The sequence below is a fragment of the Lissotriton vulgaris genome, chromosome 3_2 (genome assembly GCF_964263255.1).
Source record: "Lissotriton vulgaris chromosome 3_2, aLisVul1.2, whole genome shotgun sequence".
In the NCBI taxonomy this organism is placed as follows: Eukaryota; Metazoa; Chordata; class Amphibia; order Caudata; family Salamandridae; genus Lissotriton; species Lissotriton vulgaris.
Genome location: NC_141690.1, coordinates 116136556 through 116208644, shown reverse-complemented (window position 1 = coordinate 116208644; position 72089 = coordinate 116136556).

The following is a 72089-nucleotide window of genomic DNA, read 5'->3' as shown; positions in this document are numbered from 1 at the left end:
CAGCAGAAGCCATCAGTAAGGCTTCAGGCAGGTCCAGTTGGGAGTGGTCCCCTGAGCTCTTCAGGAAAGGCTTCTTATACCTAATGGTGGCCTTGGAGCTTAAAAGGAGATCAACCAACTGACCTTTGGAGCCCACCTCTTTGCTGTGGATACAAGTGGGAGCAAGTCCAGCTCTTCTCATGGATCTCAAACACAGGTACTATTCTGCCACTGGTCCAGGGAGCTCTGAGAAGGGTGCCAGGGGATACCCCATTTATGCATGGCCCTAATCAACTGACAAAATATTCCCAGTGGAAACCCTATCCACATTATCAGCTGTTCCCGAGTGTCCTGCTGCAAATAATCCCACAGTGCCACTCCCTGCCTGAATGAAATGCAAAAAGCTAAAACCCTTCTCACCAAAGGTGTGGCCAAGAAAATGCACAACCCCCCCCCTGTGATCATTTCTTACCCGTTCTGAGGGCAGCTCCCTCCCCACTTGGAGTGGAGACTGTCTGACTGGGGGAACAAAGAATGGGCCTGCGCAGGTGTCATCTGATATCTGCATGTGACAAGGGAGCCCCCTTTGAAGTGAATCAAGTTAATGGGCACTGGCCAAATGGTTATCCTGCCAGAGAAACAGAAACATCCCCCAACCATATCCAGGCCTTTGTCTCTGCTCGAGGAGCAATTTCCAAACCTCATTCAGGGCTTTAACACTCAGAAGTCTGCAGTTAGAGGCTAATACACAGTGATTTCTCTTAATATATATTAAAAATCCGACCTCACAAATGAATAGGTGTTTTGATAAATATTATGAAGAGTCTAAGAATGACATTTCTAGTGTTTCGTGACCACAACATAGCATTAATAAATGTATCAGTGCATCCCAGTGTGTCTCTTTGGAAGAGCCAGCTTTGCTAGCGTGTAGATAACATGTGAGTGCTAGTTATTGTAGGGACATGTCCCTTTTAAATTGCTACATGTCCTACATTTAAATACCCTGCAGCCTCCCTTGTGGGCCACAAGGCCTATGGAGGGGGGACTTATTAATATTTACAAGTAAGGTTTTTTCCTTTCAAAAAAGAGTTTATTTTGACTGATCAGACTGTAGTTTTAAGCGGAAACTGTCAGGATCAAGAGGCTGGCCAGGATTAATTTGTGCCTGGTCTCACCAGAGATTTAGGTTTATTAATATAGTGCATAGTTAACTAAATCCATTACCCATGAAAACTAGGAGATCTCATAGTAGTACTGTAGTTCATAGGTGACATTTAACTTGAAAGGACATAGGTTACTTTGGAAACTATATATTATGGACTTTTAGAAAAGCTGAACATGCCAATTTGATACATTTTTAGGTGGAAGAGCACATGCACTGGTGTGTGGTTTGCAGAGTCCCAGTATATAGAGTCAAAAAACAGCAGCCTCAGTCTACAAAAAATGGGGGTGACCATGCAAAAAGATGCACACTCCTACAGGGTTTTACCAAGATGCAAATGAGAAACACTGGTAGACCATTCATGAATACGAATTGCCAGAAGAGCGCAAAAACAGTAAGAAAATGTTCACTTATTATACCCGATGAATTCTAAACTATCCAGTTTGCTAATGAACATGCAGTTAATCAGTTACAAAACTAGTTTCACCCATATAAAACTGTGACTTAAGGGCTTTTGGGTCTGTGCAATATTTTGGTAGTGGAAAATGCAGTGGCATTACAACCGGTTCAATGTAAATGCCATACCATAAACAACACACTTCCTTAAATGTCAATAGACAGTTCAATAAACTTCAACTCACATGGAATACCCTTTGAAGAAGGTCATTTGATACCAAAAAACGTATTACTTGTTTACTGGTAGAATTTACATGCCACACTATAAAGAACACACTTCCTTGAATGTCAATGTCCAGGTCCACAATGAACTGGAAATCATATGGAATGCCGTTTATAGCTGGTCCTTTAATGTCTGAAAACCTATTACGTGTCAGCTGGTATTTACATTAAGGCTTTTTCAGGTTACTTGTACATTGAGCAAGATCCATTTACTCTTTCTGGGTGACATTATTCTGGTTAGCCTAGGTAAAACAGGTTTCCTTTACTAGTCAATGCAGCAGTCTGCTGTTGCAAAAAAATGTATAATAAACCAATCACAAATGAATGTCCCTCTTCTATAAAATTTCTAGTCCATGATACTAATTTTAGGCCAAGAATGAGGCAATTTTAACTGTGTCTTTGCGCTTAGGCTACAATTATAATGAGAGAGAAGAGAAAAAGCACAACCACCCTCAGTCTCAGAGTTATGGTTTGTATTTACTTATGTGCAAGTCAGATGAAATGTCTGGTGTAAGCATGAAATAGGCAAGGTTCCAATGCCCAGCATTCTCTGTCCAGAGTTCCTGGTGCCATGGGACCGAGAAGACCTGTTTCCTGCATGGTTGGATCTTCAATAAATAAGCGTTCATATAACAGTGGCTCAACCTGTGTTCCGTAGTGAAATGCCACCCAACAAACTGGCGGCAACCTGGCTAGGAGCCTTGGGAACATCTCATGCTTGTGGAGAGCCCAATTTGGAAGGAGCGGCCCTGTGTGTGCTACGAGCTGCTAGAATGCAGAGAAGGGGAGAACCAGAGAGAGTAATTACATGCTGCTGAAAACCAGAGAAACAGAGAACAAGAGAGAGGAGGTCCGGCAGGTGCGGGAACCTTTTTTTGGGTGTGAATTCTGGACAGGGCACAACATTCCTTTTTGTTATAGCCTTTAGTTTTATTTTGCAATAAGAATACAATGGGTGCACATTGCTCAGCAGGTGGGCAGCGGGGGATCAATTACGGAGATTACACAATGATAACAGAGCAGTCAACCTTCCAATCAACATAGTTTCAAAATAAATTAGAGGCCTGGGGGAAATTCCCCTTAGAGGATGCCCTGTTAGCCCTGTTCCAACCCACTGCCGGTCCCCTCAGAGTCATATAACAAATGGAGGGTTGGGGCAAGATGCCTGCACCTGTCGTAGTCAGTGACACTTGAATAGTGTGATGGTGCTTGAGAAACCTAGGAACACAACCCTATAAGTTCCCTTTAAGGACAGAGTCCAAAACAAACAACAAAAGCTATGGAATCAGCACCCATCAGCGAAGTACAATTGCAAATAATGTCCTGTGAAACAGTAGTACGCATCCGTGTCAAATGAACAGGTCCGAGCTTGGCAATCATATATTTTCAATCCTTTATTTTGATTTCATAGTAGAAAAATTATCCAATTCACAAACGATTTTCTTTTTCTCTTTTTTTCTCTAGCCAACGCGTTTCGTCTCTACAAATGAGACTTCTTCAGGGCTCAAATATCTGTCTTATGGTATGCAGTATGAGCTGGCGAGTTCTTAATACACTTGAAAAACCTTGTGAGAGATCTGTCATGTCACACGAGTATTCAGAAATAATTTAGGAACGGCATGGTGGCCCACTCAAACGGACAGCACGGATTCAAAATAGCGAATTCGTTTGAGTGGGCCACCATGCCATTCCTAAATTATTTCTGAATACTCGTGTGACATGACAGATCTCTCACAAGGTTTTTCAAGTGTATTAAGAACTCGCCAGCTCATACTGCATACCATAAGACAGATATTTGAGCCCTGAAGAAGTCTCATTTGTAGAGACGAAACGCGTTGGCTAGAGAAAAAAAGAGAAAAAGAAAATCGTTTGTGAATTGGATCATTTTTTCTACTATGAAATCAAAATAAATGATTGAAAATATATGATTGCACTCCCCTCAGAGTCGTTTGTTTGATTCTCAGCCCTGCCCAGTGTTAGGAGGTCCCCACAGAGCGCTCTCCAAGTCATGAGATCCTCTGCCAGCTTCTCATCCCTCTTGTTAGCCTTCATGTGTACTTCTGCAGCAATCGACCATTCTTGTACATCACTCCACCAATCAGTCATCAATGGAGAATGCCCACCTATCCACTGAATGGCAATCCTACGTCTCACTAGTACTACAAGTAATTGCAGAAATATGTAGGCCATCTTGCAGGTTTAAGGTCTTGGAACCTACCCCAGTAGCCAGTGGAGTGGGCTGGCCTCAATCCCAAGGCCTGTTCCTCGCCTCACCCACTCCACGACTAGCATCCAGAATCTTTGCACCTTGGGGCACTACCAGGCTAAATTAAAAAAGTCAACCCCCTCAACCCCACACCTAGGACAAGCACCATCCCGGTTTGGGACGATCCGGCGCAGCATTACCGGGTCATGTAGACATGGTGCAGATCATTACAATGTATCAGTTTGAAACGCATTACAGAATACTGTGTGGTCAGGGCACACGCAGACCTCCAGGCCCCGTTGTCCATGGGAGCCAACAGGTTCACATCCCAGGCAGCCGTTGCCCTTGGGGGATCGGTGGTGGCATCGGACCTTATGGACCTGTAGAGTGAGGAGACCAAACAGCGTCCACCACCTCCCTTGAGCATAATGTCCAGAGCTTGAGTCGTCTGTGGGCCATCAGGGAATGTGAATCAAGTCTCCCTTGCTAGATTCATGATGCCTGGGTGCTGAAGGTATAGGCCCCATCCTAGGCAAAACACACCTCACACGCCTGTTCATAGGAAATAAATGTCTCATTCGGGTACAAATCTGTCAGTATCTGAGAACCCCCCTCCCTCCAGGCCTGGTTTGATGTACCCCAACATCTGTCGTACCAGAATCAGGGACCACACATTCAGCTCCCTCTGGACTGTGCACGCCTGAGCAAGCGCTCCACAAAAGCCTGCCACACAGCCGCAGTCTGCTTGACCACGTATGATAAGTCGGCTGTAGCACACGTCCCCTCATCAGGATGGCTGAAAGCCTCTCTGACTGGGCTCCGCTTCAGACTAGAGGCTTTTCCCAGTTGTCTGTCTCACCAAGCCATTAAGCTGTGTGTTGTAGGCATGCCACATAGTAATACAGGTCCAACCTGGGGGTTTCTAAGCCTCCATCATCATAGCGTCTCATTAGTACCTGAATGGCCACCCTGCTGCAACGTCCTTCCCAGTAGAGGACCACCAGTAGGGACCTCAACTGCCTACTATTTCTCTCATCACAGCCTGGAGTGGATTCGTCATACAGGGCTTCGTTCCAACCCTGGGGGTGGTCTATCCAATGAAGGGTTGATAATGCATATTTGTTATTTGCACTAATTTTTAAAACTTACTTGTTTTTAATCATGTGATAACTTGTAAAGCACCGCGCACTCCAGGGCACGGTAGAGCGGACCTAGCGCTCACGTGACCCCTAGCACCGGCTGCCTTCGCCGCTGGACACGCCCACCTTGAGGCCACGCCCACTTTCCGCTCTACGGCCCCTATAAAACATGTGCAACTTTAGAACGCGCAGCGGGCGAGCGCAGCGGGCGCGCCGTTTGCGCGCCGAAGGCGCGCCTAAGGCAAGCCCGTCTGCGCCCGTCCGTGACCAGCCGGGACCCGGGGCCACAAACCTTGGCTCTCACTCCACCCAGAGCAGAACCTACAGCTCGGAGGCCTTATACAGCATAGGTAGGACCGCCACTCTCCAGTGCTCCCACATCTTTGCTCCGTTAGAGCTACCCGCCCGATGTTCGGGGTGCAAACACTCCTTCCGCAAATCCCCGTCGGCCGCAGCACAAACGTACCGTATGTACGCGCTAAACTGCCGCTCCTTACCTAAACATAGCACACAGATTGCCATGTTGCTCGAGGAGCATAAGCCAGACGTGGTTTTCCTGACAGAAACGTGGCTTACTGCTCACTCTGAGCCAGACGTAGTTCAAGCCTTACCCGTAGGCTATCATATCCTTAGAGTGGATAGACCGGTAGGGAGAGGCGGAGGTCTGGCGATCATTCTGAAGAACCAGTACCGATGCCGTACCACAGCAGAAACTATCCCTGAATGCGAGAGCGTAGCATTCTGCATAGAGTTCAACGCTAACAACACTTTCTCTGGCACCTTGATCTACCGCCCCCCTGAGCCTGTAAAAGTGTTCCACAGGTCTCTTCCAGAAATCATAGTGGAAAGAATTCTCTCTTCCGCTAATCACACGATCCTAGGGGACCTTAATCTCCATTTTAACTCCCCCTCAGATCACATTGCTCAGGAATTATTAGATGATCTGGAAGCTCTCCAACTGTCCCAACTGGTTGCAGCCCCGACCCATGAAAAGGGCAATTTACTTGACCCCATATTTAGCAACTGCCTGGATCTAACTGTTGATCAACCCACCCCCATCCCATGGTCGGACCATTTTCTGGTCCCGTTTACCTGGGTCAAACACAAAACCCACCAGCTACCTCCCCAAGTCACCTCCAGGAGGAACTGGTCCAAACTCCCATTGGAGTCCTGGTTGCATAACCTAGACTCCACTCGCCCTTCACTCTGCCTAGACCCCAATATGGCTAACACCCACTACGAAAATTGGATCACCCATTCGCTAGACTCGATCCTCCCGCTTCGTAAATCCTCCTCGAAGAGACTACAGAAATCTGCCCCTTGGTTCTCTGACTCTCTAAGACAACTAAAACGCCTCTGCAGGCAACGAGAGAGAGCCTGGCGTTTGGACTTCCTCCCAGATAAAAAGGCTTCCTACAAAGAGGCGATCAAAGCCTACAAAGAAGGGATCAGAACGGCCCAGGCAACCTACTATTCTGAGAAAATACTAGAAGCAAAATCTAAACCCAAAGAAATTTTCCAGATTATAAAGCACTGTTCCATTGCCAATACGGCACCCCCACCCAACAAAACCCAGGATCAATGCAACGAGCTTGCGGATTTTTTCCACAACAAAGTTACAAAAATTTACTCCACCTTCCCTACTTCAGCCACAACCCCGGATGTGATTAACCCACTCCCTCCCAAATCACCTCTTCACCCAGACCAGCCCTCCCTTGAGCACTTCCCTCCTCTGGACCTTGATACTTTAAGCAAAGTGGCACGACAAGTCAATTCTGGCTCCCCCTGTGATCCCGCTCCTCCAGAAGTCCTGATGCAGGCAAGCAAAGCCACCCTGCCTGTAATCCTGGATCTTCTAAACACTTCCATATCCGCTTGCTCAGTCCCCACAGCTTGGAAGCAGGCCATGGTACGGGCGTTGTTGAAGAAACCCAGCCTAGACCCAGACGACCATTCCAGCTACCGCCCCATCTCACTTCTCCCTTGGGATAGCAAGGTGTTAGAGAAGTACATAAACGCGCAGCTGGTCCAGTTCCTGGAGGACCACTCTCTATTACATACATCCCAGACAGGCTTCAGACCAAAGCATGGCACGGAAACCGCCTTGTTAGCTGTCACCGAAGAAACTAGAAGGATACTGGACCAGGGAGGATCAGTGGCAGTGATCCTCCTTGATCTAAGTGCCGCCTTCGATACGGTCAGCTATACCACCTTGCTGGACCGTCTCTATAACATCGGAGTTTCAGGTGACGCTTTAAGGTGGTTTGACTCCTTTCTGTCTGGGAGGTCGTTCCAGATCTTCGACGGAGAGACGGTGTCCTCGAGCAAACCCCTGAGCTGCGGAGTACCACAGGGCTCCTCCCTGAGCCCTGTATTGTTCAACGTGTACATGAGGCCGCTGGCGGGTTTTGTCGAACCATATGGCATTAAAATTGTGTCATATGCCGACGACACCCAGCTTGTGGTCTCGTTGGCCACGAAGAACAACAGGCATTCCTCAGCCGACCTCCTAAAATGCCTAGTGGATGTTAAGGGATGGATGACCAACTCCTCCCTAAAACTAAACGGAGAAAAGACGGAGCTCATGCTCCTAGGCCCTACCTCCCCCATGTCCTTCACCTCCCTGTGGCCCAGTGCTCTAGCCCCCCCCCCCACCCCTAACGACAGTGTCAAAAGCTTGGGAGTGTGGCTGGACAACAAACTTTCCTTCTCCACCCAGGCCAAAAAACTGTCCGCCACTTGTTTTGGCCTACTGAGAATCTTGAGGAAGGTTCTCCCGCTACTTCCCCTAGAGGCCAAAAAGGTGGCGGTACAAGGTCTCATCCAGTCTCGCCTGGACTCGAACAATGCCCTATACGTGGGGGCACCTGAGATGACCCTCCGAAAATTGCAGGTCGTTCAAAACTGTGCAGCACGCACCTTGCTGAAAATCTCGCGCACTCACTCAGCCAGACCTGCTTTAAAAAGTCTCCACTGGCTACACCGCCAAACTCTGGAATGCTCTCCCCATCTCACTCCGGTCCAACCCAGACCTCCTCTCATTCCGTAAAAACCTAAAGACACTGCTGTTTGCCAAATCCAATACCCCTAGCTCCCCTCCAGTCACTTCCTGCTTCAACTCAGCGCTTGGACGCCTACGGGCAGCAACCGCGCTTCACAAGTACTTTAAAAAAAAAAAAAAAAAAAAAAAGGTCCCCCAGCCATATCAAAGGTACTTCTAGCTCTGCAGTGATTAAGTCCTAGGTCATCCAGGTGGGTTTCCTGTAAGCAGGCAAACGTGATGTTGTGTTGATTTAGGAAGGCGAGCACCTTATTTCATTTGGTGCAGGTACCCAAGCCCCTAACATTCCAACGGAGCTACTTAACCACCTGTGATTTATATGCGCGCTTTTGCCATTCATCCTGCCTGCGGACTCTCACCCGCTGCCCAGCCTCGCCGATCGCGTGAACCCACAAAAAATACTTTAATCAACAAAGCAATGACCAGAAACTTCCCACCCTCCACCCACAGACAACGCAAGCACAACATCACTGTCAAGATTGGCCATACCATGCTTGTGCCAGGACGTACATCGGTGCCTCAAGTGTCCAACCAGGACTTCTAACTAACACATGATGCTTCCCCAATGGGCCACCCCGCCTTGGGTCAGTTGTAACTATGTCAGCCACTGACAGCCCTTAGTATTAATAATCATCCAACACTGAGCTCAAGATGCAACCCTCTCCCATTGCTCAGCCCATCCACCCCCCAGCCACTCTGTGCTCAGCCCGAGCCGCAGCATTCATAATAGCATCACTGCTGGGGTACCATCATTGGATTCAAGCCCAGTGCACAACACATGCATAGAGGTAATACCCAGTTCAGACAGCAACAGTTCAAACCGGCATTTGGTTCAGATGTCTTCTGGGTTGGAAGCCTAGTCCATCAGGGTCTCAGGGACAATGACTGCAGTTGGATCTAGTATCTGCAATGGCCTGTCCGGGTCCAATGCCACATCTGTTAGCTGCAGTTCAAGTGGCTCAGGGCTCAAAGCAGGGGCCAGCAGCAACAATCCATCATCCCCACAGCCATCCTTATGTCACCCAACAGGGCCTGAGCCCACGACAGCGACAGCTCAGAATGTCGCCGGTAATCCTTTTGCGTGCAGGAACCCCACCTTTTCTTCTGGCCACGCTGTTCTCAGGGAGGAAATCCCTCTCCCTAAATCTCCATCCATTCCAAGGCCTCACTGGGAGGCTCAAAGAAGTAAGCCTTGCCCTGCCACAGGACTTTTAATTTGGCCAGGTAAAGGAGCACGTGTTGCAGCTGTCAGGCAAGTAACTTCTGTTTGACTGCCTGAAAGGATTTCCGTTGCTCCTGGACTTGTCTGGAATAGTCCTGGTAGATAGAGACATTGCTGTTTTCAAAGTGAAGATCTGGGAATTCCCTCGGTGACCGCAAAATACATTCTCTGTCACAGTAGTTCATTTCCTTTTCTGTTATAGTTTGTGGCAGTGCACCTGGGTGCGCGGGGGGGCACCAGGGCCCTGTGGGCTCTCTCCATAGTGAACACATCAGATAGTCCCCCGAGCACAACTTGGTGTGGATCCATTTCTCCAGGAATTGTGAAGCTGATCATTGTTCCGCTCGCTCCGGGACACCCAGCACCCAGATGTTGCTGTGTCGGTCACGCCCTTCTGCATCTTTGGACCACTGCTCTAGAGCCCTGGTGTCTACTGACCTTTGGGCTGCCTGTTGCTTTAGCATCTTCACCTCTCCCTGCAGATCTGCATTATCACCTTTGGCCACACTTTGAGCACAGTACCTGTCGTCCGTGACAACATCCGAGGCAGGAGGTCATCGGTCAGCAGGGCCCTCCAATCAGTGCGATACAACCGAGGAGGTTAGAGTGCAGCTCGATCGCTCCTGCTGGAACACCAATCCCCCAAATCCGTGGCACATTAGCTGCGTTCCTCAGCTGTTGTCTCTCCCCACCAGCTCTTGGCAGGCAGGCATTACACCAGAGGGGGGTGTTCCAGCATATCTATTCCACATGGGGCTGCCAGTCCACATGAGCTGGGCCTGCTCCAAGGCCTCCACAGGCACACTGGGCCAAGCTCTGAGTTCCTACAGGGAATGGAGTTAGCAGGCCCCAGTCTGAGGCTGGCCAGCCAGCGGCCCAACAAGTCTCTCCTCCCCAGGGCAGCCTTGAAGGATTCGGCTATGGGAGGGAGTCCACAGTACGATGCACATGTGTGATGTCACGTGGCCAACCAGGGGTCAGCAGGTAAACAGCAGTGTTTCCTTTGGTGGTATGCCGCAAACCCCAGCACTGCAAAGCCACCAGAAGCCCCAACTTGCAGGCCTCAATTGTGGCAGGGCAACGCAGTCAGGCACAGGTGCTCACCTCAGGCTCAGACGCACCCTGAGTCCATCAGAGATGCGTCTTCATGGGCGGGTAAGGAAGTTCTTGCCCCCGTGCCTATCAGGATAAGCTGCTGGCCACAGTAGAGACATGCTCAGCTGGGGTCACTGCTACACATCCGTCAGGGCCAACAACCCCATGCTGAGGCCACCAAGCCAGTCCGCTGCCCCCCCCCCAGCAGGAGGGAGGCATGGGGGCAGCAGCTGCACTCTGCCTAACGTTCCCTGGCCACTGGCCCGACGGATGGGTGGGCAGTATTAGTCAGGATCTTCAGGCGGCCCTTTGGGGAGCTCAAAAGGCTTATGTCCTATTGGCCATGTTACCTGGCCAAGCTCAGGGGGCACAACATTCCTAGCGCTAACAACTACCTACCTTTGGCCGCATTCTTCAAGCTGCAGGCAGGATTTCTTCAACTGTGGCAGCATTCTTTCTGAGTGTCTCCTACACGCGAGTCAACAGCAATCATACACCTGTGCCTCACCAATGGATTTTCATATACCATACAAGTTCAATGTGCTGTGTCACACTCATATGTATATCTACAGGTCCTAGATATACATATGAGTGTGATGACTAAGAACCCCAGACTGCCCTGATGAATTTGCTGAATGGATAGCAATGAAACATGTTGGCACATTGAACTTGTATGGTATATGAAAATCCATTTTTAATCTGGAAGGCTTGCAGCACCATAATAAAGATAAAAAGCTAGCAACCCTTATCATTAATCCTTTTTAATATTTTGGTTGCACTTTACACACAATTTATTTATTCGTTTTTGGTTTTGGGGTCATATGTGCACAGACACACTATTTGTAAAAGTGCACTGTGGTATTGGTTATTGTCTTTACATACCACTATTTGTTTTCTTGTTCTCTTCTCACACTTTACACAGAGAGAGTGACCGATGATGAGAAGTGGGTACACTGGACATTGTTAACCAGGAACCCCCTCGGGAGTTACGTCCGTGAGGCGTTCTTTCTGTGCTCACAGATTTTTTCTGAAGCATTGGGACCTGTCTTTGTTTTTGCTTTAAATCTACATCTCTGACCCATGGGTTTAGTGTTAGTTAACACACTTGGAGGATCTGGACGATGCATCAGACTGTCCCGGGTGGACAAAGTAAAAGGCGCCTGCGAAGAAGCAGAGAAGAAGTGTCAAGGAGAAGCGAATGGGAGATAATAGGAATTGCTTATCATTGTGGCCGTAGAGGTCATCTCACATATAGCAAATGTTGCCCAGCAGAAAAACAAAAGTGTAGCAATTTGGGCAAAATAGGCCACTTTGCATAGGGTTGCAAGAGGAAAAAGATATCAGTCAAATCTATAAAGGATGGTAATAACCTTAGTGGCAGTGATGCTGAGGAGGTAAATTTGGAGCCAGATAGTGTCAAGCGTCTGCAAGGCACAGTCATGCTTATGTTGAGTCGGCAACTCTAAGAGCAAACCAGTGTGCCATTGTGTGACAGGTTCATAGGTATTTCAAGTAAACAGTGGTCCCTCACAAGAAGGAGTCGGAAAGAAGGATCAATATAGAAATAAAATGAGATCTATATTATGTTGTCCATCCGGACAAATACATTTTACATTTTTGTATATATTTTGCAAAAAAACAATAAAGTGGAAACACATACACTGTGACAGTTAATAGAGAAACTAGGCTCAGGCATTAATAAGTGCTTGGAGAAGAATCAATAGATTGTCAAACAATTATTGAGACAAACACCATAGCACAATAAATCAGATAATTCATATAGCAGTGTTAAGGTGCAAAAAAGTCAACAACTTTTTGATCCCATACACACAGGGTGCCGGGATCATCATCAGAACATAGAATTGTATGCCTGAGACCAATGCTTGTAGATTTGGAAAAAGAAGGGGAGGAGAAAAGAAAATAAGGAAAAATAGGAAAAAGGGGTTAAAACCATAAAGTTAAAATCAAGCGATGTAGGAAAATGAAAAAATGAAAGAATGAGACCAAGGAGAGTTGTGCAGAAGCAGAGAGGCTGGTGACGACTCCTTATATGTCATGACCAAGAAAAATATTGTCTCGTAGCGGTGATCAGCCGGTCAAATGGGTGAGCATATGTGAAGTGAAAGGTGACCGAGGTAAAGAATGTGGTCTGGCATAATGACTTTGTGGTAGCGAAAAAGCTCCGTGAAATGACTAGAGGCGATTTGTTCCGGTAGCTCCTGAGTGAAACTAGAACATGTACGGTGTGGTGAACTTCATCAAGAAATAGTGTTAGGAGTGCTTACCGATTAAACATGGTAAGCGACTAGTACGAACTAACGAGACAACTGCGTACCAATTGACAAACCTGAAATAAATGCAAAAGTTAGAGTGGTGTCAATGTCAGCAAGGGTTGCTGCGTGGGGTGCACATATTGGGGACTTACCCAGAAAGCGGTTCAATCAGCTGGATAATTGTGCAAGAATGGGGCAGGGGGTGCCAACATATAGTAGTCCTAAGGAGAGTAGGGTGACAAAACTGTGATGATAAATAATACTTTACAGTGTCTGAGGCACAGTGACCGGCAGTAAAATGTTAAGACTGACCGTTAAGGGCCAGGCGGCCTATGCAGGATCGCAGCAGTGGTCAAATAACACAAGGTGATGGACCGCTGGTGAAACCAGAGTGAAGTGAAGTGGAAGGCGGGAGCCATATCCAGCATTGCAGCATCATGCGTTATGTGACATAAGTGCATCGATGATGCATGAAAGGTAGTGAAAAGTGTTAAAAGAGCGGCCATATTGGAAGGAGAAGGAAAGAGAAAGGCTGTGTAGTTCATCAATGCTGCAACAATTACGTGAGAAACTTGAGCATGTACAAATTATATATTACTATATTTGCCTCATTTTAGTATTTGAGTAACAGGAACAATCAATGACTGAACGTTGTTTACAATTTAGAAAGATTCTGAATAGCGAATAATGCCAGTGTAGTTCAGTATGTACAAAGGGCTGTATGGCTCAGTATGTACGGATTGTAGTAACTGCAGCATGTACGAGTGAAACTTGTGCATTTACATGTTACATTAATATAATAATCACCTCATTTTCACAGTATGTGTTGAACGGTCAAATCAGCCGGTAACAGAATATTGTATACATTTTGAAATCAATCCATTATTTGACCAAGAGCAATACCACCCACAATTAAATCGGAAATGAGGCACAAATAAAGCAAATCTGAACAAAGATATATGAATGGAAAAACAAGAACAAAAATTATTGGGCTAATTATACCAAGTGTTAAGTACATAATGGTTTCAATGCGCAATTAACAGCTGTGTCATTATAAAGCTGGGTAGGAGGCATTACGCACAAAAGAAATTGCTGTAAAGGCATGTGAAAACCAGGACTCTATTGTTCAGTAGTTACAATAGCCATGAAGTAGTGTCAAGGAGTGACAGTAAGGTATCCCAGTCCTCCGTTCAGTTAAATCCTATGTGGAGGCTTCCCATTCAAAGAATCCATTTTAGTTCCTCCTTATACAGTAGTTGTTCCCTATCTACACCCCTGGGTGGTGGTTTTATTTAGCTGATGACACACCACCTGATGTCATTCTTTGTGTATACTTGGTAGGTAAAGTGATCCGCCATTGGTGCCTTGCAGTGTAGGCGACTTCGATGCTGACATTTGAGGTCTTACAGTTGGAAAATTGATTGAAGTGAATTTTTACATTGCCAAAAACAAATTCTTTGCATTCAATTGCCACATTTTGAATGGCCTGATAGTGGTTATAAACCCCAAAGGTCATTAAGTGTCACAGTTGGCTTGTTTGTGGGTAATGCTGCTCTAATGAGGTGGTCTTTTATGTCTTTGTTCTTGCAGAATGTAACAGGGGATACTCTAGGTTCAGATCACCAACATTTAGAATCGGCTAGTTCCTGAGAATAGATTTTCTCACTATGTTAGAGATTGGCGAGAATGGGCTTCAGTGGGCAGTACCAAGCCCTTTTCAATTATCTATGTATTAGCCGGAAGGGGTAGCCCATAGCAATAAGTTTGTCAGACAGAATGCCAGCCTCGAAGAAGTAGTCTTCTTTGAATGAGCAGCTCCTCCTGATCCGGAGGACCTGAGAAAAGGGGAGCGATTTAACATAGAGCTCACGGGTGGTGGCTTTCATAATGTAGAGTGTGTTACATTCTGTAGGTTTTCTGTACAGGCTAGTAAAAAGTACACCATTCACCAGTCTGATCTTTAGTTCAACGAAAGCAAACCCTGTCCTGCTCTGTCAAAGCATTGCATTTGTTATTCAGACAATGCACAAACTGTAGTAAGGTATTGTCAGAACTGTGCCAGATCAGGAAAATATCATCAATGTACCATTTCCATATGAATATGCCCGTGGAGAATGGGCAGCACGGAAGCCTGATTGCGAAGGGTCTAAAAGTGAATGTGTTTCCACAAAACTGGAGATACGTTTGTTAACAAGGTGTTCCTGTACCTTTCCAAAGTAGGGCAATAAAGATATAGGCCTGTAATTAGAGGCAATGGTGGGGTCGCTAGTGGGCTTTTTAAGGATAGGTTTTACCTGGGCCACCTTCCAGCTGCTAGGCATAGATGCAAGCTCAAAAGAGGTGTTATAGATTTTAGAGAGAGAGCAGGCCAGGCGTGGGAATATTTCATTGCACTTGCGAGGGGTTATCGAGTCTGTGGGAGAACCCGATTTCACTTTCCCCAGTGCAACTAACACTTCGGCAGCCGTGGTAGGCTCAAATTCCATAAGCAAAGGACCCTCAGTATGGTGTGGAGTCAAGGAGTTACAGGAAGAAACCTCACCAATTAAGGTGTCATTGAGTCCGGGGGTTGTAAACGTAGAGTAGATAGACTTGATTTTGTTATAAAAGTGCGCAGCCAATGCATTGACCCACTCCAAGGTGGGGGTGAAAGATGAAAGTTCCAACTGTGGTGCTGTGAACTCATTTAACATTTTAAATAGTTCTTAACAATTAACAATAATATAATTATCAATACCAATTAATAAAAATAAATTATTAATGAATTACATTTAAATTACTTTCAACCCTATTCGCCTATAAACCCACAACCCGCTACAGAACTTAAACAATGAAATTAATTAAATGTGTTTATAATTAATAAAAATGAATAATTAATTTACTATAATTAAATTACTTCCCACCCTATTCCCTGATAAACCCACATCCCGCTATGGTACTAAAACACAAAATTAAAATATACAATAACATTATTAATAAAATACATGAAAATAATACAAATATTGATATTAGTAACATCAATATATTGGATATCGATATTACTAACTTTGATATTAAAACAACGATATTACTTACCTTAAGGTCGATATTCTGTCCATCGAAATTATTAACATCGATATTTTGTACCATCGAAATTAAAACATCGATATTATTGTATATCTATATTTTAATTTCGATATTTTGGCTACTCACCAATAAAAATCTTTACAGTATATGTGGATTCATCATTATATAAATTACACAAACATAAAAATCATGAAAAACTTTCCACTGTGTGAAGATTTGCAACAAACCCAATCACACTCAGTAGTTGCCAAAATGGCTGTAAGTCCAGCATTTTTTGAAAGCGGGTGTTTTAAGACCAAACAAATAGCACCATAATAGGTGAGAGTTAAACATAAATACTAAAATCAGGAAACAAGAATTTGAGAATAATGTAGAAGGATTTAAGATAACAGCCAACATTAATGCTTTCAGTAAAAGAAACAACTGTAAAGTGCATAGATTTCTGAAGAGGGACTTCAGTCCATAGCTGCCAATTTTAACTAGTGACGTCCGTGGCAAGGAAACAGGATAATAGTGGCTGTGTTGCAGAAGTTACACGGATGCAGTATAGCATCGGAATAATGTCCGTAGTCCTGCACGTAATAAGTGCTCAATACTGTATGCTACTTTGGTATTCATGAGAGTAGATTTAAGAATTCCATTTTGAGGTTAGGGAAGTCTTGTTGGGTCTGTTAGAAAGCCCTCTACCACTCTGATGTATTTACCAAATTTAGCTAGTTCGATTGGCTCCATTTTGGAAGGAACAAAAATCATAGACTCATTGCAGGTTCTTATGCTGTGTCGTAGGAAAAGCAGCTTTAAAAGGGTGCACCTGGCGTGGAGCATCTTAAGCCAACAGCACAATATATGGTTGAAAGACTCTGTTGTATAGCCACATAGCCTGCACTTCACGATCTCCGAAAGGACGGGCCAATTTGATTTATTTCGTTAATTTGCAAGCCCATCATCGCTGCGACCATGATTTGTTTGAGGCATGCTTTCCCAATCAAGCAGTGAAGGAACGGTTGCGGCCTCAAACAGGGTAGATGATTGTACGAGGCTGCCACTGCATCTAGTATCTGTGTGCTCTAAAAGTTATCTGTGCCGCTTGACCTTGTCAGTGCCTTTTTTTGTTTTTTCAGAATAGTCTTAAGGGCTGTGCTTGGGAGCAATAGCTTATTCAGTGCCAACAGGTCTATTTACAGGGTGTCTGATGACTCATTTAGGTAAATGGACCAGGGCTACTCCTTATTTCAAATATGAGCTGGAGAACGGATTTCAGGGTATTGGGCACATCTGTAATGCACATGTAGTAGTATTTTAAGAAAGCGCCTATGTTGGCTCATACTTGGCCCTCCAAGTCGAATTCAAGTCTGATCAGGCAGCCCCCTATGTATTAAGGTAGCCTGAGCACCCTCTTGTACTCTTTAAGGTGGAGCTGTTCCGTAGTTTTAGTGAGTTTCCACAGGATTGCTTCATGGCCTTAGGTGAATGCTAGTTGGACGGTGGCCTCCAATACCCTTTGTATTGGAACTGAAGAGTAGCTCTCTAGCACTGTGTTAAGTTGGCAGAGCCTGGTGATGATAAATTGCTTTGAGGTGGCTCAGGTGGATTTCGGTTCCACCATCTGTGGAGCGCTATAATCCCAGGCAGTGTCCTAGTGATTTTTAAAGGGCCCATCTCCCAGCAATAGTTTGAGATCTTAGACATCCTATCAAAGGTTATAACTTTTGTTTTCGACTCATTTGCCCTCATTTTGGGTTCTAAGAGATGATGGTTGGCAAAGTTGGAGTTGCCTGGAACACTTGTAGTAAATTTGAGCAGTTCAAAATGTCATGCCTCCCCTCTGATAGATATTCTGGTGTAAACACCAGCGTTGTTGGCCTGGATTCACCTAAGGGTTTGCTAGAAGAGCAATCATTGCTGATTTAGAGAGTCTTTTCTTGTTCTGGGGGAACCCTGCTGAGCCTGTCTTGCAAGGCCGCCTTTTCTTCTTGTGGCTCTTCCTTTATCTGTTTAGCCAAACTGGGATCCGGTAGCACACCCTGATGATCACAGTTTTTAGAGGGTGCTGGCTGTGTTGTCTCTAGATGAGGGCTAGATACAGATGAGGGTACTAGGGCATTTTGCGCAGCTCATTATGTGATCGAGTGAGGAGTGCGCTGATGGCCAAGTTCCCTGGGGTCGAATAACTGTCAGGAGTTTAACCTCACTTTTCTCTATCACCCTTTCATTGAACATGGGATAAACGCTGGTTGGTTTACTGCCAAATGTCACTCGTCAATTGAAGTGTTAGGTTAGGAGTACTTTGGCTGCTTTATTTTGAGCCTTTTTTTAATCTCTTTTTAGTTGTCTTTGAGAGGCAGCAGTCCATCGATTCTCTATGTGGTATATTTTACTGCTAATAGATCTTGGTAGTATGGCTTCCTCAGAATCAAGTTCAGACACTATTTGGATTTGGGGGGCTACCTGACGCCTTTACCGGAGATTATGGGGAATTTCATTGATTGATCTGTAAGTAATATATACTCACCAGATTACGAGGCTGTCGCTGCCACTGCTGTACCTCTTTGGTCTGTTTCGCATTTGGATCTTGCATTTCAGGATTTGGTACCCTTTTCTTGTGTGTGAAAGTTCATGCTAGAATGGTTGAAAGCCAGTTTTTCTAATTTTACTTTTCAGAAATAGTAGTGAACTGAAAGATGCAGCACTGAGGTATCTCCTGATAACGGGTGAGTAAATTGGAATTTGTAGTTCAACTGATTTTTGAGGAATTTTTTTAAGTTCCAAAACTCCACACTTAAAAAAAAATTCCAAGTGAAACCATTCAATGTTTGCCTACAGAAGTAAAATCAAGTTTCTGTAAGTATGGTTAGAATTACTTTTCAGGATCAGTAATGCACTCAAAGATGCAGCACTGACGTTTCTTGTGATAACAGGTGAGTAAATCGGAATTCGTAGTTCGGCTGATTTTACAGGAAATATTTTGCTCAATAGTGAAGGAAGGGGGCGGGGCCTGAGGTAACATATGTGCAAACACGCCCTTTGGCGCGTTTTAGATTGGGGAATTAATTCCTCTTCAATCCTGAGGTCCCCTGTGAGCCAACTAGCCCACCAGGTACCTCCAGTATGCGCCAGGCAGCTGTGTCGCGGAGGGGTGTACAGAGCCCCCTTTTTACAACACTCTGCAACACAGCTCCGTGGCGCTTGCTGGATATACCTGTTGGACTAATTGCCCCCTAGGAGACCTCTGGATTGAAGAGGAAATATTTCCCCAACTTAAAACACGCCACAGGGCATGTTTGCACTCACATCACCTCAAGCCCCGCTCCCTACCTTCAGCACTGTGCAAACCCACCCTGTAGCGTGTTCTACATTGGGGGAATAAATCCCCTTGCATACTGGGGGTCTCTGGGGGCCAACTAGCCCACCAGGAACCTCGAGTATGCACCAGGGTCCTGCGTTGCAGAGAGGTGTAAAAAGGGGCATGGCCTCATTACACCTGTCTGCAACGCAGCCCCCTGGCGCATTGGCAGAGGAGGATCTAATTCCCCTTGTCTACTGGAGGTCCCTGGGGGCTAACTAGCCCACCAGGAAACTCCAGTTTGCACCAGGGGGCTGCCTTGCAGAGAGGTTTAATGAGGCCACGCCCCTTTCTAGACCTCTCTGCAATGCAGCCCCCTGGCACGTTTTCAGAGAGGGAACTAATTCCCATTGCATACTGGGGGTCCCTGGGGGTCAACTAGCCCACCAGGAACCTCCACTATGTGGCAGGGGGCTGCATTGGAGAGAGGTGTAATGAGGCCATGCCTCTTGTTACACCTTTCTGCAATGCAGCACCCTGGCATGTTTGCAGAGGGCGGAAATAATTCCCCTTGAATACTGGGCTTCCCTGGGGGCCAAGTAGCCCACCAGGAACCTCTAGTATGCGCTCGGGAAGGTACAGAGTACAGTACAGAGTACAGTACAGAGTACGGGACTTCATACACCGCAATTTAAAAAAATAAATAAACATTTTTTTGTCCTTGGTGGTCCTTGTGGGACCCCCTGAGCATGCCTAGGGGGTCAGGGTGTTTCTACCTTGCCGCCTTTGCATGTTTTGCACGTTTGTTTCACTGCTTTCTTGTGCCTCAGTTCTACCGAAGCACAAGATGGCTGTCAACACTTCCTGGTTTGGAGTGTTGACAGACAGTTGACAGCCAATGACCATGCAACTCGTGCTCGGGAAGGCACAGAGTACAGTACAGAGTATGGTACTTTGTACCCCCCCAATAAAAAAAAAATATATTTTTTTTTGGACTTGGGGGTCCTTGTGGGACTCCCTGAGCAGGCCTAGGGGGTCAGGGTGTTTCTACCCTGCCCCCTTTGCGTGTTTTGCACATTTGTTTCACTGCTTTCTTGTGCCTCAGTGTTCTATTTGATACCCAAAGCTCATAAAAATCTGCAATGCCACCCAGGAAGGCCAAATATTTCGGCCATAGCAAGTGTGTTTGAGAATACGTTCAAATATGTGGATTTCTTTCTTGGTCCTTTTGTAAAGGCACTCCCATACTGGACACAGGGGATTTTCTACATAAGATGGTTATTTATTGTTAACAATTGACGCCACAATACGAGTAACAGATATTCAGATGGGTTAAATGCCTTCAAATTCTATCTAGGTCAGCGGCCGCAGAGATTTTGGTATCATATGCAAATGCTACTGACAATGACAAAGATGTGTCTTGAGAGCAACTATTTCTTGTTCAATGGCAAGCTCTTTCACCAACTGTGCGGAACTGCGATGGGCACCTGCTTCGCCCCCAACTATGCTAACTTGCATATGGGCTGGTGGGAGGAGCAGGTAGTCCAGAAGCAGTGGCACAAGGAGTGGCATGAAAATGTTGTGTTTTGGTACTGTTTTATTGACAATCTTTTTGTGGTGTGGAGGGGGTCGAAGGTAGCAGCACTTAACTTTGTTGACAACTTACAAAACAATAATCTAAAAATTGACCTGTGAGATAAGTGAAACTGACATAAATTTTCTTGATGTAACTGTGTATGTGTGCAAAGGCCAGTTGGAGACAAAATTATTTCGCAAACCGACAGATGGCAAGCCACAAGCTTCCACCCTAACAACTTAGTGTGAAGCATTCTTTATGAATAATGTTTGAGGGCCATAAGGAATTGTAGTAATAGCCAGGATCTGGAACTAGAATTGGAATGCCTGAGAGGGCGTTTTGCAGAAAGAGATTATCCCCAAAATTGGATTTGAACAGCTATCCATAAGGCACGTAAAAAGCCGAGGGAGAAAATCCTGTTTAGTTAGGCTAAAAGTTCTAAGCAAGCATGTGAAGAAAAAGGCAATCAATGCTAAATAATTACCAGTTACAACAGATAACATGTTGAATTAAGGAAAATTTTACAGAAACATTGGCATATCATTTCTAATGATCCAATATTAAAGAACGTGGTTACAAGCAGGCCGCTAATAACCTTCAGAAAAGCCAAATCATTAAAACAATCACCAGTCAGCAATATGTTACCAGCACAGAGTAAAGAATAGAACAAAAGCTGGTTAAAAAGAAAGGATGGCTTTATAAAATGTGTCAAATGTAAGGCCTGCACCTATGGGAAGAATACCTCCAATTATGAAGTAGGGCTTTCGTCTAACACCAGAAAGATCAAGGAACAATTTACATGTAAAATGGATTTTGCTGTCTACGTGCTTCAGTGACCTTGTGGCCTGAGGTACGTAGGCAGCACTATCCTACCTGTCCAAAAACGAATCCTGCAACATGCCCGAGCCATTAAAAATGGGGATAAAACATACCCTGTGGCCAGGCATTTTGAGCACAACCATGGAAAAAATCCAACAGGCCTAGAATACTTTGTGGTGGATGCAATCCCATTGAGTGATAGGGGAGGGGACCGAGTAAGGAAATTAAGGAGACTGGAGTTCAATTATATTATCATGCTCAATACTAAGACCCCTGAGGGACTGAATATGGAGGAGGATTTCCTTAGGCATCTGTGAGAACAAGGAAAAGAGTAATGTTAATTATGAGAGATTTTCTGCTAATCCTCGCTGTCATTTGGTTTTTAACTTGTATGTTTTCTTTTAAAAAACATTTCTATTTCAAATTTGGTGAATGAACATACTGACTGGTACTAAGAGTGCTAGCTTTGATAAATCCTTTGAGGCTGTATAATAATTGTTTATGCCCACTTGGGCCAAATTGTTCACTATTTGACCATTATATACATTGGGGATGGCCCCTTGGGCTTAATTGTTTTAATGTGAGGTCACTGGAAAAATAATTATTTTTGGATATTTAAGGACGTAACTTTCTTCGTTTATTACCATTACATTTGGCTTTAGATCAAACAAAGCGGCAATTGCCATTAAAGATTATACCCATAGGAGTGTAAAATAAATGCTTGATCACAGTAGCTCACTGGGGCAGGACGGGCTACTGTGAATATTTTTTCTTTGAACACAAGCAGGGTTCGAGCCTCCTATTTCACGTAAAAAATTGTTTTATAAATACACTAGGAATTTCCATTGTGAATTTATATATAAGGTTATATATTCATGTATTGAGAATTTTAACATGTAATATATATTTATTTGCGTATGAAATGCACTAGCAAGTGATCAACTATATTATTGTCGTAATGCACATAGTGTTGAACTACCAGTCTTTCTTCAAGTTTTATTTTTTGTAGTCATCACGTGGTGTTTGTGTATTAAGTTAAAATGAAGGAAGAAACTTTATGTAATTGTTGGTGAACAAGCCGGTGTTACCGGCAAAACACGTTCAACGATTGTGGCTGACAATTAAAACATCTTTGCATGGAGAAACAGCGTTAACATTTCTTTTGAAAAGCAGTTTCATTTCTATATATATATATTCTGAAAATTCTAGATCAATTAAACATTACTTTGCCAGATGGATACATTTAGACATTCATGTTGGTATCGGTGGATTTATCCCATTATCAAAAGTCCGGCTGCCAATCCCCCTTCCAGTATTTACATTTCTCTTTTTTACTACCTTATTTTTTATTGCACTTCACACTTTGTACTTTTCAATTTAATGGTTTTGTCCAGAAATAGCAATATTTCATTTTTAAGAAAAGGTTATATATTAACTTTGAATAACCTGTGGCTTGCACATGCACTTTACATAAGTTGGTCCAACTTTTTTAGGAAAACTCTGTTAAAGATCCCACAGTATGGGTCTACAGATGTAGTTTACCGGTAGCAGACACACAGGATCTGGATATTTCATTTGATAAATGTTTTTCAGTATGAGATATTTTCAGATAGGTGGAAAACTGTGAGTTGTTGTGCATGGGATGTATATATAGGTATTTATTCATGTATTTATCTATTTATTCTTGGTGTATTTAATATTAATTTATACTGGTATGTATCTATATATTTATATATTTATATACGTTGTAGACATGATATTTTTAAATTAGTATACACATCCACTGTATGCTGAACCTGGAATAAACTGAGGCATTTTCTAACAGATTTGTGGTCCGTGCTCTGTTTCCGTGTCCTGCGAGGGAGAAGCGGTGTCTGGAGTTTGCTGGTGATATATGTATATAAATACATATATATTGAAATTCCCCCGTTATAGTTAACTATAACTCGTGCGCCCGCAATGCACTGCTGATGATGTCATATATTACATCACTCATGGCATGGTCAGTGACATCACTCATGACTACACTGATGACATCTCAAATGACATCACTGATGACATCACTGGAGACATCATCCAGTGAATGTGTCTTTTTAAAAAATAAATATTTTTTATATATGGTATATCTAAAGGTCGACGGTAGAATAAATGGGTAAATAAGTGTCGAAATTGATGTTTTTTTATACAAATGATTGCATAAGTGATTTATTAAGTGTATCTTAGTGAATACATGTATTAGCGAGTAATGTTTAAATATGTAAATAGCTGTATCAGTGTCTCACTTTGTGTATAAGGTGCTGCATGGGTTGTGACTAGCTACATGAGTGTCAATATGGGTTATTAGTTGTTTTTTAGAGTATCAGTATGAGTGTCTGGATGGTTTGGTGGGGGTATTACTTAGTGCACAGATGCATGAATGACTGACTCACTGTTTGTATGTGTTTTGAAGACAGCATGTGTGCAGGACTGTATGGGTGGACGAGTGTGTGTATGGATGTGTTAGTGAGAGAATGACTGTCTCAATAGTATCTTTATGAGTAACTACATATGTTTTAATCTAGTATACATGAATATTGATGTATATAAGTGATTATATGTGAGAGTGAGAGATTGGACTAGTTCCTGTATAAATAAATATGTTTTTCTAAAAGTGATTGTTTAAGAGAGTAAGTATGTGTACGTTTCTGTAAAAGTAAGTGTAGTGCTGTGTGTATAGCTGTATATGCAAGTAAATGGATGTTTGATAGTTTATTTGCATGTGTGACTATGTGTGTGAGTAACTCTATGGATGAGTGTCAGTGTGTAACAGGATATATAGGTGTATGAGTACATATGATTAGTGAGTACTTGTATGAGTGACTATATAGAACTGTTGCTGAATGAGTGGACGTGTATGTAGATGGTGAAATTACTGAATAGGTTGTTGTAACTGGTATTGGTATCTCTATTTTTTTGAAAATTTTAGTTTCTGTTTTTGAATGTGTGTATCAAGGGTTATATTACGCTGAGAGGAGGTCTGCCACTCTTTCACAAGGATGATGTCATCTGTGATGTCATCAGGGATGTCATTTGAGATGTCATCAGTGATGTCATGAGTGATGTCACTGACCATGGTGATGTAATATGTGACGTCATCAGCAGTGCATTGCGGGTGCACAAGTTATAGTTAACTATAACAGGGGAATTTCAATGGTTTTGTATGAGTGAAATGTCCAGCCAACTATAATATCTGTGAAACCTATGGTTTTTCAATGAATTTCTAAGGTGTTTTAAATGCTAATTTTTAACTATAACGTGTGTGAAACCTATGGTTTTTTCAGTGAATTTCTAAGGTTTTTTTAAATGCTAATTTTTAACTATAACGCGGGTGAAACCTATGTTTTTTTCTGTGAATTTCTAAAGTTTTTTAATTCTAATTTTTATCTATGACGTGGCTGAAATCTATGTTTTTTTCAGTCAATTTCAAAGGTTTTGTAAATGATCATTTTTAAATGTATTAATCGTTATATTTTTTATACTGATTTACTACATTATTGTAAATTATTTATTTTTAGATTTTTTTTAAATTACATTACATATTTTTTATACACATTGAAAAATAAATGTTTTTAAAAATATTGAAATTGTAATATATACATATATTTTTATATATTTTTTTAATTTATATATATTTTATATAGCAAGCAATGGTATCCTATGGAAGAAAATGCAAGTTACTGGTAAGTACAGTTATATTTACTTTTCAGGAACAGTAGACAGCTGAAAGATGCAGCACTGAGGTCTCTCCTGAAAACAGATGAGTACATCAGAATTTGTTGTTCGGCTGATTTTTGAGGAATTTTTTAAAGTTCCAAAACTCCACACTTAGAAAAGTGAAACATGTCAATGTTACCCTACGGAAGGAAATTCAAGTTACTGTTACTACGATTAGAATTACTTTTCAGGATCAGTAGTGGGCTAAAAGATGCAGCAATGTGATCTCTCCTGATAACAGGTGAGTAAATGGGAATTCGTAGTTCGACTGATTTTACAGCAATTTTTTAAAGTTCCAAAACTCCACACTGAGAAAAGTTTCCAAGAAAAACATGTCAATGTTAGCCTATGGAAGGAAATTCAAGTTACTGTAATGAGTAAATCGGAATTCGTAGTTTGGCTCATTTTACAGGAATTTCTTAAAGTTCCAAAACTCCACATTTAGAAAAGTTTCCATGTGAAACCAGTCAATGTTTGCCTATGGAAGGAAATTCAAGTTACTGTAAGTACTGTTACATTTACTTTTCAGGGTCGGTCCTGGGCTCAAAGATGCAGCACTGACGTCTCCGTGATAACAGGTGAGTAAATCGGAATTTGTACTTCGGCTGGTTGTAGAGGAATATTTCACTCTATAGTGAAGGAAGGGGGTGGGGCCTGAGGACACGTGTGCAAACATGCCCTGGGGGACGTTTTAGGTTGGGGAATATATTCCTCTTCAATCCTGAGGTCACCTGTGAGCCATCTAGCCCACCAGGTACCTCAAAATTGCGCCAGGGAGCTGTGTTGTAGAGAGGTGTTCAGAGGGCACGCCCCCTTTTTACAACACTCTGCAACGCAGCTCCATGGCACTTACTAGAGGTACCCGTTGGACTAGTTGGCCCCTAGGGGACCTCTTGATTGAAGAGGAATATATTCACCAACCTTAAACGCGCCACAGGGCCTGTTTGCACACATGTCACCTCAAGCCCAGCCCCCTACCTTCACCACTGTGCAAACATGCCCCGTAACGAGTTCTAAGTTGGGGGATTAAGTCCCTTTGCATACTGGAGGTCCCTGGGGGCCAACTAGCCCACCAGGAACCTCCATTATGTGCCAGGGGGCTCCATTGCAGAGAGGTGGTAAAAGGGGCGTGGCCTCTTTACACGTCTCTGCAAGGGAGCCCCCTGGCCCATACTGGAGGCTCCTGATGGGCTAGGTGGCCCCCAGGGACCCCCAGTATGTGAGGAGAATTACTTCCCCCTCTGCAAACGTGCCAGGGGTCGCGTTTGTAGAGAGGTGCAGGGAGGGAGCGATGCCTCCTCCCGATCCCGTAGTTTAAAAAAAAAACACTTTTAAGAAGGGGAGCTGTGTAGCCCCCCTTCTTTTTCTTTTTTTTTTGGTCCTAGGGACCCCATCCCCCAGGGCCTGCCCCAAATTGTTATTATTATTATTTTTTTTAATTGGGAAGGGGGCGACGTGGCTCCCCTCCTGTGGCCTTTTTTGGCCCCAGGACCCCATCCCCTGAGGCAAGGCCAATGTTATTATTTATATTTTTGTGGAGGGGGGCTATGCAGCCCCCCTCCATACTACCTTAAGGCCCCAGGGACCCCATCTCCCGGGGCGGCCTTTTTTATATATTTTCTTTTTGGGAGGGGGGCCGCGTTGCCACTTCTGGCCCTGGGGACCCCATCCCCCGGTATACCCCGTGATTTGAAAAAATAATAATAATTTTTGGGCCTTGGGGTTCTTGTGGGACCCCCTGAGCAGGCCTAGGGGGTCAGGGTGTGTCTACCCTGCCCCCTTTGCGTGTTTTGTGCATTTGTTTTCAGCTGATGGTGGTCAACACTTCCTGGGTTGGAGTGTTGACAGACAGTTGACAGCCAATTAGCATGCAGCTTGTGCTCGGGAAGGTACGCGTACCGTAAGCTTACTGTATAGAGTACAGTAAAGAGTACGGTAAGCTTCTATAGATATACTTATGATTTTACTTATGATTTTCTCACAAACTACTGAACAGATTTACACCATTCAACAAAGGGCATGATCTGCGAACAGAACTCTACCTTTTTGCCAAGTTTGGTGTAATTCCGTTCAGCCGTTCGGGCTGTAGCCCTGGCTAAAGGTCCTATGGGAAATTGCATGGGGAAAACATGTTTTTGGACCCCCTTTTTTTCGGCCCCCGCATCACGAATCACCCCCAAACTTTCAGGGAAGGAGCGGAGCAGGCCATTTTCTTGGAGAAATTCGCGAAGATTCGTCCACCGGCACCAAAGTTATTCCAAATAGAATGTTTCGGATTTCCTATGGAAACTAGGTTTCAACTATAACTACCTACTGGCGACCGCCATTAGGTCATATATATATACTGGCGATAAAAAACTGATGATCAGTTTTTTATCCCATCATGCCACATGACCCCATCGATACTTTCGAGGAAGTGGTCAGTAAAGAACTTGTTAAACTTAAACATAAACAGCACAACAAAGACCATTGGAATAGAAACTTATCTAAACAAGAACAAGATTTTATCTTTTCCTTAGCTGAAGATAAATCAATAGTGCTGAGACCCTCAGATAAAGGAGGTAATATTGTTTTATGGGGGAGGGACCTATATGTTAAGGAAGCTCTTAGACAACTGGAGGGCAACATTTTCTATACTAGGTCCAACTCCATTGAGTATAACAACAGCATTCAGGAGACTTGGAATAAACTGCATGATTGGCAAATAGAGGGGCTTCTCTCTTGGCATGAATTTTGCTTTCTGAAACGTGACTACCCCAAGTTACCTATATTTTACTTACTCCCGAAGGTCCACAAAAATCTATCAGAACCTCCAGGGAGACCAATTATTTCCTCTATAGGAAGTGTCAACGAAAACCTTTCTGTTTATATTGATCACTTCCTCCAGGAATACGTCATCAAACTTCCTTCCTACATAAAAGACACCACTGATTTCCTTACCAAAATAGACACGGTAGTATGGACCGAAGGCTCTATACTAATAACCATGGATGTGAGTGCATTGTATACCATCATTGACCACATCCAGGGCATGGAGGCCTGGAATTATTTCTTAAAAAATCGAGAATTAGCATTTAGCAACCATACCGTCATGCTCATCGAAATGATGAAACTATGCCTGCGAGATAACATATTTATGTTTGATGGGTCTCTATTCAAACAAATTCGTGGCTATGGGCTCAGCTTTTTCTCCTAACTTTGCTAATCTCTTTTTGGGCAAGTGGGAAGAAGAAATTATGTCAGATGAAGGATTGAGAGAGGACTTTAAGATGGTACATACTTGGATCAGGTACATAGACGATCTTTTTGTCATCTGGCAAGGCACAGAAAAAGAAGCAGTAAATGTTATTGCCAAATTAAATCAGAACAGTTTCAATATCCAACTCACTTACAATATCAGCAGAAGTTGGATTGAATTCTTGGACACCAGTATTGAGGTCCAGGAGGGTAACCTGATATCCAAACTGCATAGGAAGGATACTGCAGGCAACAGCCTGCTGCATGCCCTCAGTGTCCACCCTGATCCCCTGAAATCGAGTATTCCCTATGGAGAACTCCTCAGGGCTAAAAGAAATTGTACCAGAGAGGAGGATTACAAACAAGAAATGAACACCATTCTTAAACGGTTTAGAGAAAGAGGTTACCCAGAATGGGTACTCACTAAGGCAGTCACTAAAACATCTATAGTCCCTAGATCAGACACCCTGATCCCAAAACCTAAACCCACCGAGTCTGTTGAACCTCCTAGACTCATCACTACGTACAATCAGAAGTTCAACCAGGTCCAAAAAATCATGGCTGACAATTGGAAAATCCTTAAAGCAGACACCATCATAGGCCCAAAACTGACAAAGAGACCTACAGAAGAGGCCGTAATCTAAGAGATATGTTGGTCAATAGTGACATAACTGATAAAACAGGCCAACACATCCAAGGATTAAAGGGATTTTATCCCTGCGGTCACTGTAAGGCCTGCCGCACTAGTGTCATGGTTAAAGACTTTGAAGTACCAGGTACACAACATAAACGACAAATCAAGCAATTCTTAACCTGTAGCTCTACCTTTGTTATTTATATCTTGGTGTGTCCATGCCTGAGAAGGTGTGTGGGCAGTACATCCTGCATGGCAAAGAAAAGGGTCCAAGAACATTTGAGGGCAATCACCAACAAAGACCCTAAGTACCCCATTGCTAGACATCTCCAAGAAATGCATCAATCAAACAACGAACTGTTAAGGTATTTTGCAATTGAACAGGTTAACATCGGCAAAAGGGGCGATAATCGTGAACTTGCCCTGAGAAAAAAAGAATCCAAATGGATATTAGAATTGGAAACTAAATTTCCTGGGGGGCATAACCAGGACGAGGAACTTGCAACCCATCTCCATATGGATTAATTTTTCCTATGCCATATTACAGTACGTTGTACCTGGTCCTAGGTGGGATAACAACGTTTCTTCTTACATTCTGTGTAATTTGTATATTTTCTGTAATCCAATGTGATAAACCAGTATAATCCTTGCTTTTAAACCAATTTTAATAATTCTTTGTAATTTTTCTTCTAGGAGCAAATGTGGGACACATTCTAATTATTTTTGAGCACTGCACTGAATCCCACATGGCTTCCATGAATTGAAGATTATCACCTTACAACGTTAAGCTAAGACATTCACCTTCACTTTTAGTGTTTTATTCTTTTGAATCGTTTGGATTTTTGCACTCTGCTCCATTGTGAGGGAACAATTTAGTACAATCTCTTATGAATCACCAATTGCATAGACTGGGTTTCCTCCAAATAGACTGGCTTAACCTCTGTCATATTTAAGGCTTTGATTCCGAAGGGTTTGTACTATAACAGAGATTGACAATTTGTCTTCTACTGACCACCAATGTATTTTGGTACAGTATGATTTTTCTTTTACCTTACATGCGGTGTGATCAGGCACTAGACCGAGTGCATCGTTGTTGTATTATATTTACCATATGTTTTAATTGTGCACTAGACCGATTGTATCTTGAAACATGAATTTTCATGTTGGAAAATATGCACCTATTATTATGTTGCATATGACGCTCCGCCTCATGATTACTGGCTAAACTTACAAAGCTCATTGGGGTATTTGAATCGAATTTGATTTCCCGTTCCAAAATGGCGCCTACGCGGGCCAATTTCGATGTATGAGAGACTATCATCCTACGGTGTACATAATAATCCTTATGAAAAACTATTTATTATGTTTTCAGAATTATTTACACTTTTTGAATAATGATTGCACGTGTTTGAATTTTCTTTTAAATGACAATAAGCCATCGTGTCTATAGAGGACCCATGTAAATGAGTATGTTTAACAATGGCCGCCAAAGTTTCTTTGGGCATAATGTACTTCCTTAATGTTTACCACACACTGTGATCTGTTTGTTTGTACTTAAAAACTGCTCCTCACTCAAATCAGGTTAAACGTGTGAACAAGGCATTTCGGTGCTGAAACGCGTAGCGTGACTTTGGAAATAAACTTTCACCAGCTGTACCTTACTGAGTGCGTGTGATACTTACTACGGTAAAACTTTGCATCCATATGTAAAGCTCTTCAGTGATGTTGAGGCCTCCTGGTTGTTTATTATTAAGATCTAAAATATATCTAGTTTCCATCCTTCGGAGTGCCCTCTCCCTGTCCCCGCCCCGTTTGTAGGGTGGAATGGCATCAATTAGAAAGTATATTTCTTTGGGTCTGCATTATGTTTTTCCCCCAAAGTGTCTCACCACAGGGTAGGTCGTTTCTTTGTTTTTGATATATGAATGAAACAATGCACTGCGTTACTTCAGATGAGACGGAATCGGCACTCCTGTGGTTCTTCACTTTGATTTATTTATTTGTGAGTGACTCAATAATCCACACGTTTCGGCTGCCATCAAACATTTTTTCATTTGAATATACTCTACGTTTTACGGACATAGAAAAGGGTCAGCGTCTATTGATTGGTAAATTTCGCTGGGAAAATTTGGGCTCCATCTTGGAACATGTTCATAATTGATCACTTCATGCTTTCATATTTAAAAAAAAGATTACATTAGTTTAATTAAAACTATATAAAGCTCCAATGTGTTTTCTTATTCCTCTATTCGATGCTTTCAATGTTTCACTGCAAGTGCCTATCACCTACCTGCCAATTATTACTGACTTCTTCTTGTCAAGGAAAATGTTTTTACAGCATTTTCATAGTGTGCAAAACTTGCTAAAGTGTGACTGCTATTAAAAAGTGCTCCGTGCTAAAAAGTACTTACATTCTTTTGAAGTGCAACCATTACCCTACATTTCTAACCCTTTGCCACCTGATGCACTGGTGGGATCTCCTTATATTTAGAGGTTAGGTTGATGCAGCATCCTTTTCATTCCTCAACCTTTTCAGTCCCAAAAGTCTGTTTAATATTTCCAAAGTTACCCAGTGCATAACAAGGTTAACATTTCTATCACATGTGAATAATTTGTTTTTTCTGATAAATATAAAGTTCTATTATGTCATTTTGCTGGCCTTATTCTTATGTACAGTTTTCATGCTCCAAAATGAATGCGATTCTTGAGATACAAGTGTTAATAGAGACAGGTAAACAATTCTTCATCTACGTTAAAACTATTTGGTTCTTGCTGTCTAACTCAAGGATGAAGTATATTTCTAGTTTCTTAAATCCTTCTCCCTGTCTCCACCTCTGCTTTTCGTTGGCACTTGTGCGATACAACTATATCTCATTAGTGCTGGGTTATTATAATGTTATTTTTCAAAATGTCTAGCTACTGGGTAGCTCCGATCCTTATTTACTATATGAAATAATCAGGCAAATGCAAGTGAGAGCAGAGACTTCATGTTTATTGACCATTAGCCTCCATAGCTCCCAGGATACTGACAGGTAATTAATATTCAAACAGGAACATTCTGTTGTCATAGGAATGACATCATAGAGCTACTGGAAAGGGAATGAGATTACTACAACATCTCTCTTCTTTACTAAAAACATAAAAGAAATGAAGAGCAAAAAAAAGCCAAGATCGGAGAAAAGAAAAGAACAAACAAGAAAAGGATAAGGGAAAATAATGTAAAGGATATGCATTAGATTACATTAAAATTCACAATTTACAAATCCATGCGATTAGGCAGCAAACAAATCCTACCACTTCTGCGTGGCAGAACATATTTCAAAGACGAATAAGCAAAATCCATACTCACTTTCTGAGATGGTGTGGGTTGCATTGTGAGACTGTCTGCAACATTTTCAGAAACAAGATTTAGTTGCAAAACTACCCTCTTAGGAAGCTTGTAAACCCTAGAAAGGTTCCACCAATTCTTCCCATTCAGCCGTATAGCACAACGAGAGACAGCATCAACTTTAACTGGAGAACCAAACTTTGGTAGGCCTTTAGGGACATTGTGAGAGGACTTGATTTTGACCCAATCACTCACAGAGATATTGGACTTGAAGCCTTTTAAGCTGGGCAAAATGCTGGGCAAAACAGATTGATTAACTGAACCTGCCCGATCATTTGACATCCCCCTCTTAGTAAGGGAACCCCATTTTTTCATCCAAGCAGGGCACATGTGAAAGGAAGATTCTCTGCACCTGAGGAGTTTGAAAGGCCTGGAACCTGTAATGGAACTGGGAGTCGTGCGGTGTGCCCATAGCATGCTTTGAACGGCCTCCTTAATGTCAATTCTCAAAGAAACAGCCCATTGTATACATTCAACAAGAATACGGTTGGTGCGCTCAATAAAACCATTTGTTTGTGGGTGGTAATGAGCCACACGCTTATGAGCAATACCAGACTGGCACAAAAAATCAAGCATTTCTCTTGCGGTAAATTGCGACAATTTCTTTAGGGAAACCCTCTCTTGCAAACAGACTCTTAAAGAATTTGATTACTTCCAGTGAATTGGGACTAAAGCAAATTTATACTTTTTAGGAAGACTGTTGAATGGTCCCACAAAATCAACAGCTAATTTCAACAAGGGACCATCAGGAGCAATGACTTCTTGCACAGGAGGAGAAACTATTTTTACAACCTTGTCACTGGAGCAACATGTCATCAGACAACCTTCCACAACATCATTGATTTGATGGTCCATGGAGGGCCACCAATAAAAGGCACATATTCTTTTTTTTTTGTATTAGTTTGCCCAAGATGTCCCTCATGTCCAAAATTAATAATACAGCTTCTCAATGACTCAGGGGGAACACATTTTTCTCCTTGCATAATCATTTCACCCTCTCCAAGGTGAGCTCATCTGCAGTTTTAGCAAAAGGATGAAAATGACTCAAGATGTTTTTCTTTTGGTTCATCCTGAGACAATGTATTCTTTAACACTCTTGAGAAAGTATCGGCCTCCATTCCACAAAACCACTCCTGTTCTGTAAAACAACCTAAAGAGCAGGCATCGACCGCAGTAATCAAACACGCCTCATCAACATCATCGTCAAGGGCATGTTTGGAAAGGGAAGAGGAAACCTTGAAAGGAAATCAGTCCTTGTATTCTTTCCCCGAGAAATATGCGCAACATCAAAATTGTCTTGAAGCAATTCTGAACTTTGCCTGGCAAATCTTGGGGTATGGTCTTTTTCAATTTTACCTTTAAGAATGGGAACAAATTGTTTATGGTCAGTGAGAAGCTTAAAAGTCGTCCCCCACAGGAAACATTTAAATCTCTCAACTGCCCAACAACATGCCAAAAGCTTGCGTTCGATAACAGAGTAGTTCTTTTCCCTTGGCCATAAGGCCAGTGAAGCAAACCCCACAGTGTATTCTTTTCCCTGTTTATCTTGAGAAATCATGCCCCCCAGACCATATAAGCTGGCGTCAACAGACAGTGTACATTGAAAGTGAGGATCAAAAGGTGTGATAATCTTGCAGGACCCTAATTCTTTCTTGATCTGAGAGAATTCATTTTGACAAACACCCCACCACACAAAAATGTCTCTCTTCTACAATAACTCTCTCATGTGTACAGTCTTTGCCGCAAAATTGGGAATAAACTTAGTGTAGAATTCACACATTCCCAAAAACGAAGACACCAGTTCTTTTGAAGAAGGACAAGGAGCATTTACAATAGCCTCAATGAGACCTTCACTAGGAACAATCCCTTCTCCAGAGATGTGGTGCCCCAAATACTCAATAGATTGGACACCAAAAACACATTTGAGTTTATTTGCCACTATGCCTTCACCTTCCAACTTCTCCAAAACACAAGAAAGGTTTCTATCATGTGATTCCTTACTCTTTCCTGCAACCAAAATGTCGTCTTGGAAAACGACAGTGTCAGAGACACCTTCCAATACCTTTTCCATAATGCATTGAAAAACAGATGCCGCCAAAGCCAGTCCGAACGGCATCCTCCTGAATTGGAAAGTTCCTATGGGTGACACGAAAGCAGTTAAGTGTTTGGTTGTGGGTTCTAGTTCAACTACATAATAAGCTGATGCTAGATCGATCTTTGAAAAAAAATTTGCAGCAGCAAACTTTGACAAAATATCATCAATACAAGGGAGGGGACGTGAATCAACTCAGATCTCTCTGTTTAAGCTGCATAAATCAATGCAAACCCTGAGTCTCCCATTTGTTTTATGCTATGACCATGGGGGACAACCAAAGGGAAGATTAAATGGGTTTAGTGACCCCTGATTCACACATTCTCTGAAGTTTGGCTGAAAGGTCATCGCTAACACTATAAGGTACATTCCATAACCTGTGCTTAATTGGCACCGCACCCTCTTTAACTTTGATTAAATGCTTAAAGCCACTTGCGCATCCTAAACTGTCTCCGAAAACGTTTGGAAACTTTCTGAACCACGGAATAGATGTTTCAGCTAGAGCGTGTTCATCCACCACCGAAAAGTGCTCCAAAGTACCAGGCCTAAGTTTCATCCCAAACAATCCCTGGTGGTACAGCCCAAGAAAGCTGAGCCCTTTCTCAGCTACATACAGCTTTCCTTGAATACGTCTGTCCTTAAAAATAAAAAAACAGATAACTCAATTTTTCTCCCCTTGTAAGAAACAGGACTGCTATCTGGTGGATTAAGGGGTTTGTCACTCCAAGTCTTCTCAAAAAGCTCCTCAGTGATCATTGTCACGCGTGCCCCTGAATCGACTAAAAGGTGAAGAGGCTTATCATCCACTATAATCTCAACAACAACGTCAATACAGTCTTCAGAATCATCCTTGATAATGACAACCAGGTCGGTAAGAGAGCTAATGACCTCACACACTGCATCAGATTTGTCTTCTTTGTCATACGCCACACTCACACTTCCCCTAAAACTACACACTTTAGCAAAATGGTCCTGTTTGCCACATTTGCGACAGGATGAGTTCCTAGCTGGAAAATCCTAGAATTGGGGAAATGAGAGGGAAAACCACATTTATTACACACATTCTTTGAGAAACTACCCCTCTTCTCATTTCTGTTAGGAACAAAATAATACCTTTGGATTAGTTTGTGGTTTACCTCCTCTTTTTCACTTATGTCTCTACTATCCTTGACAGCACCAACAGCATTTTACTCTGGTTTCAACTGTAGCAACGCCTTTTGCGAAAGCTCAATGCTCTTAAACTATGGAAACTGTTTCTTGTAACAAGGGATTCTTTAGAGTGAGTAGCTTCTCCTGCACCTTTTTATCATTAGAATGAACAACAATCTGATCACAAATAAGCTGTGACTTAAAATGTTCAAACTCACATTCTGACGAAAGTATGCGAAGAGCTGCGACATAAATTACAATGCTCTCATCCTTGTCTTGTTCCCTTGTGAAAAATTTATGTCTGGCTACAACCAGCCTGCTCTCTATGTCAAACTGTTTCTGTAGCATTCTGACAGCTTGTTCAAATTTGTCTAATTCATCCTCAGCCTCAACTACATCTAGAGGAGGAAGATGCTGTAACAAAGCTTGTCCCTCAATTCCTAAATTGTTCTCCAAAATGAAACATTTCCTCTGTGCGCTAAACCTGCTACCTCCCATAAGGCCTAAATAATTTTCAAAGGCCCTGTCCAGGCCTTCCACCTAACTGGTGGGTCACATGGAAGTTGTAAAAAGCTTGTACATTTTGCATGTTAGAATCAATCAGTGATACACACTGCAGTAAAATACACAAATTACACTTTTTTATTTATAAATGTATGGTTAACGTCCACCTGCAGAGTGAGCGTCAAAGGACAGTGTTAAAAGTCCACCTGCAAAACAAATAGTGCATGAAATCCACCTGCTATACAAAGGTAATTTGTAAAAGTTGCACATAAAAAAGGCAAGATTCAGATCCAGCTGAAAAACAAAAGTGAACTTACAAGGAAATAAAACAAGAAAAGAACTGATATTGGAAAATGTCAAACATAGCAAAAGAACGGATTCCCTTAAATTGAAAAGTATGTTGAAAAAAACAAAATCAATTATAGAAATGCTCTTTAGTTAATATGCTGGGTTGACGAGTTCCTTATTTCCGCTTGCTTCCCAGAACGTGATCTTTGTCATTGACTCAAACTTTGGCTTCACTATTTTCAGTAGAGACACAGCCACGAAAGGATGCTTTCCTTACTTGTGAGTGAGCACTTTCCTGTTCCTTGAACTTGAAACGGTCCTTCAAATCTCGTTGCGCTCCTCTACACCGTTTGCTTTGATGCCGGTTCTTGAATGCTGAAGACACTGCGCGGAGCGCATGAGTGAATCTGAAACGCAACGCTCAGATTTGCGCAACATATCGTGGAACACACTATTGTTCTGACCGGAAAATAGGTGCCTAGCACCAGTAGGTCGCAACAGTGCAATGCGCTGCTTGAAATAACACATTCTTGCGCATGCGTGAGAAATGACGAATAGAAAATTAGTTGTCTAGCACCACTACGTACGAGAGAATCCCCTTCGCTGCTTCACTCTGCATGCTCTACCACGTCATCAGAAAGTGGTAGCTGTGGAGTGAGAGGATCACTGAGCTCTGAAACGATGACAGAAGAGAGGGAGCAGCAGAAACAAAGTAACACACTGTTCAGTAGGCAGGAACTTGTTCTTGACAAGATATTCCCGCAATGGCCAGAGAAAAGCTCTAACTGAAGAATGCAGTGTGCCCACGCTCTACTGATTACCCAGAAACAACACCGAGATCCACTATCCCGTCGGTGTGAAGGTCAAGACTAATACTGGCTGTGCAGAGGGGTCGGTGGGCACTTCACTGAAAAAGCAGGATCAGGTGGAGCAACTGGAACACCAGACTGGCAAGGCAGACAAAAACTTGAAGATACTTCACGCTTGGATGGAGGCACTTAACGGTCAAACACCTTGTCGCCAAATTGAAGTAATCAGGCAAACGCAAGTGAGAGCAGAGACTTCATGTTTATTGTCCGTTAGCCTCCACAGCTCCCAGGATTCTGACAGGTAATTAATATTTAAACAGGAAAAATTCTGTTGTCATGGGAATGACATCATAGATGCTACTGGGAAAGGGAATGCGATTACTACACTATAGCTCTTCTGTGCTGAAAATCCTTATTACACAGACATTTTAAAATGTACACAACATAGCTTTATTTACATGTTAAAAACCCTTTTACCTTCACAGTTTTGTTAATAACCGTTTTAAAAACTGTAATGTTTTCCCCATGCAGACAAGCTTTGCACTACAAACATTTTCTAAAACCATACTTTTGATGAAGCCAAGTGTGTTGTTGTGTATCACCCAGGCAGTAACTTCTCACTAGATAATCCCTCAATGACTTTGAGTTTCTATATGTAATCTGTGAGTTTTGAGTAGCCTGGTGTCCTATTATCCGATCTTGTCTAATAAAGTGCAAGTGCTTTTGTAAGATTTGTCAGATTTTTGTATGCTCTCTGATATAATTTGTTATTAATTTGTGAGTGTTACTTGCCCCTCTATTCATTTTCTTTATAGCAGTTCTAGATGGTTCAAATAATACGTTCTCTCTATTCATGTTCCTAGCTTTCTTATAGGATGCTTCTAATATTCCAGGTGGGTACCCTCGTTGAATGAAGCAAAATCTCATCTCCCTCTCTACTTTACCATATTCTTCTAGTGAACTGCAAGCCCTCATGATCCTGTAAAATTCTCCAAAGGGAATACTCCATTTTGAAAGGGTCAAAGTGTGAACAGTTGGCGTGCAGGACTGTGTTTACCGGTGTTGACTTTCTTAATATTGTTGTTTCTAATTTACCATCCTACACCCACATTTGTATGTCTAAGAAATCAGCAGTAGTCTTACTCTTATGTCACACAAATTTCAAATTGGAATCATTCTCATTTAGGTAATTGATAAATTGATCCACCTCCGTCTCCATGCCCTGCCACAGCACGAGGACGTCGTAAATAATCCTTAGCCATAACAGGATCTTGTCTTTCAACTGTTCCAATCCTGGTCCCCCAAGCACCCGCTCTTCCACCAGCCAAGATGTAAATTAGCATAAATGGGGTAAAGCAGGTGCCCATGGCAGTCCCTTGTTCTTGCTGGAACAGTTCATTTTCAAATAAGAAAATATTCCTTGTTAGGCAACATTCCATCATCTCCAATAACATTTGATTAGTTTAGTGAATTTCATTGGTTTCATCCGTAAAAAAAATTTCTGTGGCTTTTAACCCATCCCGATGTCTTATACTCGTGTATAGTATGGAAACAGCGAATGTTACAAGGATCGTATTCTCTTCCCAATTTACATCGTAGATATGTTTAAACAAATATGCTGACTCCCAAACATATGATGGCAGAGTTTACTTAATAAGATTTAAAAAGAAATCATTATACTTGGAGACATTCTCAAATAAACTGTTTTGAGCTGAGATTATTGGTCTCCCAGGCTGGTTGCCTATGTCCTTATGCACCTTGGGGATAATGTAAAAGATGGGGAGAACCAGATGTCCCTGCTTCAAAAAACGATATTCATCCCAACTTAAAATATCTTGTTCTTTCCATATAGTCAATTTGTCATAGAATTTTTCTTCTACACCTTCATATTCATGAAATGTAATCCTCCTATAACATACAACAATGTTCAGCTGTTTCAATGCTTCATTCCTGTATAAATCCCTTCCCCAGAGCACAACATTGCCTCCTTTGTCTGATGGCTTGACTAGTATGTCAGGTCTTTTCTTAATTTTATCGATGGTTCAAAAAACTCTCTTTTGTTTTGAATCACAATATTTTGTCTCATCACCTATTTTATAGTAACGGTGCCTTAAATCTTTAATGACTTTCTCAGAATTTTTTTCGAATTGTTCCGACTCATTTGGGGTATATATATCTGGATTTGGGTCTGAAGGGGGTACTATCTCTTGTTCCTATTGATAGATTCATGGGGTTAGTACCAGCCACACATGTTAATTCTGTTCCATCCTCCTGGTCCTCATTCTCAATTTCATTTTGCAGAGACCACATATCTTCTAAAATTGATATATGCGATACTGGCAGAGTTGAAGGAACTGTTGGATAACTAGTATGTTCTGGTGTTTGATTAGCCTTAGTTGAGTTTCCATGTAGTTTTTTTAATTTCAATGTTCTCATCAATCTAAATAGGTCCATCCTACAATTTGCATAGCTGAATTAATTACTATGGCAATAAGATAAGCCTAATTCCAAGGTTGTCATATCTTTAGTGGAAAGATCCATTTGACATAAATTGATAATTGTGTTTCCTTCATTTACTGCTTGGTCTTCAGCTTCACATTGGATCTCATAGATCTCTAAATTTTTTTCTTCTTGATCTTCTATGTCTTTCACCCCCTCTCCTATGTTTCCTCTTCCTCTCGATCTTCCTTGTCCCCTCATTGATCGGTTGTCTACTCTTTGATCTAGTTGTAAAAAATTCATCAGCAGCCGTGAGTCTTGTAGATGGCGCTCTTCTTCCTCTTGATTCTTCTTATTCTGAACCAGTGTTCAAACTTTGTTTACTCTGCAATGTTTCATTTTGTGTTGCTTCACAGTTTTGAACTTTTTGTCTTCTCACTTTATCAAAGCGCTTAGCGAATGCATATATTTGGCCATTTTCATAGTCGGTAGAAATTTGGTTGCTTTCCTTTCTTTTATTCTTTTCTCGTGTTTCTCTAAACGGTTCTTAAAGTCACTTTTAAATGTCTTTATCCTACTCTGATCCATTTCTTTATAAAGAATCGCTGTTATTTCTTTGAATTTTATAACTACTTCATTCCTTTCTATTTCTGCATACTTTAACAAGATCCTGATCATATTCATTGAGCTATATGCACTATTTTCTGCCCAATCTTTAAGGTGCTCTTGGTTTGCGTTTTCATAAGTGAGGGTGATCATTATTCTCAAGCCTCAAGGCACAAGACACACTTGCATGTACTCTCTCAGTGATGCAACCTCCCACCAATGAGATATTTCCCTTTTCTTCAGTGTTTCCAATTGTGGCAGATTTTCACCTACATCATTATTTGGTTGACTTCCTATAGCATTTATGCCTTCATTTCGAACTCTTGCCGAGGTAATTTCCGTGAAAAGCTTCAGAGCCTCTTTCTCCCTCATTGCGCATTCATTGTCGCTCATTTGTGTTCCTTTTAGTAATCAAATGTGCCCCCACACTGCACTAGCCCCTGTATTCCTCTCCTTTCGCCCTGGAGAGTTAGCGGTTTCCTAGTCCAACTCCCGTCTCCCCTGCACACGCCTCTTACCGGAGGTTTAAGCTGATCGTTGTTGACAAGAATCCTCCAATTCCTGTCTCGCGTACAAACTGTTCTCCTTTCGCCTGCGGTTTACAGCAGAGGTCTGAAGGCACGCCTACTTTGTAGCAGCTCAGTTAAGTTTATTTTGCGGTTGTAGGCGTGCTTCCCTTTCGCCAATGGTGCAGATCATAAGACTTCCCCCATGTCTCATAAAACACGAAACAATACACCCAGTTACTTCAAATGAGATGGAATCGGCACTCCTGTGGCTCTTCACTTTGATTTATATATTTGTGAGCGACTCAATCATTCAAGCATTTCAGCGGCCAGCCGCAGCCTTGTTTATGATGATGCGCATCAAACATTTTGGTATTTAAATATACTCTACATTTTCACAGACATAGAAAAGGGATAGCGTCTATCAATTGCACATATTGCTGAGTAAATATAGGCGCCATCTTGGAACATGTCCATAATTGATCATTTCATGCTTCCATGTTTAAAAAAAACCTTATATTAGTTAAATTAAAAATATATAAAGCTCCAATGTTCTTTTGTATTCCTCTATTCGATACTTTCAATGTTTTTTTTAAACAGATTTTATTTCTCTAGACGCACATATGATGCACTGCTCCGAACACCAGAGACTACTGCAATCAATAACATATCAAAAATACAATATGCAGACTTTTGCAACAAACGGAACCCCATCCCCCCTCCCATCCCTCCCCCAACTGCGCAGCTGCTGAGATACGGAAAACACATGTGTACAGGAGATCTACAGAGTCAAAGCAAGACACAGCACAATATTATCAAATGCCTGGGCATCAAGGCGATGGGATTGCAGCTCCATCAGGGGGAGGGTCCAAGTCCAGCCCTCAGTAATTGGCCCACCTCTTCCAAATCTTAAAATGTTTGCCAGGGCAACCCCTGGCCAGGAATATAGGTTGCTCTAATCCCATGCAAAAGTCCATGCCGTTCCTCCAGGCAGCCAGTGGCGGGGGCTGAGGCGCCTTCCAAGCTTTGGCATGTCTTGTTTGGCAAGCGTGAGGCCCAGTAGTAACAAGTGGCGCTTGTACCTGTTGCCCCCGATACCCTCCATAACATGCAGTAACGCTAGTTTGGGATCTCGGGGAAGCACCCAGGCCAACACCCCTGACAGGCCTCGAAAGACCCCCGCCCCCAGAACCTCTACTGCGCTGAACAGACCCAGACCGAATGAAAGAGCGTGCCAACTTCTGAGCCACACCGAAGGCACTCCGGGGAGCCCACCATGCCCACCGCCACAGGCGCTGCCGTGTAAAGTATGTGCAATGTAAATATTTTAATAGGATAAGGCGCAGCCGAGTGGATAATGCGGCAGTCCGCGGACTCGCCAGAGCTTCATTCCAATCCTCCTCCTCTAGGTCCCCAACGTCCCCCTCCCATGCAGTCTTAAGTTTAAGTAAGTCGGATGAGCAATGGTGAACCAGTGTCTGATAGATGCTTGAGAGCATCTTGTCTGGCAACTCACCCATAAACAATTTGGCCTCAAACGGCTAAAGTCGGGGAGCTGCTCCAGGGCAGTCAAATAGGACGTCAAGGCATGTCGAAATTGAAGATATTTAAAAAATTGGGAGTGGGGCATCCCAAATTCCTCCCGGAGATCCTGGAACGACTTCAGGGAGCAACCTGACATTACACCCCCCAACGAGGAAATACCTATTGCATACCAGTCCCGGAAACCCAAGAGCGCGGACAAGTGGGGCAAACGACCATTGTGCCATAGAGGGGTTTCCTTAGTAAGCACGTTCCACCATCCCTTTCTGTGTACCGTCTGCCTCCAGACATAGAATGCCACTTATGTGGTCGAGGGAAGGTATCGCCGAAGCGCAGCTGAATACAGTAGCGTATGGACCGATGCCGAGCCCATGAGGAATCGTTCAACCGCATACGCAGGGTCTCCCCTGTCTCCATACCACCAGTCATTCAGGACCAGTAGGTGTGCAGCCTGATAATACGAGAGTACATCTGATGTGGCCAGTCCCCCAGAGTAAGTAGAGCAGAAGCAGGTCCTCAATGCCACACGCGCATTCCCCCCTCCCACAAAAACCCACTCAGCGCCGAGTTGACTAGTTGGAACCAGCGCAGCGGAATCCAATACGCATGGTTTTGGAGCTGGTACACGAGACGCAGGAGTGCCACCATCTTAAAGATGGCCGATCTGCCATAGATGGTCAACGGCATACGGACCATACCTTCATATCCTCACGCGCACGATCCCAGACAGGGGTAAGGTTATGCTCCCGGTAGACTGTAGCTTCTTCCGATGGGTACACCCCCAAGTATTTCACCCAACCCAACACAATCTGGAGGCCAGAGGCCCACTCACCAACCCGTTCCGGCTCGCCAAGCACCCACAGTGTGGACTTAGCAGGTTTCATATATAGGCCAGAGGTTTCCCCAAAGATTTACAGAATACGCAGCAGCCTTGGCCCCGAACGATCCAAGTCTGTAAGAAAAAACAATATATCAACCGCGTAGAGTGCTATTTTGTCATCTAGGCCCACGGACCATCGGAACCCCTTAAGTTGGGCATCTATGCGCACCCACGCTGCAAGGGGCTCCATAGCAAGCACGAACAGGTAAGGGGACAGGGAGCAGCCTTGATGCGTCCCCCGTTGAACTGCAAAGGATCGGAAGATCGCTCCCCCAACACTGAGGCCATGAGGTCCATATAGAGAAGCCACACATATGCCAAGAAACGCGGACCCAGATTGAGGCGTTGCAATAAAGCGAACAGGTAAATCCAGTTTAAGGAATCAAAGGCGCGGTCCATATCAGCAAGAAATAGCGCCGCCTGCTCCCCAAGGGTCCTCCACGCAGAGACCGCCACATGATCGCGCCGAATATTATGACGGGAGCCCTCTGAGCCGGGTGGACCAGCTCCGTAATGTGTGGCTTAAGTCTATTGGCTAGAACCTTGGCCAGAACCTTAGCTTCGGTGTTCAACAATGATATCGGACAGTAGGATGCGTGACTTTCCGGTGCATGGTCCAGCTTCAAAAAGACCAACACCTCCGCATGTCACCAATCCGCTGGGAGGGCTCCCCCCTCACGCGCCTCCTCTATTACCGGATGGAGCCGTGGGCCCAACTGCACGAAGAACCTCTGAAAAAATTCACAGGGGAAACCATTTGGCCCTGGCGCCTTATTGGGATTAAGCTCACCCAGAGCCGCACCTATCTCATCGTCGGTCAGTGGTCTATCCAGCAAATCCCGCACTTCATCTGATACCGCCCGTGGGAGGAGGTCATCAATAAATTGCTGGATCGTGTCGGCCGGTAAGCACTCTCGCGGCGAGTAGAGCTCCTTATAGTATAAAGCAAAGCTATCCGCAATTGCCGGGGGTTCAAGTATGGACCCGCCCTCAGGGTCTACGATTCAAGGCAGCGGTTGGGCGTGTAATGTGCCCTGACATAGGCGATGTAGCATTTTGCACGATTTGTCCCCCCACTGGTACACCCGACTATGAGTGGCCAGCCAAGCCTGACACGCCTCATCCATCAGCACCGCCGCGTATTGTTGCTGGGCGAGGAGTAGCTGTCGCCATTTAGGGGCCCCATCCGCTTCCCGACTACTGCGCTCTAGGTTCTCCAACTCCGCCTTGCGCCGCGCAAGTTCTTTTCGCCGCTCCCTGCGGACAGCCGTGCACCAAGAGATATCCACGTCCCACATGGTAGGTTTTAAGGCCTCCCAAAGGCTAGTCGGAGAGTCCACTGAGCCAACATTGGACTCTAGGTAGTGATCCAATTCCATGGCCATGTGCGCCCTATAGTCTTCTTGCATCAGATGCCACCCCGACATACGCCATCTAAACGGTTGCCTAGCTGGACCCATGCTAAACATACGGGCTACTCGGCAGAATGTCCACCGACAGGATTCTATGGGCCAGTCCTGTAGAACAAATATGTAATCTAGTCTAGAGAACGAGTCATGTACAACAGAGAAATATGTGTATTCCTTACTCGAGCCATGTAGGTACCGTCATGTATCTGTCCAATTCAGACCTATGGCCAGTGCATGTAGTTTGGTGGTAGAAGCTCCAACCGCTCCTCTCCCATCAGTCCCCCCACTACGCCATCTGTCTCTGCCCAAATCCATAACGTCATTCTAATCCCCTCCCACAATTGAAAGGGTATCAGGCATGTCACCCCAGAGGGACAGAAGTTTTTCAACAAGGGGCCACACTAAAGGTGGTGGGGAGTAAGTGTAAATGTAAATGTGTTTGTATTTGTATGGCGTACTTCTACCCTGAGGTCTCGTAGTGCTGTATTCATACCGCTGTGGAACCCTTCCTGGCTTTCCTGTGAAATGTCCACTCCAGGGCATCCCGAAGGTGAAGCAAGGCATCCAAGTGCTGCTGGGGCAGTTATGGAGATTAAGCAAGCTCTTGCCCAGAGTCACAGAGTGGGACCCATGATTAGACTAGGCACCGAGGTGAGAATTATCAGGTCTGGGGAGATTGAGTCCAAGAGCCACCGAGGCGGGGATTGAACCCTGGTCCCGGGCCAGACCTCTGCATCAGGGTCTGCCGCTCTAACCATTGAGCCACCCTTCTCCATACGCTACCCAGGGTCAACATGTCGCCCCCTATCCTACCTTGTATAAAGACATACCTGACCTGCGTGCCTGTCCAGAGTCGCTCATGTATATAAGAAACCCGGCGGTGTATGAGGATGGCAGCCCCCCCTAGACCCCCTCGTGAAGCCTCAATGGTATACGTGTGTGAACCCAAACCGTTAGAGGCACAGTATCTTGGTGCCCAGCAAGTGTGTTTCTTGAAGGAGTAGGACATCCGCCCCCGCCCTCCTGGCACACGGAGAACCGCACCCCTCTTCACCTTGTCTAACAACCCTCTTACGTTCCAGCTCACAATTCGCAAGGAGCCAAGACCTACCCGTCCTTCCCTTCCCAGCGCAGACATAGGACCATAGTACTATAGAAGTTGCAGGTGTCCTGGTGACTCAGCATGCGCAAAACATAGCCAATAAACAGCAGCATATTAAGCGCAAACAACCCCCTCAACCCCAACCCCGACCCCCCTTCCCGCCACCCCCCACCCTGCACCTCCCAAACATGGAAGCACCTATCGCGGCCGGACCGCAGCCCGGACCCCAACGGGGGACCCTGGGCCGCCCCCTCCAATGGATCCCTGAGTGGCAACCCATAAGAAGAGGGTTCCCACTCCCCCCACCCTGTTGGCTCCTGCCCACCTATGCCCATACACTGCAGGAGCGAAGACAACCCCGTTCCCCTGAACCCACCAATCCGTGACTCACACCGTAAACAATACCATGAACCAACGAACTGGTTAGGGACAGGGGGCGGGAATAAGGGAAGGACGAACAAGGGATCCCAGGTCTTCTTCTCCAAGGGAAAGAGTCCTTCTGCCAGGACCATGTAACTCCACGTACTGTATTACAGGGGATTGGCCAAATCGCCGTCTGCCACACAAGAAAAACAACACAATGTCAATATCCCCAATATACAAGCCCTCTTTCTCTTCTCATGCCCCCCACACACACCTCCCTGTAACACTCCTCCTTACCCACAGAAGCTGTAATAATCGCCTGGTGGAGTGCTCCGTCCAGGAGTAGATGCTGAGTCCGGCAGGCAGATAATGGGGGGGGGGGGGGCCAGGGGGACCAGGGGAAGATAGGGCGAAGCAGCAGGGGATTGCTTCAGGGAACTGGAACCAACGGAGGCCAAGGGGGAGAAGAGGAGGAAAAAGTCGTGAAAACGACTAAAAAAACCTCCAATAGCCAAAGCAACGAGAGTCTTCCTTTCTTATGGCCAAACGAGGGTCCAAAACATACAAACACAGGGGCTGAAGGGCAGAGCAACTCAATCTTCGTTGCGCGTCGCTTCAAACGCGGAAGCGCCCAAACCGGCACTCCGCCTCCTCACAACGATGCGGAGGGCCTGCAGAAGACGCGGAAGTGCGGGGCAGCGTCAGAGCACTCAAACACACCAATTGACACCGAGTGATCCCGCCGGACCACCGATCTCCAAGACAGAAGCGCCGGAGCCCCAGTCACTCCTAAATCCCAGCCGGGATAAAATGACTCAATACTGCCCAAGGATTTGGAACTGCACCTAAAACATATAAACAAAACGGAACAAGACAAAACAGACAAACACAGGCTACCAAAAAACCCCACACACACAAGGGCAGGACCAGGGAAATCCAAAGGGAAAACGTAGAGTCAAAAACACAATACAGGGAATATCACGAGCCCGTGATTTAGATCAGTATTCCCAAACAAACTACAACTCTCAGCTAGGAACAGGAACCACAATGCTAGATAACGAGCACCAGAGACAGGGGGAATCAGCCTTTTAACCCCACCTAGCATCACATGGGCTTCGTTATACATGGCAAGAGAAAGAGGACTGTGAAGGGCCAAGGCAAGTTCCTAACAGTACCCCCTCCCAACGATCCTCCCCACAGGGCAGGGTTTAGATGGATGTTGACGATGGAACATACGAACAAGACGAGGGGAGTGTACTCCCCCAGCCGGCTCCCAAGTCCGGTCCTCAGGGGCATACCCTTTCCAATCTATCAAATAGAACAGACGTCCCTTGCGTCTTTCTGAATCCAGGATAGCCCGGACCTCATACTCCTTCTGTCCATCCACAAGAAGAGGGGGAGGAGGTGGCAGAACCTGTGAGGAAGGTACATAAGGCTTTAGTAGGGACGTATGAAATACGGGATGAACCCTATAGTCACTGGGCAGTTCTAATTTCATGGCCACAGGGTTTATGATCTGTACTATTGGGAACGGTCCCGCATATCTGGGTTGTAATTTACGAGAGCCCTCAAGCCTCAGATTTTTCGTAGCCAACCATACCTGGTCTCCAACCTGATACACAGGCGCAGGGACACGATGTTTGTCCGCATGCAACTTCATAGCAGCCTTAGCTGCCAACAACTGCTCCCGGGCAATATCCCATATCTTGCCCAAACGACCACACACATCATATATGGCTGGCACATGGCCAGTGGGTTGAATAGCCAATGCCCTTGGGTGGTAACCTAATGAACAGAAAAAGGGTGTCATGCCCAGGGCCGAGTGCTGACTGTTGTTATATGCAAACTCGGCGATGGGAAGAGCCGTAACCCAATCACATGCCAGTGATGACGTCAGACACCTAAGGTACTGTTCCATAGTCTGGTTTGTGCGCTCGGTCTGGCCGTCAGACTGTGGATGATATGCAGTTGACAATCTGACGTCCACCCGCAACACTGCACACAATTCCCTCCAAAAATGGGAAACGAACTGAGCCCCCCTATCTGTCACCACTGCAGAAGGCAACCCATGTATTCGCACTATTGAAGACATAAAAACCAAAGCCATCTCTCTGGCGGTAGGAATCTTCGGAAGAGGAATAAAATGGGCCATCTTGGTAAACAAGTCAACCACAACCAAAATAGCAGTGAACCCAGAAACAGAAGGTAGCTCAGTCACAAAATCCATGCTGATGGTGTGCCAAGGTGAAGGAGGGACTTCCAGAGGTTTCAGCAGACCCGATGGTTTACTATGTAAGGGCTTACTGATAGCACATACCGGACAAGCCGTAACATACCCCTGAACATCCCTAGCCAACGATTCCCACCAAAACCACCTAGCACACATCTCCTTCGTCTTTGGGATCCCAGGATGCGCCACCAGGGCCGATGAATGGCACCATTCCATGACCTGATCTCTCAATGAAGGGGGTACAAACAACCGATCCTCATAATACAATAAGTCATCCCGGAACGATGCCTGGGGCAAAGACACCCAAGGCGTAAGATCCATCCTGCGCAACTGGTTCTTTACCGACGCAGTGAACGCTTCCCCATCCACCACCCCGACAATCCTGTCTTCAGATATCATAGGCCTAGTCTCCTTCTCCTTACCCTGTTCACGGGAGTCTACATGGATACGGGATAAGGCATCAGACTTAACCTGCTGCGCTGCCGGCCGATATGTAATAATGAAATCGAACTCATTAAAAAAGAGAACCCACCGCATTTGGCGTGGTGTCAAGGCTCGCGCTGAACGGAAAAACTCCAGATTTTTATGGTCCGTATAAATGGTAACGGTGTGCCTCGCCCCCCACAGATAATGCCTCCATTCCTCAAAGGACAACTTAACCGCCAACAGCTCCCTTTCTGCCACTGTGTAATTACGCTCCGCAGGCAGCAGGGTCTTGGAGAAAAAAGCAATAGGATGCATACACCCAGTCTCAACCTCTCTCTGGGACAGTACTCCACCAACTGCACACAACGATGCGTCCGTCTCCACAAAAAATGGCAGAGCTGGGTCAGGATGGATCAACACAGGTGCCGATGTAAACGCACCCAACAGCCGCTGGAAAGCCCCCTGCGCCTCTGTGGACCACTCAAAGGGTACACCCTTTCGCAAAAGCTGAGTCAGGGGAGCCACGATGTCCGAAAAATGGGAGATAAAACGCCTATAAAAATTGGCGAATCCCAACAACACCTGTATATGTTTTACAGACGTTGGAACTGGCCAGGTGAGTATGGCCTCAATCTTTCTTGGATCCATCCGAACCCCTCCGGCAGACACCACAAACCCAAGGAACTCCACCTGCGTAGTGCTAAATTGGCATTTCGCCAGTTTTGCATATAGGTTATGCTCCCGCAACTTGCGTAGGACCTGGATCACATGCTGCTGGTGCTCAGCCCCTGTCTCAGAGAAAATCAAGATATCATCCAGGTATACTATCACACTCCGATCCAAGAACTCCCGAAGCACCTCGTTTATGAAGTACTGGAATGCCGCCGGTGCATTACACAGCCCGAAGGGCATTACACAGTACTCATAAAGTCCATGCTTCGTTTTAAAAGCCGTCTTCCACTCATCCCCATTTCTCACACGCACCAAGTGATAGGCGCCCCGCAAGTCCAACTTGGTGAACACCTTTGCGCTGCGAAGCTGATCTAACAACACGGGGATGAGTGGAAGAGGGTACTTGTTCTTGATGGTGGCTTTGTTTAACGTGCGATAGTCCACACATGCCCGCAGAGTACCTTCCTTCTTCGGAATAAAGAAGATAGCCGAAGAAACAGGCGAACATGATGGACGGATAAACCCCAGACGCAACATCTCGTCGAGATACACCTTCAGGTGCAACTCCTCCGGTTCGGAGAGAGCATACACTCTACTACAAGGAAGGGGCGCCCCAGGAATAAGATCGATCTTACAATCGAATGACCTATGTGGAGGTAAACCCTGCGCCTTTTCTACATCGAACACCTCCCTATACTCCTGGTATTGCAAAGGTATTGCATCCATGTCAGTAGTAGCACAAGATAATGACAACTCCTTTTCCCCTGCATCTCTGTAGCAATGTTTTATACAATACGAGGAATCAAGAGACACCAGCCTTTGTGCCCAATCTATCCTGGGGTTGTGCTCTTGCAACCACGGCACACCTAAAACCATCCCAAATGAGGGAGCATCAATGAGATCAAAACACACCATCTCGGAGTGTCCGTTCTCACATACCAGGCACAGAGGCATAGTCCTCTTTGTAATTGAACTAGATGTTAATTCTGTGCCATCAATCGCCCGCACGGGTTCGGGTTAATCTTTTATGCAACAGGGAACCTTCAATTTATCAGCCAAAGTGATATCAAGGAAATTCCCCGTAGCCCCCGAATCCAACAATACCGACACTGGTACTCTACTCTCTCCTCCAAGTACCAAATGCGCATTAATGATGAAATGTCTAGGAGCCCTGTCAACTACCCCAAGCACCTCGTACTGTCGCTCCTTCCGTTCATGGTACAAACAGGCCACCCTCTTCCCATAGGAGGATCCAGAGGGTTTCACGGGACATTCCCTCGCAAAGTGCCCACCCTGGCCACAATACAGACACAGACCCATCTCACGCCTTCTTTTCTTTTCTTCATCGGACAAAGGCCCCCTTACTCCACCTATCTCCATTGGTTCAGAGAGACCTTTTGTCTCACCAGCTCCCAGGGGCTTATGATCAGGCTTCACAAACCCTCCCCGAGACACCTGGTAACGACTCTTCTCCCCCCGTCTCTCCGCCAAGCGATGGTTCAGCTTAACCACCAGATCGATAAAAGCCGCGCAATCAAGTGGGGGGTCCACTACCTGTGAGACTATGTCCTTAAGATCTTCGGATAATCCCTGATAGAACAAAGATGTTCTCTTATCCTCGGGCCAGTGTGTCTCCGACACCAACCGATTAAAGGTGGAAATATACGTCAGGAGGTCCTGGCGTCCTTGTCTTAACTTCAGAAGTTCTGTGTCACTTGCCTGCATAAAGGCATGTTTCGCGAACAACCCGCGCATCAGTTCTTTAAATGCCGGATAGTTAGTCAACACCGGATCATCCCTATCCACTAGGGGTATAGCCCACTGTGCCGCTGTGCCAGCCAAGTATGATATCGTAAACGCCACTTTGGCCGAATCATTGGGAAAAGCAGTTGGTTTGCACATGAAGTGCAGTTGGCATTGGTTCATAAAAGTGCCAAACTTGGCGCTATCCCCTGCAAACCTCTCTGGTGGCGCCAATGGTACAGGTACAGGAGTGTTCACAGTAACTGATACTGGTACCCCCCCACTAGCTCCCTGCCCTGGCCCACCTGTGTATTGAAATGTGGCTGGTTGTATTACCGGGGTCTGAGGTGTCCTAAGCTGCACCCTTTCTCTACTAAGCAGTGCCCCAACCTCCTGCTTCATGGCCACATTTTCCTGTCGTAAATCATGGATCTGGCTTTGAAGTGCAGTCAATGCGCCCATGACATCCTGTAAAGTGGGAGATGTACCCGCCGTAGCACCCACATCCTCATCCATCGTCGCTCAGGCAGTGCAATTATTACGTGGGCTCGTTATTCTGTTGGCTCCTGCCCACCTATGCCCATACACTGCAGGAGCGAAGACAACCCCGTTCCCCTGAACCCACCAATCCGTGACTCACACCGTAAACAATACCATGAACCAACGAACTGGTTAGGGACAGGGGGCGGGAATAAGGGAAGGACGAACAAGGGATCCCAGGTCTTCTTCTCCAAGGGAAAGAGTCCTTCTGCCAGGACCATGTAACTCCACGTACTGTATTACAGGGGATTGGCCAAATCGCCGTCTGCCACACAAGAAAAACAACACAATGTCAATATCCCCAATATACAAGCCCTCTTTCTCTTCTCATGCCCCCCACACACACCTCCCTGTAACACTCCTCCTTACCCACAGAAGCTGTAATAATCGCCTGGTGGAGTGCTCCGTCCAGGAGTAGATGCTGAGTCCGGCAGGCAGATAATGGGGGGGGGGGGGACCAGGGGGACCAGGGGAAGATAGGGCGAAGCAGCAGGGGATTGCTTCAGGGAACTGGAACCAACGGAGGCCAAGGGGGAGAAGAGGAGGAAAAAGTCGTGAAAACGACTAAAAAAACCTCCAATAGCCAAAGCAACGAGAGTCTTCCTTTCTTATGGCCAAACGAGGGTCCAAAACATACAAACACAGGGGCTGAAGGGCAGAGCAACTCAATCTTCGTTGCGCGTCGCTTCAAACGCGGAAGCGCCCAAACCGGCACTCCGCCTCCTCACAACGATGCGGAGGGCCTGCAGAAGACGCGGAAGTGCGGGGCAGCGTCAGAGCACTCAAACACACCAATTGACACCGAGTGATCCCGCCGGACCACCGATCTCCAAGACAGAAGCGCCGGAGCCCCAGTCACTCCTAAATCCCAGCCGGGATAAAATGACTCAATACTGCCCAAGGATTTGGAACTGCACCTAAAACATATAAACAAAACGGAACAAGACAAAACAGACAAACACAGGCTACCAAAAAACCCCACACACACAAGGGCAGGACCAGGGAAATCCAAAGGGAAAACGTAGAGTCAAAAACACAATACAGGGAATATCACGAGCCCGTGATTTAGATCAGTATTCCCAAACAAACTACAACTCTCAGCTAGGAACAGGAACCACAATGCTAGATAACGAGCACCAGAGACAGGGGGAATCAGCCTTTTAACCCCACCTAGCGTCACATGGGCTTCGTTATACATGGCAAGAGAAAGAGGACTGTGAAGGGCCAAGGCAAGTTCCTAACACACCCACACCTCAATTGGGGCTGGCCACCAGCCCACGATACCTGAGCACCTGAGCGTCCATAGTGTCCATCAGCAATGTTCCAAGCGAAGATAGCATACATTTTACAGGTAGCATTGATCAAATTAACAATTGACCACAGATATACGAGAAACACTCATTGACTGCAGTGTTGAAATATCTATACAATTGTTTACAGAAAGCCAGAATAGTGAATGCCAGTTCAAAAACAAATATCATACTATGGAGAGCTTTTATCTCTATCATACCCTTGACACTCATCTATCCTGCACCGCAAAGTAGGTGCTGTAAAAAGTTTTTTCTCTATGGGGAGAGTTTACTCTGTATCACACTGTTTGCAGACAGTGAAACTCTCATGAGAAATACACCACAGTGTATTTAAAAAAATGACTAAGAACAGTGTAGGCTGTATGAAACAGTTGCAAAAAAAACACTATTTGCTGAAAATAATCACAATCTGAAGGTGCTAAGGTACATACTTGCACACGTCACACTGTAGTGAAAACTTTCCAGATAGCTCATCTATTTAAATGAACCAACACACGTCTATATTTTAGTTCCTGGTACATACAGTCTTCTATGTTAAGTATGAATTATCATGTTGACAAGATTCTCTCTAATAACTCAAGGCAGCTTCCAAAAGTTGGTTTCTACTACGTAGAATCTTTCTCCTGTAGGAAATGTTTTCTGCAGAGCCAAAAAACTTGTCTGAAGCATAATAAACATGTCAACTGTCACATACACACAGAGTTACTCTTGGAATAAAAATATATATAACGTTTCCAATATCTCTACACAGCTATGGTGCATCAGGTTCACATGCATTTTTTAAACACTTGCAAGCATTCGCTCAATACAAGCTGTGCAAACTTAGGTAGAACAGTAAAGTCCCAGCAACTCGTTACGATGTAAACTATAAAACAACCTAACCCACTCATTGGATGATGTCATCAGTGATGTCATAAAAGATTACATAGAAGCAGTGCGTGGCAGGGCACAAGTTCTAGTCAGTGCTGCTTACTATAACCAATGCATTTCTGTGTTTTTTAAGTACATTTAATATTTTTAGAGTTTAGGTATTTTAGAACAGATTAAGAATGTATCATGTGTATGGCTATTATTTTGAAAGGGAATGGCTTTGTATGGTAACATAATGGGTGTGCTTAGCAGGGTGTAGGGATGGACTGGCCTCTCCTTTCAGACCCCTCTCTGAGGTGACAGGTGTGAATAGTAAGTTGCAGAGAGGGACTGGCCTGTCTCCTCTGACCGCTCTCGTGGAGGACAGGTGTGTGTAGTATGGTGCGGAAAGGGTCTGGGCTCTCCTGTCTCCCGGATGATGGGTGTGCATGGAAGGGTGTGTGAAGGGAATGGCATTTCTGCTGAGACCTCTCTCTGTAATGGTGAATGTGAGTAGTAGGTGTGGGGAGGGACTGGACTCTTCTTTCATACAAGATGGCAGGTGTGTATAATAGGGTGTGTAGAGGGACGGGTCTCTCTAGTGGGGCCTCTCTCTGTAATGTTGGGTAGGTGTATTAGGGTTTGTGGAAGGACTGGGCTCTACTTTGAAACCTCTCTTATGGTGTGTGTAGGAACTCTCCTTTCAGACTTCTCTCTCAAATGACAGCTGTGATTAGTAGTGAGTGTGGAGGAACTGGTCTCTCCCTTTTCAGACCTCTCTCTCTGTTGATGGGTGTATGTCGTAGGGCGTGTGGAGAGACTGCCCTCACCACCAAGTGACAATGTGCGTAGTAGGATATGGGGAGGGACTGCCCTCTCCTTTAAATCCTCTCCCTCAAATGACAGGTTTGCATGATAGGGTGTGTGGAGAGAGACTGGCCTCTTCGCTGAGACGTCTCATTCAGATGCCATGTGTGCATAGTAGGGTATGTAAATGGGCTGACCTTTCCTTTCAGATGCCTCTCTCAAATGACAGGTGTGCGTAGTAGGGTGTGGGGAGGGACTGGCCTTTCCTTTCAGACCCCTCTTCCATGTGACAGGAGTACATAGTAGGGAGCACAGAGGCACTGGCCTGTAAGTTCAGACCTTTCCCTTAGATGACGGGTGTATGTGTAGTAGAATGCGATAAGGGACAGGGCTCTCCTTTCAGACCTCTTTCTCAGATGACAGGTGTGCCTAGTAGGGTGTGTAGAGGGTCTGGCTTCTTTGCTGAAAGCTCTCTCTGTAATGATGGTGGTGCGCAGTAGGATGGGGCGATTGACTGGGCTCTCTGGTGAGACCTCCCTCTGTAATTAAGGGTGTGCGTAGTAGGGTTTGTGTAGGGGCTGGGCTCTCCTTGATGTGCATTATAGGGTGAAGGGAGGGATAGCTCTCTCTTTCAGACCTCGATCTCAGCTGACAGGTGTGCATAGTAGGGTGTGTGAATTAGTCTTAACTCTACTCACAACTCTTCCCAAGCAATAAGCATAAATAGTAGACTTTGATAAACACCATCTCCAGTAGACTCCTTCCTACAGTAACAAGTGTGCATAGCAGAGTGTATTTAAACATCACCTACTCCTTACTTTTGATGATCCCACAAGAATATTGGGAGACCCTAACTTTTTTGCAAAATAAGAATTAACTATTTTATCATCATAGTACTGATCTCCTACATACATCTTCTGAAAAACAGCGACCACAATATGCATTCCTACTAATAGTGCATTGAGAACTCATCTAACCCTTTTTACAATTTACAATCCTGTGAGAGTCCCACACGGTTGTAAAAAATGTGTTAAAAGAATATACATTTATCTTCACAGTAGTTATCCCTCAGAGACCACCTCTCTAAACTAGGGTGACAGCCTTTCAGCCCCCTCCATATATACAGTTTTTATTTCATTTACACAACACCTTTTTCACAGTAAACAGTAATGCGCGGTTATTTGATTTCTAACACTCCAACAGCAAGCCAATCAGAGCCCTCGCTATCTTGGGACTCATGGGACCCTCTCGCTCCCACGAGAACGTGAAAGCTCACAGAAAAAGCAAGCGTCTTGACCAACCATGGGACTCCATTTTTGATTTTGCGCTCTTGTAGGAGGCCGCAAGACTCTTGCCAGCCCAACTGCAAAAATATAATAATTATTTTTTACCCTTAATTTTTCAAAAATAACTGAACAGATTTACACCAAATCACAAAAAGCACAATCTGGGGACCAAGATCTAACTTCCTGCCGAATATGGGGTAATTCCATTCAGCAGTTTTTTCTGTAGTCCTGCCTATAGAAATCTATTGAAAATGCATGGAGATTTTACATTTTGAGACCCTGCTTTTTACTCACCCCCGCTTGAAGGATCGACCCGAAAGTTTCCGAGAAGAAGCTGAGGTTGATGAACTTTTTTGGGGGAAACTTTTGTGAAGATTCTTCTTCTAACAGGCCCAAAGACAATACCAAACCAGAAAATGCTCTGTCAAATGGAAAAGCAAACCTAACTATCACTACCGGATGCCATATATATCTATATATATCTATGTATATAGACATCCACCAGAGTTCGCATATGCCTCTGCCCTCAAATGGCGGCGGGCTGCCAACGAGGTCCCAAACCTCAAAACAAACAAACACTAATCCTTCTGGCGGAAGCTAAAAGATTGTGCTGAGCCCAAATCCGTATTCAACGTGGTTTATTCAATCCAATTCATATGGCAAACAATGCTATATGTGCCATATAAATTGGATTGAATAAACCACGTTGAATATGGATTTGACCTCGGACCAATCTACCTACTGCAAGAAGGATCGGTGTTTGTTTATATCAGTATATATAGACATATCTATATATATGTATATCACCTACTGGCGGTTGCCAGTAGGTAGTTATAGTAAGGACCTAGTTTCCGTAGGAAATCCGCAACATTCTATTGGGAATAACTTTGGCGCCAGTTGCTGAATCTTCGCAAATGTCTCAACGAAGATGGCCCGCTCCGCTCCGCTCCTTCCCTGAAAGTCTCGGGAAGATTCGTCAAGCAGGGGCCAAGAAAAAAGGGGGGTCCCAAAATGTGTTTTCCCCATGTTAATTTCCATTGGACGATTAGACACGGCTACAGCCTGAACCACTGAACAGAATTACACCAAATTTGGGAAAATGGTAGGGTCTGGTACGCAGATCACGCTTTTGGTTAAATGGTGTAAATCCCTCCAGTAGTTGTTGAGAAAATCAAATTTGAAAAAATGTATATATCTATAACAGCGCACCGTGCGCGCACGGGTCCGCGTACGTGCGTGCACAGTGGGCGCACCGTACACAGACCTCTCCGTGCACGAGCTGCATGCTGATTGGCTGCCACTGTCTGTCAACACTCCAAAACAGAAATTGTTGGCAGCCATCTTGTGCCTCGGTAGACTGAGGCACAGGAAAGCAGAAAAACAAACGTGTAGAACTCAAATAGGGAATACAAGTGTGGTCCGTAACCAATAGTTAAACAGGGTAAGCTAATTACAAGGAAAAAGTTGGTATTGCGTGTATGAACTCCAATACTGATGCTTAATATCTCTATACATAAGAAGAACACATGAACTGCTCACATAGATAAGGAGTACATATATTCTAAGTGACCACATAAAGGAGAAAGCGCCAAACGGATTCACTGTTTTTCATAAGTAATTTATTTTCAAAATTCAGAACAAAATAGGTTCCGCAGGCGAAAGAAAGGGAGAGGAATAGATAAGTGTAAGTCAAAGTGAGATGCAAAAATAACAATTAGAACTTTTACAAAGGAACTGGTAATCCAATCCAGTTAAGCAAAACATGTCCACTTGACAATGTTCATTTACATGTAATCTGTAAATTCAAACACCCTGCACCAAATGCATATTCATGGTAGGGATAGGGGAAGACGGTACAGGTCTTGGGTAGAGAGGTGTCAACGTTTCGACTCGACTTGCGCTAAGAGGGTGGTTGTAACCTCAGCAGCAAGTCTTCTTCCGGACAGGGTATTAGGCAACCTACTCCTGTTGTCGGGTATACTACCCAGGAGAGTTCCAAGTAATGGCAGATGAAGGCTCCAAGTCTCCTCAAGTGCTGGTGTTGGGGTTAAGTATGTGATTTCATGGCCATCTTAACGTCATCATAATGTAGATAATTCGAAAACCTCAGGAGGGTGGAGGAGAACAAAGCTCCTCCCGACTCCATGGATCAAGGAGCAAAAATGTCAACAACAAAAAAACTGTTTGGGCCTTGGGGTCCTTGAGGGACCCCCTGAGCAGGCCTAGGGGGTCAGGGTGCTCCTACCCTGCCCACTTGTTGAGTTCTACACGTTTGTTTCACTGCTTTCTTGTGCTTTGGTTCTACCGAAGCGCAAGATGGCTGTCAACACTTCCTGGTTTGAGTGTTGACAGACAGTGGCAGCCAATCAGTATGCCTTCCCGAGAAAGTAGCATGCTTATTGGCTGTCAACACTTCTAACCAGGAAGTGTTGGCATCCATTTTGCGCTAGGTAGACGAGGCACAAGAAAGCAGAAAAACAAACATGTAGAAAAAAAGGGGGCAGGGTAGACATACCATGACCCCCTAGGCCTGCCCAGGCCAAGGACAAAGAAAACTCAAATTTTGTTTTTAAAAAACTTGGTCTGTTTTTTTGAAAATTACCCCCGGGGGGATCAAATCACAAAGGCATAGTGATAAAGAAGTGTGGGGTTTCCCCAATTCCCCCCACACTGCCCCGGGGACCGCTGCCCCCGGGGCAAAGCAATGCAGCCCACTGGCGCATGCTGGAGGTTCTAGGTGGGCTAGTTGGCCCACAGGGACCCCCAGTATGCAATGGGGAATTAGTTCTCCCTCTGCAAACACGCCAGGGGGCTGTGTGGCAGAGAGGTGTAAAAAGGGGTGTGGCCTAATTACACCTTTCTGCAATGCAGCCCCCTGGTGCATACTGGAGGTTCCAGGTGGGCCAGTTGGCCCCCAGGGACCCCCAGTATGCAAGGGGAATTAGTTCCCCCTCTGCAAACACGCCCGGTGGGCTGCGTTGCAGAGAGGTGTAAAAAAAGAGTGTGTCCTCATTACACTTTTCTGCAATGCAGCCCTCTGGCGCATACTGGAGGTTCCAGGTAGGCTAGTTGACCCCCAGGGACCCCCAGTTTGCAAGGGCAAACACGCCAGGGGGCTGTGTTGCAGAGAGGTGTACAATTATTTTTTAAATTTATATTAAAAATATGTAATGTAATTTAAAAAATAATATATCTAAAAATAAATAATTTATAATAATGTAGTAAATCAGTATAAAAAATATAACAATTATTACATTTGAAAATTATCATTTAAAAAAAACCTTGAAATTCACTGAAAAAACCATAGATTTCACACAAATTATAGTTAGAAATTAGCATTTTAAAAACCTTCACTGAAAAAAACATAGGTTTCGCACCAGTTATAAATATATTACGGTGAGAGGAGGTCTGTCACAAGGATGATGTCATCAGTGATGTCATCAGGGATGTCATTTGAGATGTCATGAGTGATGTCATGAGTGATGTCACTGACCATGTCATGAGTGATGTAATATGTGACGTCATCAGCAGTGCATTGCGGGCACGCAAGTTATAGTTAGATGAACTAAATATAACAGGGGAATTTCATAGGTTTCTTATGAGTAAAATAACCAGCTAACTATAACTAGTGTGAAACCTATGGTTTTTTCAGTGAATGTCAAAGGTTTTTAAAATGCTAATTCCTAACTATAACATGTGTGAAATCTATGGTTTTTTCAGTGATATATAGATAGATAGAAGTAGATAGATATATTTTCACTAAAAAAATAAAGGTTACAGGAACCATGTAGTTAGGATAAGATTTCACTTTTAAAAAACCATGTAAATTATGCAGTTATAGGTACCTGAGCTAACTATAACTTACACCCCCACAATGCACGGCTTATGACCTCACATATTACATCACTCATGACATGGTCAGTGACATCACTGATCACATGTCCACTGATCATCAGTAATGTCATCAGTGATTTGCTGTGTGGGTCTGTGACTGGGTTTGTGAGTGATGCTATGGGTCTGTGAATGGGTGTGTGAGTGGCTGTATTGGTCTGTGAGTGGGTGTGTGAGTGCCTGTGTGTGTCTGTGAGTGGGTGTGTGAGTGTCTTTGTGGGTCTGTGACTGAGTCCATGAGTTGTACTATCGGTCTGTGAGTAGGTGTGTGAGTGGATGTGTGGTTGTGTGAGTGCCTGTGTGCATTTATGGGTGGGTGTGTGAGTGGCGCTATGGGTCAGTGTGCAAGTGCCTGTGAGGGTCTGTGAGAGGGTGTGTGAGTGCCTGTGTAGGTCTTTGACTGGATCTGTGAGTGGCTGTGTGGCTCTGTGAGTGGGTGTGTGAGTGCCTTTATGTGTCTGTGAGTGTGTGTGTGAGTGGTGCTATGGGTCTGTTTGGGAGGTGAGTGCATATGCACGGTCTGTGAGAGGCTGTGTGAGTGTCTGTGTGGGTCTATGAGTGGATTTGTGAGTGCCTTTATGATCTGTTACTAGGTCCTTGAGTGGCAATATGGGTTCGTTAATGGGTATATGAGTGGGTATGTGGGTGCCTGTGTGTGTCTGTAAGTGGGTATGTGAGTGCCTTTGTGGGCCTGTGGCTGGGTCTATGAGTGGCACTATGGGTCTGTGAGTGGGTGTGTGAGTGGCTGTGTGGGTGTATAAGTACCTGTGTGGGTTTGTGAGTGGGTGTGTGAGAGCCCGTGTGGGTCTATGAGTGGGTATGTGAGTGGCTGTGCGAGTCTGTGAGTGGGCATGTGGGTGCCTTTGTGTGTCTGTAAGTGGATAATTGAGTTGTGCTATGGGACTGTTTGGGGTGTGTGAGTGCCTAAGCAGTCTGTGAGTGGGTGTGTGAGTGTCTGTATTGGTCTGTGAGTGGGTGTGTGAATGACCCTAGGGATTTTGGGCATTTTCATACTTTGGTAATTAAAAGGGAAAACCATGGACTCACCAAGAGACGACAAGAAAGAAACTTTTCATCATAGTCACTACAAATCGGATTGCTCTCCATTAGATCAACAATGCATTCACCTCCATTAAGGATTTCAGAATCTTTTTCAATGTAGAATATGAGAGGAAACACATTTGATATGCCTTTGCCAAGCATAAACGTTTGTACTTTACTGAAGTGAAGCTTCAACTGGGGAACCTGCTAGGTGTCTATTTGTAAGTACTTTACATTGAGATTTAATTTCTGTAAATCAGCACCCAGGCTAGGCTGGAACTTCATTTTCTCCAAGAAGATTCCCCAGTTTGCCCGAAAATGTCCACCCAACTGGAGTACTTTCATATGGTTAATTAGTAAGTGCTACCTTGTTGGGTAAATGTCTTGTGTATATTCTGCCCTACACCTGCATAAAAGACCATGGGGTAATGTCCCCAGTGAATGTAATTGTTCCTCAAGCATCTTCATCCATAAATCTGTGATAATGTGAATCTCCAGCAAGAGAAGAAGACGAGACTACAAAGAGGTGAATCTTCACCAATCAGGAGTACTTCTCCTTAACTAAATGAAGTAAGCGCTCCTTTGTTTTGTGGAGATGTCCTTGTTTTCCTCTGCATCAATAACGCATCACCAAAATCAGCTGCAAATGCGCTCAAGGACCTTTTCCTCAGCTGTCCATCAAAGTGGGAAAAGGGGGAAGACCTTTGTATATGACTAACAAAAACGAGGTGGTGGGGCCGTACAGCACCCCTCCCCAGGCCTATTTCAGCTCCGGGGATGCCATCTCTTTGACAGGTCCTTGGATGCTAATCTCATGCAGGCGTCTGACAAGGAGGGGGTTTGCGACCGTGTCACATGCTGCAGAGAGTTCTGGGAGAATAAGGGCTGCTATGTCTCCTCTGTCAAGGATCATGTGGATGTCATCTATGGCGGCAATTAGCACTGTTTCTGTACTGTGTTTGGGCCTGAAGCTGGACTGTGTGGCATTGAGGGGCTGATAGTTGCTGACATGGTCGGTAAGGCGTCGGTTGATTTGTTTCTCTAAAACCTTTGCTAGGTATGGTATGAGGGAGATGGGTCATTGGATGGTTTCTTGAACAGGGTCATACAGGCGGCATGTTTCCAGGTGTCTGGGAATGTAGCTGATTTGATGAAAGCATTGAGGATAGGTGTTATTAGTTTGCTGAGTTGTAAGAGATGTTTGCTGACGGCGTAGTGGGAGCAAAGGTCAGATGGAGCACACAAGTGAATGGTTTTCATGGTAGCAGCGATTTCAAAGGTGGTGACAACAGGCCATGAGGTCAGGGTTTCGTCATCGGCTGAGATGGTCAGTTGAGTTGACAAAGTTGCTGCATATGTGGGTGATATTGTTACAGAAGAATTTCGAGAGCTTGTTGCAGCAATGTTTTTTACACAAATATCATAAATAGAAGCTTAAGGTAGGGCTTATGCTAAACACCTTTTCCCAAAGTATTATGAATACAGGATGTTGGCAATGTGCAAAAAGAATATTTGTGCATTTCTGTGGTCTTTTGTTGTGCTAGTAACATATTTTGTTGATTTTAGTGCTGTATTCTTTTTGTGCTGCATTTTTGCAATGTAATTTCGGTTTGTTGAGGTGCAGTATTTGTGTTGTATTCTTTTATGGGCTGTTTTGTCATGTGCCATGTTATGTTTAACCCCTTCCATGCTGGGCTGTGTCTGCCGCTGTGCGGTAAACAAACGAACAGGGCGGGGCTGTGACGAATCCCAGCCGTCATCAGCACACGAGCACCGTGGAGTGTGACGGCTGGGGTTTGTCATCAGCATGGAAGGGGTTAACTGTGGTGTTATGCTGCTTTGTGCTTATTATTGTATTATGCTTAGTTGACAACTTCAGATATGTCAACAAACACTGCTATATTTCCAGCCACGAGCAGTTCCTGTGACAAGCAACAGTTTCCTCTGTCTAAGGTGGTAAAATAGCACAGTTCCAATTGTTAAACCCTTCAGCCTAAAATTGTGGACACTGACAGTGGCCACTTTGTGTGATATGTCCCAACAAGAGACCTTTAGTGTCTTATCAATCATGCTGCAGCATCTAGTTTTTAATGTTGCATATATTACTCCTTCAAAACTAATCAGTGTTTCCAACTCTTTAAGTTTGTTGAATCTTAGAGTCTTCCTAGATCTGAAAGCTAATTATCATCTATGAAATAAATCCTAGAAGTATTCAGAGCAGGTATTTTTTTAGACAGCTACCTTTGGTATCATAAGAACAAGCTAAGTGACTTCAAATTATGTTCAGAGTCACAGGTTCATAAACTGCAATATAGCATAACGATTATAGAGGACATCTGAGAACAAGAATCCCTTTTTTGTAACTATATAGATACCTTAATGCAATGTTAAGGAGCGGAGAGGATGTGGCCTAATGGCTAGAGCTTTGGACCTCGAAGGTGGGGAACTGGGTTGGAATCTTAGCAGGGACGCTCAACATCCCGTGAGTCTGGGCAGCAATGTAACTGGTGCTTATGTAAAGTGCTCTGATACCTTCATGTCGAGTTTGCTCTCTATAAACTAAAAAAAAAAATATATGAGTGTCAAAAAATACTGTCAAAGTCTGTAAAGAGATGGTCATTATTTCTAATGCTCACATAGGATGACAAGGCTTGCAAATACAAGTTCATAATCATTAAGGGACAGAATACACTCTCAAACACAAATGGTTTGTTATACATTTTCCTGTATCCAGTTTTGTCTTTCATTGAATACAAAAGTATAGCAAAAAGTCTTCAAGTTTTCTCTTGGCTCTGGCAACAAGCTCCTGGCTGCAGCAACTATGTATTGCAGTTGCCTAGCAAGGATGCTCTGGAACTATGAGGAACTTATGCTCTGAGATTTCAAAAGGGCACACTGCTATGTGCAAATCCATTGAGAGTCCTGTTCTTTCAAGGGACATGCAATTTCTTTGACTGAACTCAGAGGTTTTAAATAGTACATCTGGTGTAGACGCAGAACCTCTCTATAAAGGGCACCAACACTCCACACAGACTGCCGTCCTTTCCTACTTATTTATGGGTGCACAGTCAAGCAGTTCTGAGTATCACGCTTACATGCTAGTCAAATGCAATAAGGTAAGTATAGATCATGAAATGTGCAGATAAATATCCTCATCTTCCATTCACAAATACCTTGGAAGTTGCAAGAAGATCCATGAAGGAGAATTGAGGTCATGTGGGATGGGAATTGAAATCGCAACCAATGCACTGAGTGATTTCATTTTCAATGGACTACCGCCACCCATTATTGGATGATAGAGAGGTGGCTTATGTCATGAATATGGAATGAGTGCATGCGAAAAGGTAGGCAGGTGTTGTGAATTTTATATTTGAGTGTTGATATCGGACACAAATTATGTGGTGTAGTCACCTGGTGGTACAGTTCATATCATGTTTCATCTGAGTTTAGTTTATTTAATGGAATACATTCTCATTTTACTCTAAAATACTATGCAAACACACATATGTAAAAAGTATGGAATAGGTGAAATGATTAATAGTCAATCTAAATGCATTCATATTATTACAGATCCACTCATACAAAAGCATTAACGGTCCACATGTCCATCTTTTTTTTATTTATTTATTTATTTTTCTTTCTTTATTTTTAAGTTTATACCGCGCTAGAATCAAACTCCTGTGGGAGTATCTCCGCACCATATGCCCTGTGGAATGGTCTACAGACAGAGAGAAAAAGTTATGGGGAGACTGCTAACACTGGAATAAAAAAGTTTTCAACTTTTTCCTGAAAGCTAAGGTTTAAGGTTTCTCTCTCATCTCTTGTAGAGTCTTTTGTTTTAATCGTACTGGGAAATGTACTTACTATAGGTGTATAACAGGAGAATCCACAGCATATGGTTTAGAGGATATTTATTGTAGTCTTTGTGTGGGGGACGAGTCAATGAATAAACTGAATTTCTCCCCCATGTGTGGGTTGTCTGTGTTAATGGGCTCACGATGTCAGGCTAAATCCTCCTACAAATTTCCTCCTAAACCAATGATACTTACTAGATACCTGCATCACCCCCACACTTTTCCTAAAAGGTATTGACAGTAAAACATCAAGCTAATAAAGATGTGAACACCCTACTGCACTCCAGTCATGCTTCTGTAACAGAATAAATTCAGCATTAAAAAGTATGTTGTCCAAGTAGGTGATAACACACTGAACTTCACGAACAGAATCTTGTGATGCTGAATCCTTAAGCTGAGTTTGACCCCAGGCCCTTCAAACTACCCTGCTTAGGCAATAGCCAGATAATTCTCACAAGGTTATTATGGTATATGACACACCCGCCGATGGGAGGCTCCAATGAGACTGTGCATTATGGGAAGTGTGGTGCGGAAAGCACACAATCAAGTCCTGTATGGACCCCACAAGTGGGCCCGTCCTCGATCCCATGTACAGCTGCTGTTTCACTTCCGTGACCCCCAAGGATGACGGGGTGGTGCATACTCCGCGGCTGGACTGCTGCGTGTAAATTGTCGCTCCAGGATGTCCACCTTTTGAGTAGGACACAAGCAGCAGCTTGATTTATGTGTAGGTGAGGACGGGGATCCGCTTGTAGATGCTGCTCCGTAATGGATCTGCCCGACGCGTTTCGAAGCTCCATCTGCTTCTCTTCAGGGGCTTTAACGGAAGTGGTGTGCGCACCCGCTGACACACTTCTCCAATTTCCATATGACACACCCGCCGATGGGAGGCTCCAATGATACTGTGCATTATGGGAAGTGTGGTGCAGAAAGCACACAATCAAGTCCTGTATGGACCCCACAAGTGGGCCCATCCTCGATCCCATGTACGGCTGCTGTTTCACTTCCGTGACCCCCGAGGGTAACGGGGTGGTGCATACTCCGCGGCTGGACTGCCGCATGTAAATTGTCGCTCCAGGTTGTCCACCTCTTGAGTAGCACACGAGGAGCAGCTTAGTTTATGTGTAGGTGAGGACGGGGATCGGCTTGTAGATGCCGCTCCGTAATGGGGGTCACGGAAGTGAAACAGCAGCCATTATTGGATGATAGAGAGGTGGCTTATGTCATGAATATGGAATGAGTGCATGCGAAAAGGTAGGCAGGTGTTGTGAATTTTATATTTGAGTGTTGATATCGGACACAAATTAAGTGGTGTAGTCACCTGGTGGTACAGTTCATATCATGTTTCATCTGAGTTTAGTTTATTTAATGGAATACATTCTCATTTTACTCTAAAATACTATGCAAACACACATATGTAAAAAGTCAATGGAATAGGTGAAATAATTAATAGTCAATCTAAATGCATTCCTAATATTACAGATCCACTCATACAAAAGCATTAACGGTCAACATGTCCATCTTTTTTTGTATTTATTTATTTATTTTTCATTATTTATTTTTAAGTTTATACCGCGCTAGAATCAAACTCCTGTGGGAGTATCCCCACACCATATGCCCTGTGGAGTGGTCTACAGACAGAGAGAAAAAGTTATGGGGAGACTGCTAACACTGGAATAAAAAAGTTTTCAACTTTTTCCTGAAAGCTAAGGTTTAAGGTTTCTCTCTCATCTCTTGTAGAGTCTTTTGTTTTAATCGTACTGGGAAATGTACTTACTATAGGTGTATAACAGGAGAATCCACAGCATATGGTTTAGAGGATATTCATTGTAGTCTTTGTGTGGGGGACGAGTCAATGAATAAACTGAATTTCTCCACCATGTGTGGGTTGTCTGTGTTAATGGGATCACGATGTCAGGCTAAAGCCTCCTACAAATTTCCTCCTAAACCAATGATACTTACTAGATACCTGCATCACCCCCATACTTTTCCTAAAAGGTATTGACAGTAAAACATCAAGCTAATAAAGATGTGAACACCTTACTGCACTCCAGTCATGCTTCTGTAACAGAATAAATTCAGCATTAAAAAGTATGTTGTCCAAGTAGGTGATAACACACTGAACTTCACGAACAGAATCTTGTGATGCTGAATCCTTAAGCTGAGTTTGACCCCAGGCCCTTCAAACTACCCTGCTTAGGCAATAGCCAGATAATTCTCACAAGGTTCTTATGGTATATGACACACCCGCCGATGGGAGGCTCCAATTAGACTGTGCATTATGGGAAGTGTGTTGCGGAAAGCACACAATCAAGGCCTGTATGGACCCCACAAGTGGACCCGTCCTCGATCCCATGTACAGCTGCTGTTTCACTTCCGTGACCCCCAAGGATAACGGGGTGGTGCATACTCCGCGGATGGACTGCTGCGTGTAAATTGTCGCTCCAGGTTGTCCACCTTTTGAGTAGCACACGAGCAGCAGCTTGATTTATGTGTAGGTGAGGACGGGGATCCGCTTGAAGACGCCGCTCCATAATGGATCTGCCCGACGCGTTTCGAAGCTCCATCTGCTTCTCTTCAGGGGCTTTAACGGAAGTGGTGTGCGCACCCGCTGACACACTTCTCCAATTTCCATATGACACACCCGCCGATGGGAGGCTGCAATGAGACTGTGCATTATGGGAAGTGTGGTGCGGAAAGCACACAATCAAGTCCTGTATGGAACCCACAAGTGGGCCCATCCTCGATCTCATGTACGGCTGCTGTTTCACTTCCGTGACCCCCAAGGGTAACGGGGTGGTGCATACTCCGCGGCTGGACTGCCGCGTGTAAATTGTCGCTCCAGGTTGTCCACCTCTTGAGTAGCACACGAGGAACAGCTTAATTTATGTGTATGTGAGGACGGGGATCCGCTTGTAGATGCCGCTCCGTAATGGGGGGTCACGGAAGTGAAACAGCAGCTGTACATGGGATCGAGGACGGGCCAACTTGTGGGGTCCATACAGGACTTGATTGGGTGCTTTCCGCACCACACTTCCCATAATGCACAGTCTCATTGGAGCCTCCCATCGGCGGGTGTGTCATATGGAAATTGGAGAAGTGTGTCAGCGGGTGCGCACACCGCTTCCGTTAAAGCCCCTGAAGAGAAGCAGATGGAGCTTCAAAACGCGTCGGGCAGATCCATTACGGAGCGGCATCTACAAGCGGATCCCCGTCCTCACCTACACATAAATCAAGCTGCTGCTCGTGTGCTACTCAAAAGGTGGACAACCTGGAGCGACAATTTACATGCGGCAGCTCAGCCGCGGAGTATGCACCACCCTGTTATCCTTGGGGGTCACGGAAGTGAAACAGCATCTGTACATGGGATCAAGGACGGACCCACTTGTGGGGTCCATAGTGGACTTGATTGTGTGCTTTCCGCACCACACTTCCCATAATGCACAGTCTCATTGGAGCCTCCCATCGGCGGGTGTGTCATATGGAAATTGGAAAAGGTTGTCAGCGGGTGCGCACACCGCTTCCGTTAAAGCCCCTGAAGAGAAGCAGATGGAGCTTCAAAACACGTCGGGCAGATCCATTACAGAGCGGCATCTACAAGCGGATCCCCATCCTCACCTACACATAAATCAAGCTGCTGCTCGTGTGCTACTCAAAAGGTGGACAACCTGGAGTGACAATTTACACGCGGCAGTCCAGCAGCGGAGTATGCACCACCCCGTTATCCTTGGGGGTCACGGAAGTGAAACAGCAGCTGTACATGGGATCGAGGACGGGCCCACTTGTGGGGTCCATACATGACTTGATTGTGTGCTTTCCGCACCACACTTCCCATAATGCACAGTCTCATTGGAGCCTGCCATCGGCGGGTGTGTCATATGGAAATTGGAGAAGTGTGTCAGCGGGTGCGCACACCGCTTCTGTTAAAGCCCCTGAAGAGAAGCAAATGGAGCTTCGAAACGCGTTGGGCAGATCCATTGCGGAGCGGCATCTACAAGCGGATCCCCGTCCTCACCTTCACATAAATCAAGCTGCTGCTCGTGTGCTACTCAAAAGGTGGACAACCTGGAGCGACAATTTACACGCGGCAGTCCAGTCGCGGAGTATGCACCACCCCGTTATCCTTGGGGGTCACGGAAGTGAAACAGCAGCTGTACATGGGATCGAGGACGGGCCCACTTGTGGGGTCCATACAGGACTTGATTGTGTGCTTTCTGCACCACACTTCCAATAATGCACAGTCTCATTGGAGCATCCCATCGGCGGGTGTGTCATATGGAAATTGGAGAAGTGTGTCAGCGGGTCCGCACACCGCTTCCGTTAAAGCCCCTGAAGAGAAGCAGATGGAGCTTCGAAACGCGTCCGGCAGATCCATTACGGAGTGGCATCTACAAGCGGATCCCCATCCTCACCTACACATAAATCAAGCTGCTGCTCGTGTGCTACTCAAAAGGTGGACAACCTGGAGCGACAATTTACACACGGCAGTCCAGCCGTGGAGTATGCACCACCCCGTTATCCTTGGGGATCACAGAAGTGAAACAGCAGCTGTACATGGGATCGAGGACGGGCCCACTTGTGGGGTCCATACAGAACTTGATTGTGTGCTTTCCACACCACACTTCCCATAATGCACAGTCTCATTGGAGCCTCCCATCGGCGGGTGTGTCATATGGAAATTGGAGAAGTGTGTCAGCGGGTGCGCACACCGCTTCCGTTAAAGCCCCTGAAGAGAAGCAGATGGAGCTTTGAAACGCGTTGGGCAGATCCATTGCGGAGCGGCATCTACAAGCCGATCCCCGTCCTCTCCTACACATAAATCAAGCTGCTGCTCGTGTGCTACTCAAAAGGTGGACAACCTGGAGCGACAATTTGCACGCGGCAGTCCAGCCGCGGAGTTTGCACCACCCCCTTATCCTTGGGGGTCACGGAAGTGAAACAGCAGCTGTACATGGGATCGAGGACGGGCCCACTTGTGGGGTCCATACAGGACTTGATTGTGTGCTTTCCGCACCACACTTTCCATAATGCACAGTCTCATTGGAGCCTCCCATCGGTGGGTGTGTTACATGGAAATTGGAGAAGTATGTCAGCGGGTGCACACACCGCTTCCGTTAAAACCCCTGAAGAGAAGCAGATGGAGCTTCGAAACGCTTTGGGCAGATCCATTACAGAGCGGCATCTACAAGCAGATCCCCATCCTCACCTACACATAAATCAAGCTGCTGCTCGTGTGCTACTCAAAAGGTGGACAACCTGGAGCGACAATTTACATGCGGCAGTCCAGACGCGGAGTATGCACCACCCCGTTATCCTTGGGGTCACGGAAGTGAAACAGCAGCTGTACATGGGATCGAGGACCGGCCCACTTGTGGGGTCCATACAGTACTTGATTATGTGCTTTCCGCACCACACTTCCCATAATGCACAGTCTCATTGGAGCCTCCCATTGTTAGGAATCTGTCCCCAGTCCTCTTTCGATAACCATGCCTTGCTGTCACATGACCTGCCAGTTTCACTTAAAGGTCAGTCCTACCATAGTGTTGGTGCTTGTTATTGCTAACCTGTGGGTTCCTGGTATCCTGGTTCCTGTGTATCCTGTTTCACGTTTGCTGATTCTCACAGGCTCGTGAGAATTATTGGTCTGTCCCTTTTTTGTCCTCCTTAGAGCCTGTTCCTGCATTGTTATTCCCTGTATCAAACCTCCCCAATTCCTTCGTTTTTTTCCCATTCTCAGAGAGTTAGTTAGCTGTAGTATCCTTGTCCCTTTTTTGTTTTGTGTTCTTTGTATTCTTGTCCATCCACTTAAACACCGTGTTGTGGGTATTCAGGGGCTCCTGTTTACCTCCCCAGTGGATGACCTGTTTTCTTTTCCCTCCCCGGAGCACGGCGAAATTTTACTGGTGTATGTGCTGTGTCGCGCTGTCCGCTTGCCGTATAGTAACCGCTCCTCATCGTTGTAGGGCGGAAATGAGGTTTGCGGTCGTTCCGCGAGTGTAATCCCAGCAAGGTGAATACTTTCTGTTTTCCTTTTTTTTTTTTATTGAGCATGATCTGTAGTATTCAATCAAACATTTTCTTCACAAAAGAATAAATTCTTAATGAAACGATAATACATCAGGAAGGTTAATAGGAAGAGAATGCATACAAAAAAGAAAAGAAAAAAAAAAACATTACAACCCAATACATGTGCACAGCTGATATGAAGAAAATATAAAGAGAAAATGTATACAATTTACCTCATCATATCATATCAGTCCCTCTCTTATCAGGGGGGAGATCTTACATTGGAGTACCAGTCGGAGATTGGGGCCCAGATCTGGGTACCCCGGGTTCTAGCTTTTCTACCTCTTGTGCTATATATAGCTATCTCCTGTTTGTATGTGGCAAGAAATCGACTAAGCCACATCTGAAAAGTGGGTACGTTGGAATCTTTCCATCGGGCCGCCAGAATAATACGAAAGACGGCAGTACCCAGGAAGACAATCCTCTGTTCCTCCAAACTGTAACCTAAGGTTTCGTCATGGCCTAGAAGATATAGGGTAGCGGAGGATCTAAGATTCCGCCCAAAAACTTGAGCCCAAAATCCTCCCATCATTGTCTGTAGATTATCTAGTTTCGGACATTCGGCAAACATGTGGATTAAATTTGCTTGCCCCTGTCTACATCTTGGGCAGCAATCGTCTACCCGCAATCCCCAAGTGAAGAGTTTAGACGGAGTAAAATAAAGGTTGTAAATAGTTTTATAATATTGTGCTTTAAGGTTAGGAGCTAAAAATAATGTTGTGTAAAGGGTTAGGGAATAGTCAATATCCACATCTGGGTTTCCGAGTTTTAGTGCCCAAGACCGCTCAACACGATCTAGATCATCATTAGAGGATTGAGAAAGTATGTCATATAAGGTACCTATCCTGGTAGTTCGTTTCTCAATAATAGAGAAAAAATAAAAGCTATCTAAGTTAATATTAAGTTTAGAGTTACGGATATTGGTAAAGACTTGGAAATATTTTAAATAGTCTGTGGATGGAATGTCAAATCTCTGCTGTAACCCCTCGAAAGATGGAATAACATTCTGTTTAAAAAAATCACCTGGTGTATATATGCCTAACTTCTCCAATCTCCTAGAGACATTATCATTTAAACATGATGATATGATCTTACTATGCCATAGAGAGGTGTA